Source organism: Hemibagrus wyckioides, linkage group LG15, assembly GCF_019097595.1.
Source record: "Hemibagrus wyckioides isolate EC202008001 linkage group LG15, SWU_Hwy_1.0, whole genome shotgun sequence".
Taxonomy (NCBI): Eukaryota; Metazoa; Chordata; class Actinopteri; order Siluriformes; family Bagridae; genus Hemibagrus; species Hemibagrus wyckioides.
The window spans coordinates 19,100,579-19,165,972 of NC_080724.1; the positions used below are offsets into that span (position 1 = coordinate 19,100,579).

General features: G+C 39.9%; 6 protein-coding genes across 8 annotated transcripts; 3 read left to right on the top strand and 3 right to left on the bottom strand.

Annotated features, from left to right (window-relative positions):
• Window positions 1-11,528: 11,528 nt before the first annotated feature.
• On the bottom strand, window positions 11,529-19,153 carry mtfr2 (mitochondrial fission regulator 2). The gene is made up of 8 exons (XM_058410109.1): window positions 19,031-19,153; window positions 18,518-18,756; window positions 17,950-18,054; window positions 17,041-17,165; window positions 16,523-16,740; window positions 15,731-16,016; window positions 13,894-14,077; window positions 11,529-12,312 (listed from the first exon to the last, which is right to left on the bottom strand). Exons 2-8 carry the CDS (start codon window positions 18,587-18,589, stop codon window positions 12,223-12,225), a joined length of 1,080 nt encoding a protein of 359 aa, XP_058266092.1. The 5' UTR covers window positions 18,590-18,756; window positions 19,031-19,153; the 3' UTR covers window positions 11,529-12,222.
• On the top strand, window positions 19,121-23,477 carry armc1l (armadillo repeat containing 1, like). 2 transcript variants are annotated; one of them, XM_058410110.1, is made up of 7 exons: window positions 19,121-19,243; window positions 20,112-20,280; window positions 20,414-20,505; window positions 20,594-20,783; window positions 21,295-21,411; window positions 21,549-21,623; window positions 22,926-23,477. In XM_058410110.1, the coding sequence occupies exons 2-7, from the start codon at window positions 20,128-20,130 to the stop codon at window positions 23,115-23,117; spliced, it is 819 nt and encodes a 272-aa protein (XP_058266093.1). In that variant the 5' UTR covers window positions 19,121-19,243; window positions 20,112-20,127; the 3' UTR covers window positions 23,118-23,477. The 2 variants fall into 2 exon arrangements, with proteins under 2 accessions (XP_058266093.1, XP_058266094.1); XM_058410111.1 differs by having other exon boundaries at window positions 19,163-19,243; window positions 20,115-20,280.
• Window positions 23,478-24,387: 910 nt separating this feature from the next.
• nlrp12l (NLR family pyrin domain containing 12-like) lies at window positions 24,388-35,991 on the bottom strand. Its single transcript, XM_058410108.1, has 15 exons — window positions 35,845-35,991; window positions 32,295-32,359; window positions 32,105-32,203; window positions 31,923-31,994; window positions 31,582-31,635; window positions 29,305-31,080; window positions 28,985-29,158; window positions 28,299-28,472; window positions 27,995-28,171; window positions 27,737-27,910; window positions 25,897-26,070; window positions 25,632-25,796; window positions 25,373-25,546; window positions 25,112-25,285; window positions 24,388-24,763 (listed from the first exon to the last, which is right to left on the bottom strand). The coding sequence occupies exons 2-15, from the start codon at window positions 32,330-32,332 to the stop codon at window positions 24,754-24,756; spliced, it is 3,435 nt and encodes a 1,144-aa protein (XP_058266091.1). The 5' UTR covers window positions 32,333-32,359; window positions 35,845-35,991; the 3' UTR covers window positions 24,388-24,753.
• A 1,142-nt stretch (window positions 35,992-37,133) lies between these two features.
• si:dkey-126g1.9 (required for drug-induced death protein 1) lies at window positions 37,134-39,620 on the top strand. Its single transcript, XM_058409189.1, has 2 exons — window positions 37,134-37,343; window positions 37,720-39,620. The coding sequence occupies exons 1-2, from the start codon at window positions 37,173-37,175 to the stop codon at window positions 37,867-37,869; spliced, it is 321 nt and encodes a 106-aa protein (XP_058265172.1). The 5' UTR covers window positions 37,134-37,172; the 3' UTR covers window positions 37,870-39,620.
• Window positions 39,621-41,746: 2,126 nt separating this feature from the next.
• nemp1 (nuclear envelope integral membrane protein 1) lies at window positions 41,747-48,962 on the top strand. Of its 2 annotated transcripts, none has more exons than XM_058409207.1 (9): window positions 41,747-41,821; window positions 42,123-42,244; window positions 43,370-43,589; window positions 43,689-43,761; window positions 44,436-44,529; window positions 44,643-44,757; window positions 44,882-45,107; window positions 47,174-47,350; window positions 48,234-48,962. In XM_058409207.1, the coding sequence occupies exons 1-9, from the start codon at window positions 41,785-41,787 to the stop codon at window positions 48,436-48,438; spliced, it is 1,269 nt and encodes a 422-aa protein (XP_058265190.1). In that variant the 5' UTR covers window positions 41,747-41,784; the 3' UTR covers window positions 48,439-48,962. The 2 variants fall into 2 exon arrangements, with proteins under 2 accessions (XP_058265190.1, XP_058265189.1); XM_058409206.1 differs by having other exon boundaries at window positions 41,763-41,876.
• A 3,154-nt stretch (window positions 48,963-52,116) lies between these two features.
• Window positions 52,117-58,641, bottom strand: ormdl2 (ORMDL sphingolipid biosynthesis regulator 2). The gene is made up of 4 exons (XM_058410316.1): window positions 58,603-58,641; window positions 57,053-57,236; window positions 55,508-55,659; window positions 52,117-53,983 (listed from the first exon to the last, which is right to left on the bottom strand). Exons 2-4 carry the CDS (start codon window positions 57,224-57,226, stop codon window positions 53,848-53,850), a joined length of 462 nt encoding a protein of 153 aa, XP_058266299.1. The 5' UTR covers window positions 57,227-57,236; window positions 58,603-58,641; the 3' UTR covers window positions 52,117-53,847.
• Window positions 58,642-65,394: the final 6,753 nt, after the last annotated feature.

Below are 65,394 nucleotides of genomic sequence, written 5' to 3' on the forward strand. Positions count from 1 at the left end.
GCCTGATACACTGCAGAGTTGATTATTTTCCTTTAACAGGACATTCCAATGTGTTTTATTCCTCTTATAACTTGACCTTTTTCTTTGCCAAAAGAATCCCTTAAAGGTTCTTCAGTGGATCTTTGGATAGTCCTTTCTGTTCCGATAAGGACACTACCTTAAACTCTTCTGTTGTGGGATTCTACACAAAACCTTAAAGGGTCCTCCACAAGGAGAAGCTGAGGAACCTGGAAATGGTTCTAGATATCAGTTATAAGGGTTCTAAAGGGTTCTTTGGATAGATTTCTTTGCTTCCATACTTTGGTGTTTTATTTAACCGTTTTGCGAAACGGTCTTAAGGGACATTTTCAGTCAGTCTAAACAAATGAATAATTTTAATGCCGTGAGTCTGAAATAAAATGAGGGCTTTCAGTGTGAGATGTAGAAGCAGAGATGGATTTGATATCAAACATTTACTCTTTTCTAGGAATATATCACCCTTAGTAGGCTTGGGGAAAACAGAAACACGAAAAGTCCTGAGTGTCTACTTTCATATGAGCTTCATATTAACCACCACTGTGGTCGTGAGACATGACAAAGACATTCAATGATCAACATGGACACAACAAAACAGAAGCAAATCAAATATTTTTTTGGCCTCTGGGAGAAAAAGAGGTTAAAACAGTCTCTGATTAGATATAGGACCAGCTGAAGCATTCTCAGGTTCTAGCTCTGACCTTGTATCACAACACTATTAGTAAAAGGATCACTCAAGGGTTCTTTAAATCGTTCAGGCTTCTTCTTTGAATCCTCTGTGATGGTAAGAGCTTCTGCTGCAGGTTTCTACGAAGCTGAAGGTGAAGCTGAAGAACCAGTGAAAGGTTTCTTGATTTGGCGTTTGTTTTGTTTTTGTTTTTCTAACAAAGGAACCCTCAAAGGTTTTTCAAGGGTGAAACGTTAATAGTCCTTCTGATCCTAAACGGGCTCTACTTAAACCGTTATCTGAAACCCTGTGGTGTTAGGTTCAACGTTTAAGGGTTTCCCCAAAGGACCAGCTCAAAAACCCTTAGAGAGAGAGAAAAAAAGGATCCTTCAAGGGATCACGAAGGACAATGAAGAGTTCGTCACTTCCTTAAGTTTTATTTAAAGCACTATCTGTTAAGGTTTTAAGCAGAAGGTGAGTTTTACGGAAGGACACGCTGAAGTTTCGGGTTCTAGATTTGACCTTTGCTCTTTTCCCAAAACACTTCAAATGTTTTAGACCTTTATGACAATTTTTTTTTTGCTTGAAAGGAAAACGACCTTCTTTAAAATGACCTGCAGAAGAACTTTCTGGAGGATTTTCCCTTTTCTGTGTTCCATGTTCAAGATGCCTCGAAAGAAATACAATAGGCAGATTGTGTGGTCGATTTAGCTTTTGTTTAATGGTAAAGAGAACAAAAAGCACACACACAACACACACACACACACACAAGCACAAAAAAAAATCCCTTGAGCTCTTACTGATTAATCTAGACAGTGTTAAATGTTTAACAGGACACGTTAAGGAACATTTTAACTTCAGCAACAACAAAAAAAAGAGTTCACTCTTCAACGGGTCAAGTATAAGTGATACACCTTTGTTTTATACACAAACACACACACACACACAAACACACACACACACACACCTGGCAGCCCTGCCTTTTACCTTATTGACACACACTCTCTCAGATCACTTATTTGCATAAGCGTTTGCAAGTCAAACGAGTCTCTCAGTGTAGATGTGCAGGGGTCCCACACTGCACGTTCCGACACAGCCTCTCCCTGCTAATGCCAACAATAACCTTACGACACCCAACAAAAAAACCCCATAGCCTACAGCACTAAAACACGACCGAAATATAAACTAGACGCCATCATGACAAACTAAACACGTAAACCACATAAACCACAAATGCACCCGCTTAAGACGCAAAGCTCTAAAATCCACCGCCACAATAAAACACTCGATACGGCGTGCCACGGGACGTGAAATGGGCTCAGGAGCCATGGGAGGCATTTCAGGAGGAAACGCGTGTACGCAATACGTCTACGGTACATGTGCTTTGATCATATCAGGAGTATATCCTGATTGCTGTAGCGTGTTTTTGTTTTACTTTTTTCTTTTAACTTTCGTTCCTTCCACTCCCTGCCTGTGGTGTGGAAAAGGGCGAGGAAACGCATTCCTCTCTCAGCGCACGAGATCTTCCCGTCCGAGGTCTTTTTTTCGAATTGCCCGTGCTAGGAGTGGGCCGAAACCTGCGGCAAACGTGACTGAACGTGTAAAAGAAGAGCATTTCAGTTTCAGCCTCACGAAACAACACACGCACACACTCGCCTTGTTGGATCTGGTGCACCTGGCTGACACACGACCACCTCGCCGACACGCCTTCGCCCAGAATCCCTTCATTTGCACACGGATTTGCAAGTCAAATGATATGCCGTGTTCCCGGTGCCAACTCAAGGGTCGTGAAATGCGAGTTCCCTCCTCAATCTCCATTGATGTGCAACAACACACACACACACACAAATAAAAGATACAGCGTGTTCCCTGGCGAAGGTACACGCTTACTTCTGCCTACTCCTTACTTCTTACAAAAGTGTTTAGCAGCAACAGAAAGTGTGTATTGATAGTATTCATCTATAGCATTTTAAGACCCAGTGTCCAATACCAGGATAGAAACATGTGACAACTTTGACCTTGTTGTGAACATGGAGTTTTTTTTTCCATGTAGGAAAAAGTTTTAATCCTTCCTTCAGGTTAATTAGGTTAAGGTTAGGGTTAGTTTTAGGTGTAGGCATAGTGTTAATTAGGCACATTAAGAATTATGTCACCGATGGGTCCACACAAAGATACTGAGACATCTGTGTGTGTGTCTGTGTGTGTGAGAGAGAGAGAGAGAGAGAGAGAGAGAGTGATCATTTGCAATGAGGCTAATATTATGAGTCGGTGTGACGCTCCTTTAATCATTGTTCTCTCTTAAGGCCTCCAGGCTCCATGACACATTATTAAAGAACATTACAACAGCTGAGAAGCGGCCAGACGAGCTGAACTTATCCTACAGGATAGTTCGCTCCAAAAGCTAACACTGCTAATGAGCGATATACAAACTAGTTAAAAAGATGCAAATGTCACCTTTGTTGACTGATGTTTTATCTCCCATCCTGTATTTCTCTTGCAGCTGCTCCTGTGGTAGGAGGATGACATGATCAGTGTCCCACTGATATTACTTCGCCTCGCAAATACGGAGTTGGGGGTTTGATTCCCACCTCTGTGTGTGTGTGTGTGAGTTTGCATGTTCCTCCATTGCTTCAGAGGTTTCCTCAGGGTTCTCAGGTTTCCTCCGCCAGTCTAAAGACATGCACTGTAGGCTGATCACTAAATTGTCTGTAGTGTGTGTGTGTAGTGTGTGTGTGTGTGTGTGTGTGTGTGTGTGTGCCCTGTTATGAGTTGGCAGGATGACCCTCACCCCTTGCCTTGTGCCTCGAGTCCCTTGGCATAGACTCCAGGCTCTCTGTGACCCTGTGTAGGATAATCTCAACAGAAAATGGATGAATGAAATAAAAATATCATGCTCATAAAATACAAATACAATCTATATTCCACTTTATGACTGTTTTGTGCAAAATAAATGTAGCATAAGGATTTTATTGTATATAGATATTTAAGCTCATGGCAATAAACCTTCCTCAGTCTAAACAGCACATTTCCTCACTATAGGCTTGATATATAAGAGACTTTTGATTAAAATACCTAGACCAGAATATTTTTTCACATGAATCCTTCCACATCTCATGCTTGAATCGTCCTTCCCCATAGGTTGTCCATTGTAGTTTATGAGACAGCTGCATTTCCATTCAAGTTGCCTCGTCCAGATCGACAGAAGAAGAAAAGTGTCCTTTCATTTTTTTAGTTATTTTCAGTTATATAGACATCGACGGAAGACGAAACCCCCGAATGCAAGCAGACTAACTGTTACAAAAATAAATCCCTTCAGCAGGCCCACAGCATGGATGCTTGCAGGTTAAGTGCATCGGTGTGTTTGCTAACTGCATGTTTAAAAACTCAACCCTCCTTACTCATTTCAGAGCGAAAGGCAGCCTGCCTCAGCAAAGAAGAGCGAGAGATGGTTGCATGAGGTGAGTCAAGGCATTTATTTATTTATTTTTAAACGAGAGATGAAATGAGATGAGACGAGAAGAGAGGAGATGAGACGAGATGAGACGAGATATGGGTGGGAGTGAGAAGTTAACCCTTGCCTTCCCAGAATCGCTCACTTACTCATATAAGAACTGAAAAGACTCTTACTGGGAAATTCCCAGCTGTGAGCTATAAAGAAAAGAGAGAGAAAAAAAATGAAGGGTTATACAAAACACCCTCATGCACACAAATGGTTAAAAGTGAAATGCTGATACAACTGACATCGATGCCGTTGTATTATTATTTCAGATAAATAATAACAAGACCTATTTACACAGGATCCAAATGTCTTCTCTCTCTCTTTTTTAACTCCACATTCGAATCCTGCTCTGCATTATTCATAACCGGGGTCATGAATAAATAAAGAGCCTTAAGAGGAATGACTGAGCAATGATAATAATAAGAGTAATAATAACAAACAGTTTCAGGAGTGCACAAACTTGCAGCCACCACCACCCCCAACTAACCCATTTGCATATAGATCTTATCGAATCGAATAATCAAGATAATCATGTAGTACAAAAGCTGTGAATAGCGGAAGGTGCAGCGTGTCAGGATGTGTGAGTCACGGTGTTATCGGCGTTGTTGGTGTTACTGGGGGAGCAGTTTGTCATCCTGTCATGCACCTTGGAGGAGAGCTTTTGTGTCGAGTGTAAATATTTAGAGTCTAATATACATACAGGCTTACTCCCAGATGAAATCGCTGGAATAGAAAAAAGCTTGAAGGTTCGAGCAGTGTGAGGAGACTTCGTTGAAATGCTCAGGAGCTGAGATTAGATGTTGATTAGCATCGGATCAGTTGTTTTGCAAAATTGTGTGTGGGCATGTTTTGGTGGTAACCGTAGAATATGTAACAGTTTTGATGTTGTGGGGACAAAAAAAAAGAGCTGTGCCTTTAATTAATAGATAACTAACAGAGATAAATGGTTTCTTCTCGGTTTTAATAAACACACACACACACACACACACACACACACACACACACACACATTTCTCTTGCTGTCACTGTAAGTCTCAAATAGGATAAACAAAAAAGCAAGTCACAACCGCCAGGGTCCAATCCAAATATAGAGTATATTTGATAATTCCTCTGACTTTCCATTAGCTTCAAGAGTCGATCCTTTGGCACCGCAAGATCCGTAAACAAGAGCAAGGAAGAAATAAAACAAAAACAACAACGAACATCCAGCCAATCAGGACAAAGAGGAGTCTCTACTCGTTTGTCAATCATATTGCCTAACTTTCTAACTACATTGTGAAGCACTGGGGGAAAAACACTGACAACATCACAGTGCCAGGATCGCTCGAATAATAACACAGTGTCTGATTAAAGGGTCAATCTTCAGGTTGGCCATGTGACATTATTCCACTGACTTACAGGCGAATCAAAAATATTGGCACCCCGGCAAAGTCATTAATCATAACACTGATGTTACTAATGATAATGCATCGCTTTTGAATGAGGGGTTTCCCCTAGAGGATAAAAAAAAATCTTTTATTTTTAAATAAATAAATAATCTTGATGGTGCCCATCAAGGTATAAAAACATTGCAGTCTTATTAGCAGCATTAATAATTATGTTAGAGTATGTGTGTGTGTGTGTGTGTGTGTGTGTGTCACAGCTAAGCCATAATTATTATTCTTTTTTTTATATTTTATTTACAGTGTCTTCTCCACCTGCTACTCAAACACCCGGAAGGCCACTGGTCTCTCTCTCTCTCTCTCTCTCTCTCTCTCTCTCCCCCACACATATACACACACAGACTCACTTGACATGTAGTAAACCCCTACAGGGAATTCTAATTCAAAGCAAATGTTCATAAGGTGAACAAAGCCCGGGTCATGTGATCTGATGATTTCCCAATCGTGCTGCTCAGAACAGTCGAAATCACTCGGTGCGATTTGGATTGCAAATGTGCTCATACAGGTATGCAAATCCTGCTAATACCAAGTGAGCAAGTCTGTCTCCTCCCACCGACCCACTTCACTCTCCCCACTCTAGTCACAGTGTGTTACCCGTCCTTGTATCTGTGACTTCACAACTCCTTAAAAAAAAATCCCTGACGTTCTCAATGGTGTTTGGCGCCATCTACCGGCGAATGCTTGAACTGCCTTTGAACGCTTCCTCTCATTCGACCTTGACTTGTCTGTCATTTATCACTGATTAAAATATCTTCATTTGAATTCACAGAATATCCAAACGAGCTCCTTTGCTATTTTTAAAACCATTCTTTTATGTGTCAAGGATCATCCCGACCGATCACAGACGCTTCTTGGGATCACTTGATCTGAAGCTTCACAGGTCGAAACCCTTAAACTGCAAACATTCATATTTCACTGATGGATGTAGAGGAAGGAATATCAAACAATAGGGCATGTAGTTATAGATGAGTAATCAACAACACGGCGAAACTGATGAAGAGATTTATAAGTGTGAAATTGATTATTATCTCATGGATGCTGAAATGTTTTATTTCTCTTATATTAAATAAAGAACGAAACATCATACTCCTGGTCTGTTTACAGCTACATTTAATTTTGTGGATCATCTGCAAAAAAAAAAAAAAAAAAAACAACAGTTAGTTAATGTTACTCATGTTAAAACAGCTATGAGAAATAATTTCCTCGTCTTGATGGTGTCTACCATACTACTCCAAGTGTACATACAGCGGTCAGGCATAACATTATGACCACCTGCCTAATACCGTGCCGGTCCCCCTTTTCCTGCTAAAACAACCCTGACCCATCAAGACATAGACTCCACTAGATCCCTGAAGGTGTGCTGTGGTATCTGGAACCAAGATGTTTGCAGCAGATCCTTTAAGCCCATGGGCCCCACCTCGCAACTTACAGGATACTTACAGTACTTAAAGTACTTACAAGACATAAAGGATACTTTTGATAGACACTGACCACTGCAGACCGGGAACACCCCACAAGAGCTGCAGTTTTGGAGATGCTCTGATCCAGTGGTCTAGCCATCGCAATTTGGCCCTTCGTCAAACTCGCTCAAATCCTTATGCTTGTCCATTTTTCCTGCTTCTAACATCAACTTTGAGGACAAAATGTTCACTTGCTACCTAATATATCCCACCCACTAACAGGTGCCATGATGAGGAGATCATCAGTCTTATTCACTTCACCTCTCAGTGCTCATAATGTTATGCCTGATGCCCGGTGTATGCTGTTGTTATAATCTACAGTAAAAAAGTGTAGTTTAGTGCTTTGTATGTATTCATTTCTTTTTAATTAAAGCCACTTAGGGTAGGATGTAATTTATGACCCGAATCTAAAATGCTTAAATGGCATTCCTGAGATTTGAACACACGTTTCTTGTAGCTAAGACACATCCTTATTCCATATGCATCAATCTCAAGACCTGAACATTTCGACACTTCTTATCTACACAAGCCACAAACAGGCTGATATGCAAATGTGAGAATAATGTGAGAGAGGAAGAGACAAGAGAGAGAGAGAGAGAGAGAGAGAAATACAGGTGCACTACTAAACTTAAACACACATTATCAGCGAAGCAAAAACAGCAGACGTGAGCAGAACCCAAATCTTTAAATGGGAACGTTCCATCACGTAGGCACGTCTGACCGACTGACAACGCAAGCGATGGAGTAGAGGATTAATCAGATTTTAGCGTGTAACCATTTCCTGTCTTGGTACACCAGTATATCCTCTTCATGCTAACCTTTAGTGATTGGAAGGATGTGGTTTACAGAAACAAACAACACATGCCACACCGTGCATTTATTCCATTACACCCCCAACCACACACAAACACACACACACACACACATACAGAGCACAAACACCTCAGTGTGCCAAAGTTGATCAGTTCAGGGTCAAGTACAGTGTGATGTATTTCTGGTATGTATTTTTTGCTCCCAGTAAAGTCTGCGGGTCAAATATCTCACACTTGACCTTCAAAATAATGATGGTGTTTAATTAATTAGTAAGAAAAGAAACAAAAGCTAACGTGTTTATTTATATAGAAATGCAGAGGGTAACATTAGAGCTCTTGATGGCTGGCTTGATTTTCAGCATCACTCTCACTCTGATGGACTAAATGATCAGAATAAAGTCAGAATCCAATCTAAACACACAGCACCATTAAATACGGGGTCAGTTCATGGTCAGTGTAAATCTACAGTATATTTCAATAACAGTTGTCATCACGTTTCTAGAAGAATATGAGCTCAGAGTCGATACTTTGCACCCTGTGGCAACACAAGACCTGAAAACAGGACAGAAAAAACAACCATCCAAACAGTCTGGATAAATCATGCATCAATCATGTTGACTAACAAGGCTCAGTGCTCAGGGTGCCCATGTTCCATTGCCTTACAGTCAACACCAAAAATATAGGCCCCCAGCAAACATTACTCATAATCATTACTTGCAAGCGGAGAAATGTCATATTTAGGTATTTTCCTCCATGCGTCACATTTTCTAACCCAAAAGCAATACTTATAATAAATGCAAACAATAGTCATTCATGTATTATTAAAAAGTGTTATCATTTAATTATGTTGAATCATAATAATCTCCCTAAAGTACATTTTTGCCTTTTACCAAATATGAGGCCTTTTGTCAATCCATCAGCATGAGGAAAACTAACAAGCTTTCAGTGTAACAGAAACATTTTGGTCATTATCATGAGCATGTCTGCTGGAAATGAGGACTGTATACACACACACACACACACACACACACCATGGCCAGCTTTTTGTTCTGAAGATTGAGGACATCATTCCTCAATTTTCCTCATCATTCCTCATTCCTCAACTGTCACTGGTGACAGTGAGAAAGTATGGAATCAAGAGAATTTGGGGGATTTCTTTAAAATGAATCTTTGTGTCATAATTCAAAACAATATTTTGCACCTTCTAACAGACACGTGAATCACATAAAAAATAAACAATCAAGTAAATAAATAAATATACACTGCATGTACACCGATCAAACATAACATTATGACCACTGAGAGGTGAAGTGAAGTCTCATCATGGCACCTGTTAGTGGGTGGGATATATTAGGCAGCAAGTGAACATTTTGTCCTCAAAGTTGATGTTAGAAGCAGGAAAAATGGACAAGCGTAAGGATTTGAGCGAGTTTGATGAAGGGCCAAATTGTGATGGCTAGACCACTGGATCAGAGCATCTCCAAAACTGCAGCTCTTGTGGGGTGTTCCCGGTCTGCAGTGGTCAGTATCTATCAAAAGTATCCTTTAAGTCCTGTAAGTATACTTTATGGTTCTGCTGCCAACATCTGGTGCCAGATACCACAGCATACCTTCCGGGATCTAGTGGAGTCCATGCCTTGACGGGTCAGGGCTGTCTTGGCAGCAAAAGGGGGACAAACACAATATTAGGCCGGTGGTCATAAAAATATTTTTATATATATTATTAATTTTTATATTATTATTAAAATTATATATTATTAATATGAATTTTATATATATATATATATATATATATATATATATATATATATATATATATATATATATATATATATATATATATATATATAAAATTATATAATAAATTATATATATATATATATATATATATATATATATATATATATATATATATATATATATATATATATATATATATAAATAAACTAATATTTTTTCCCCCACACTCATCAGCCATAACATTATGACCACCAGCCTAATATTGTGTTCGTCCCCCTTTATTTATTTATATATACATACATACACACAATATATATACACTATATTGCCAAAAGTAATCGCTCACCCATCCAAATAATCAGAATCAGGTGTTCCAATCACTTCCATGGCCACAGGTGTATAAAATCAAGCACCTAGGCATGCAGACTGTTTTTACAAACATTTGTGAAAGAATGGGTCGCTCTCAGGAGCTCAGTGAATTCCAGCGTGGAACTGTGATAGGATGCCACCTGTGCAACAAATCCAGTCGTGAAATTTCCTCGCTCCTAAATATTCCACAGTCAACTGTCAGCTGTATTATAAGAACGTGGAACTGTTTGGGAACGACAGCAACTCAGCCACGAAGTGGTAGGCCACGTAAACTGACGGAGCGGGGTCAGCGGATGCTGAGGCGCATAGTGCGAAGAGGTCGCCAACTTTCTGCAGAGTCAATCGCTACAGACCTCCAAACTTCATGTGGCCTTCAGATTAGCTCAAGAACAGTGCGCAGAGAGCTTCATGGAATGGGTTTCCATGGCCGAGCAGCTGCATCCAAGCCATACATCACCAAGTGCAATGCAAAGCGTCGGATGCAGTGGTGTAAAGCACGCCGCCACTGGACTCTAGAGCAGTGGAGACGCGTTCTCTGGAGTGACGAATCGCGCTTCTCCATCTGGCAATCTGATGGACGAGTCTGGGTTTGGCGGTTGCCAGGAGAACGGCACTTGTCTGACTGCATTGTGCCAAGTGTAAAGTTTGGTGGAGGGGGGATTATGGTGTGGGGTTGTTTTTCAGGAGCTGGGCTTGGCCCCTTAGTTCCAGTGAAAGGAACTCTGAATGCTTCAGCATACCAAGACATTTTGGACAATTCCATGCTCCCAACTTTGTGGGAACAGTTTGGAGCTGGCCCCTTCCTCTTCCAACATGACTGTGCACCAATGACCAAAGCAAGGTCCATAAAGACATGGATGACAGAGTCTGGTGTGGATGAACTTGACTGGCCTGCACAGAGTCCTGACCTCAACCCGATAGAACACCTTTGGGATGAATTAGAGCGGAGACGGAGAGCCAAGCCTTCTCGTCCAACATGAGTGTGTGACCTCACAAATGCGCTTCTGGAAGAATGGTCAAAAATTCCCATAAACACACTCCTAAACCTTGTGGACAGCCTTCCCAGAAGAGTTGAAGCTGTTATAGCTGCAAAGGGTGGACCGACATCATATTGAACCCTATGGATTAGGAATGGGATGTCACTTAAGTTCATATGCAAGTCAAGGCAGGTGAGCGAATACTTTTGGCAATATAGTGTATATATATATATATATATATAAATATAAATAAAATACACACACAAAAAATATATAATATAATATATATTAAAAAAAGTTTTTCCTTAAAGGTTTCTGGAGAATTATGGAGTTCCACACAAGTTCCTTTTAACTGGGCTAACAATAATTAGAAGTTTAAATCCCAGTACCACCAAGCTGCCTCTGTCCGAACCCTAAACTTTCTACTGCTGGGTCGTGTCCTAATAAACAAAATGAATGAATAATTTATTTATGAATAAATAAATGGAATGAACAAGGCAAAACAGCAAATGAGCAAAATACACCTGCAACTATTCCATCATGTAGATGAAGAGCTGTAATGATGAGCAGATTCAGGACAGGCAGAAGAACTTGTTTATTTCTTATTGTTCTTTTTGGAAAATGGGGTCATGGCTGAGCGCAACACGGAAACACAATGAAAAAACACATATCTTAGCTGAACATGATAGAGGAAAGCATGAATAGATTTCTTTCTTTCTTGAATTTTGTTCGAATGAAAAAACAAAAATGATCACACACACACACACACACACACACACACACACAGCAAAGGGTTTTTTATATTTTCTACATTCAAAAGGTGTGTGACATCACTCAAGTACATGAACTAAACCAGAGTATAATACTCACATGGAGTATTAATGCTTTTCTGGAAAACCAAGAAATAGGCCAAGCAGTGCAAATACACAAATATTATTTAAAAAAAAAAAACAATTAAAAAAAGACATTTAGATGCATTGCATATGAGAGGTCCATGAGGTAAAGCTTGACCTAAACTGTCACCTTATATTCACATTTAATACTAAAACACCAGTGTAAGAACTGCAGAAGTGTATAAAACACAAATCCCTCCATAGACGAAGAAGCGATGAATAAAAAAAAAAAAAGAAAAGAAAGAAAAAGGCAGTTCCTTTGTCCTTCTAAGGAAGAAAAGTACCGTAAGACTGCGGGGGCTGAAAGAAAGTGAGAGCGAGACAAATCTTCAAAGGCTCTTTGGCAGATTATTTTCCATAGCATTGTTTCCCGTCTGACCCGCGGGTTATAGGTGACAAATTGTTTTGCCCCTGACTGCGTCTCTTGAAGAGTGGAATCTGTAAACAGACAAAAAAAAAATTCAAGACACAATAAATCATCAGAGAAAACGCTTTGCCATGTCTAATAATATATACATGTAGTGAAACAGTGCCCCCTGGTGGTGGTATTCGCATTCATATCTACAGGAATGAAAACAGACATCCTGCTGCCCACCTTCTGATCCGAACCGCACCACATACCCACATTTAAAAAAAAGGCAACATAAATCAATGTCATTCAGCTTCCCTACGAAACCCAAACTTTCGACACTGAGGATGTGGTCTTTACGGGGGATCCCCCTATAGCTCATATCATTAAACCTGCTTCTGCTATATCTGGTACAGATTAATTGTTCTTAAAGTCTCAATACCAGCTAATCAGAAGCTGTCGAATTATTTTCTAGCACAATAAATCAGTATTATTGGCAGTAAGGTAAGTTACACGTCCTATATTAATGCACAGTTTTAAACAGGTTATCGTTTTATAGTGATGGGCTGAGGGCACCACATATACAGATGTATTTTTAAAAACTGTAATTGTTAATATGGTGAGGAGTGTGATATACTTGTGTGAGGAGATGTTTATTTAGGTTCTGCGGAAAACGGCTTGTTTCCAACACGAGAAAGTCTTGAAGATGGAGGGCTTTGTGGTTTTGTGGTTAACTCCGAGGCAGAAAAGAAAGCTCGGCTGGTGAGGGAATGACTGTGACGTAGCTGGAACTCTTTACAGATGTTTATAGGAATGAACCAGTTTCTAAACAGAGCTGTGAATGGATCGAAATTGAATTGTGTCTGCGCTGAAAATTCGCAATTCTATAAAAAGGAACGAAACCTGCCGTTATTGGAAAAGGAATCAAGTTCAGGCCACCAATTGGGTTGATTCTTTTCCTATAAGAGCATTTCCCAAAGGTGTTTATTTCTAACACGATCGCTAGGGACGTGTAAAAAAAAAAAAAAAAAACGTAAAAGAAATCGGAAAATCTGCAACACTTGTGAAATATAGGACTTTTTGACGTAATGCTATATTTAAAACAAACTTCCCTTTTCTTTTTACAGTATCAGTCCGCTACAAAAGCAGCACATTTCTTTAGTTTATTTTTTACCATGCAACCCCCAATACCCTCTGGAATGGTGAAAAGTTTTTCACGCTCGAGTTGTTCTTTCGACATTTCTCTACTTTCAACATTGGCTGCATTCCAATAGTTTTAACGCACCATTGCTGACTTCCCCTTACTGTTTCCCCATGGGGGAAATCCCCACCATTATCACAAGGGTTGATCCTAAGCTTTCCTTCAGCTTGTCAAGTCTGTTCATTGAGCACTTTAATAATCAGAAGATCAATTCAGTCACAATAACAGTATAATGGTGGCTGACGCTAAAGACGACACTAAGCCAAAAGTCTTAAAAATGAACCATATGTATTTCAGTAGCATGTCTACTATGACTAGCATGAAAGCTTCCATGACATTGATTATGCAGTAGAACATTTATTTTAAGTGTTGTGAAGATCAATCAGGTGTGTGTACATGCCCAGGCATTACTCTATCCCACAGTGCACCTGTTCAGTTCCTAGAAACACTGAGCTGGAAACTATCTTACTCGGGGTGTGTCGGGACTACTGAATGGCGAGGGCTCGGCCGAACGGTTCTCCTTATCAAACGAGTTGTCTCGCAGTCGGTGTGCAAACTTCCTCTTCAACGCTTCAGCAATAAGAGCAGCGGGATCCGACGAAGACACGGTCCCTTTACTCCTCCTTTTCCGTACAGGTGTTCCTCCTGGAGACCTGAACACACCATCACAACACACACACACCATTCAGGACATGAACCAACATACTGCCATGTTGTTGCATACACACTAATTTATGAGAGGATTAGTAGGTCATATTTATAAATATTTTTTATTTTTATTGCAAACGCTAGTCTGCTAGCTAGTATGAGGTAACCAGACAGAATTTCCTAGAGAATTTTAGGTCATATTTATAAATGTTTTTAATGTTTACTCCTAAAGCTAGTCTACTAACTAGTATGAGGATTTCTGGGTCATATTTATAAATATTTATAATATTTAGTGCAAAAGCTAACCTACTAGCTAGTTTGTGATAAACTGACAGGATTTCTGAGAGAATCTTAGGTCATATTTATAAATATTTCTAGTCTTTACTCCTGAAGCTAGCCTACTAGCTAGAATGTGGTAAATTGACAGGATGTATGAGAGAATCTTAGGTCATATTTATACATTTTTTTAATTTTTACTGCAAAAGCTAGCCTACTAGCTACTATAAGGAAACCTGACAGGATTTCTTGAGAGACTGTTGGGTCTTATTTATAAATATTTTTAATCTTTACTCCTAAATATAGTCTACTAGCTAGAATGTGATAAACGGACAGGATTTCTGAGAGGATTAGTAGGTCATATTTATACATTTTTTTAATTTTTATTGCAAACGCTAGTCTGCTAGCTAGTATGAGGAAACCAGACAGGATTTCCTAGAGAACTTCAGGTCATATTTATAAATGTTTTTAATCTTTACTCCTAAAGCTAGCTTACTAACGAGTATGAGGATTTCTGAGAGAATTTTGGGTCATATTTATAATCTTTAGTGCAAAAGCTAACCTACTAGCTAGTTTGTGATAAACTGACAGGATTTCTGAGAGAATCTTAGGTCATATTTATAAATATTTTTAATTTTTACTGCAAAAGCTTGCCTACTAGCTAGAATGTGGTAAACTGACAGGATTTCTGAGAGGATTAGTATGTCATATTTAGAAATATTTTTAATTTTTATTGCAAAAGCTAGCCTATTAGCTAGTATGTAATAAACTGACAGGACTTCTTGAAGGATTACTAGGTCCTATTTATAAATAGTTTTAATCTTTACTCCTAAAGCTAGCCTACTAGCTAGTATGAGGAATCCTGACAAGAATTCTGAGAGAATTTTAGGTCATATTTATAAATACGTTTAAACTTTACTGCAAACGCTAGCCTATTGGCTAGTCTGTGACAAACGGACAGGATTTCTGAGAGGATTAGTAGGTCATATATAGAAATATTTTTAATCTTTACTGCAAAAGCTAGTCTTCTAGCTAGTATGAGGTAACCCAGCAGGATTTCCTAGAGAATTTTAGGTCATATTTATAAATATTTTTAATCTTTACTCCTAAAAGCTAGCCTATTAATTAGAATAAGGATTTGAGAGAATCTTGGGTCATATTTATAAATATTTTCATCTTTACTCCTAAAAGCTAGCCTACTAGCTACTATGAGGAAAGCTGACAGGATTTCTTGAGAGAATTTTAGGTTGTATTTATTAATATTTTACTTGCAATATGCCTTGTAGCCAGCAGGGGGCTACACACACACAAACCCACACACAAACACTACATTGTTCATTGAAATGACACTGGAGTAAAAATGTTGATGAACGTTGATGTACCTCTCTACAGTGCGAAGTTTAACCTGGTTCAAATCCTTCAAGACATCCAGCATGGAAGGAACTGTGGTTGATGAAGCCTCGCTCTCTCCAGCTTTATCCTTCCTGGCCGCCTGTCTCTGTTTTATCACATCGGTCACAGAGACCTGCTCGGAGCCAACACCAGGAGGAGGAAGAGGAGGAGGTGGTGGAGGAGGAGGTTGAGCAGCCATGAAAGGAGTGGAGGAAAGAACAGGAGCAGGAAAAAGTGAACACGGAGTGGAAGGATTGTTCAGGAGGGAATTGTCCACTGAAATGAAAGAGGAAAAAAGGTGCAGTATTGTGGAAACCGATGATTTTTACTCACTAAACCATTCAACCAAGAGACTTTAATAGTTCTGCTAATGTATAACTCAATCAGGTCTTCATAAAGACTAGGTTAAGTTAAGGGAGGTTAAGGTATTTTCTTTAAAGTGCTCAGTCTGTGTAATATTACTTGCATTACTGTGACATTATTATTGTTCTAAAATGTAAAAAAAAAAATAGTAAAAAGGAAAATAGATAGAAAAGATAAAAATAGAAAGAAAAATAAATACATCAGGGCTGATAACGTAATTAAGATCTGTTGGGAAATCTTCAGTTTAGGAAACTTGTCGCACAAACAGGATAAAAACTGTGTCACTAGGGCTGGCTCAAGACCCAAGATTTTAATTGTCACATACACAGTTATATACAGTAAACAATTTGCTCTGAAGTGCCATTTTAAGGCATACATAACATCATGAAAAGTCAGTTCATTAGTGAGTGGACGCTTACCAGTTGGAGTGGTGACGATCATCGCAATCTGAGCTCGTAATTTCAGTAACTCAGTCTCCAGTGCTTGGATCTTCTGAAAAGCCTCTGGTTGTGCGCTTGATGCCTGTGCTGTGTGTGATTTCTGTTGACGCGGAGCTGCGGGAACAGGTCGTACGCACACAGCGGCTGGGGTTTCAAAACCTTGCGACCATCCGTGCTTCCTCGGCAGGACAGAATTCCTGCAATAGCAGTCATATGATTCTGTGATGCAATGCAACACCGCCATTTAAAGCAGGTTATAGTGTGTTTTGATGAAGAATCTTAACCACACAGCTTCATTCAAAGACTGAAGGAACAGATGTTTGAGATGTGTTGGCTATTTGCATTTGGGGTAACTGGAAATGCGTGCATTTCTGATTTTTTGACTGACCCACACTGACACACCACTGTTTCCTTCACCAGTCTCCTCAACTAACATCAAGTTTATAGTGAAGCATCAAATACAAACTAATGTATAAAGCTGTTTTCAGACCATCTACCTGAACTTAGTGCAGGTGTCTCCTTGGTCCTCGGCCACCCATAACACATCCGCTAGCGATGGAATGGCAGGAGCGTCCACGGACACTTCGATATGACCGTGTCTCTTGATCGTCTGTAAAGGAACCTGATCAGACAGAGGGGAGCAGAAAGGGCAAAGCCATTAAAGGTTTCATTTGTGAGTGTCTAAAAAAAGAAAGTGAATCGATACGGTAATACAGGCGCCGAGAAATGTTTCCTTTAAAGTCATTTTAATATATTAGAAAGTGAAGAAGTGCTGAATATCTGCAACACATGGTTTTATTATTCAAGCACTTAAAGATGAATAAATCAATACTTAAACAAATAGCATTCGTTTATTCAACTTTAGTAAGCACCTTATCCTGGTCAGTGTGGCAATGCAGAGCTTATTCCAGGAATACACCCTGGATGAGAAGATGCTATTCCATTACAAGGCACCACACACACACACACACAATCACTTATACTTATTCGCAAACTAAGGGTAATTTTCTATAGCTAGTCCACTTTCTGGTATGTTTTTTGGGAGGTGGGAGGAAATCCATAAAGTTGTGCGTTTCCCAAACTCTTGCCACCGAAAACAGGAAGCACACGTTGTTTAGTGTATCTCAGTATCTCCGTATGCTGCAGCATCACAGCATCCTTTCCCTAAGCTGCACAAAGCAAGCTCTGTATGTATGGTTTGTCAAGGTTTACATAAGAAAAACTCGAGTCCTGACCGAATATAACCCACAGCCACATTGCAAACTCTAGTTGAAAAATCCTGGAGGATATTTTACTAACAAATCTGCGATGTAAGCGTAATGAATAAAATATTCATATACCGTCTGCCACCAAGTCTCATCACTTCTACTTAATGTACACTCAGATCAATAAACATGTTACTGTACCTGGAAATGGAGGCGAGGATATGGCGTCAGAGGGAGATTTGTTCCAATCATGCGGACGATGCTGCGATATTGTCCGCACAAAGTACTCTCCCAAACTGGAATCAGCTGCAATTAAGCAAATATTCAATTCAATTCAATTTAATTGATATTATTTGTATAGCACCACAATGGACATTGTCTCAAAGCAGCTTTACAAAAGGTAGAGAAACAGAAAGGAGAAAAACATATATTAAATTAAATTATTAAACTATTTTATCCCCAATGAGCAAGCCTGCGGCGACGGTGGCAAGGAAAAGCTCCCTGTGATGATATGAGGAAGAAACCTTGAGAGGAACCAGGCTCAGAAGGGAACCTCATCCTCATTTGGGTGACACCGGACAGTAAATAATGTAACTGTAACTGATTAATGTCCTTTCTACAACAGCAACCAAGGGCCCATGAGGGACTATTAGGTCAGTAGAGTTCAAATGGAGCTTTCATCACATTAGAGAAGAGGACAAACCCATTCACAAGTGTTCTGCAGAAACAACCCAACTCCAGAGGACTCAAAAGTATTTGTCACACTCACCATTTCTTGAGGAACCCCAAAATATTCTAGGACACATCTCATCAAATGGACGATGTCTTCAAGCAAAGACATGATGATTAGGATCTTCTGTTCCTGATATGGACAGCTGAGCGAAAGCGACAGCAGGGTTTTCTGCAGTGACCAGTTGAGTGACCAGTGCTCAATTAAAAAACACTGCAGCAGCACTGGATTCCTACACGTGGTGCAGGAGCATCAAATAAACCGCATGTCGCTCGATTCTGAATGAAAGGAGCAAGAAAATCCGTATAAAACATTAACATCACACCAACACCTCCATCAGTGTGAAGACCAAAACACAACGCCTGCTCAGAGGTCACGTTTACTGTAAACGGAACTGACTTCGATGGATCATACACTACAAAATTCTATGTACAAATGAATCAAATATGCATACATATAGATTACAGGCCTAGAAAATTACAAAATGCAAAAAAAAAAAAATAATAATAATATATATAAACATTAATAATCAACATCACCTTTCAAACTTACCCATGCGGACGTGCTTACTACGCTGGAGAACTCAAATAAAGCTGGTCCGTGTAAAGCCGCGTCTGATTGGACAACACGAAGCTGCCGTTGCGTCGACAACCAATCACAGCGCCCTGTCTAGCGTGGTTTCAGAAGCATGTCGACCAATAGCGTTGGGTTTTGACCGAGTGCGAAATTTGTATTTGTGGTCAGCGAGGCTGTGGTAAAGTAACGGTAAGGAATTTTTTTTAAAATATAAAAGGTCATTAATTATCATATCGAAGATTACATAATCGGAAATATAGTAATATTCGAAATTAAGCAATAGTACAAAAGTACAAATAAAGCGATTTTTATCTTTTAGCGAAGGAATGTTAGCATGATGGCTAGCGCGAGCTGACGTCGACGTCGTGGAGTCTCGAGTTCGGCTAACGCGTTTAGCTCAGGTTTTTTTTTTCCCTCATATGGAATTTATAAAAAATTAAATTCTATTTTAATTGCCATTTATAGCGTATGTGCACGATACTAAGCGGTTATAAAGACAATTTGAGTGAGTTATATAAGTTTCGGGGGAAGCGAAACAACCATTTTTTGCCGGTTAGCATGTTGGCTAATGCTAGTTTGATAGCTACTTTAGCCTGGCACAACGGGAGCTGTGATGTATATTATTATTGTTATTCATATTCATATTATTATTATTATTATTATTATTATTATTATAGCATATACATAGCTGTTCAGGTCTTTATTCTTTATTTCCCGACCAAAGTTGTCAACTGCGTGTCAAATCTGGTATATAAGCATGAAATTTATCCAGATGTTTTGGGATCAGTATCCTCTTAGACAGGGACTTATTTTATAAAATAAGTACAATGTTAAGACTTTACTACGTAATGTACAGTGCTGCTTTAAAGAATAATTGTTCTGCTTAATGTTATTAGCACAAGTATTATATTGGAAGTTATATCCAATAATAATCATCCTTACTGACAGGTCCCACTGATTTATTTACGTTTTCTGTGTAAATTTTTAGCATTAAAATACGTGTATAAATCTGTGAAATGTTGCTCTTGTATGAAATCTGGTCTGTTCTCTGATCTAGCAGATAACCAGCCAAGATGATGGACGCAATGTCAGTAGTGACCCAGCTGAGGGATCTGGCGTCTGAGCCTCAGAATCGGGAGGCTATAGCGAAAGACGAGGGCTGTTTACCTGGTCTTGTGTTGTTCCTAGACCACAAAGACCCTCAAGTAGTGTTTGCTACTCTGCAGGTATGAATCTGCCTGGTGCAACACGTTTCACAATCTCGTCAGTGTGAACCACAGTAACAGAGAACGTATGAAATAAGCTTGTGTGTTGAAAAGATGATGAAGATGATTTGACTGTTATGTGCCATTTTCTCAGACCCTGAGGTACCTGGCCGAATCGTCTCAAAACATCAACTCCATGAAGAACGAGCTAGGCATGATGGTGAGCCTGGAGACTCTGATGGAAAAGTAAGTCTGAGTTCTGTATTATTTTTATATGAAATTCCGACTGGATTGGTGGAAATTATTTTTCTTTCTTTCTGTCTTTTTTATGTAGAAGTGAACTGAGTACAGATATCACAGAGCTTGCTAAAGAGGTGTATGAAGTATTGAGCGCTCCGGAGAGGCCAGAAACTCTCAGGACTCCTGTGCAACCCATGAGGAGAAATAAACCCCAGTTCTTCATCAACAGTTCTAATAAAAAAGCCAAAACGATTACGCTTCATATACAGGGTTTGGAAGGGACAGTAAGTGTATGGATATAAGTCTGTTGATGTGTTAATATGGATTTACTACTGCAGAATATTACAAAACTGGCACAGATTGAAAACAGCAATGTTAATGAAGTGCAGAGAGAAGTAACATTGTAAAAGGGGGAAAAGGCTGAGCTTTACATCTGCAAGGTAAACAAAGAAAAGACAGAGGTTTGTAATAAAGCATTTAAGCAGCATTTAAGCACTTGCTGATGCACTTACATGACCTCCACACACACACACTACCATGTCTGTGTCACTGCTGTGCTGAGGATGGTGCATTACTATAGTAATGTCTGGCCAGAGGTGGTCCATTTTATTGTTTTACAAGAGTCACTGACTACATCCTCTATACTTCTATATTTATACAGTACATAATGAGAGTCATTACAAGATTAGTCATAGATATTAATATATTGACACACAGATCTAATAAGCAATGAATAAAACAACGCTGTAGTTGTTGTTACTGTCTTAATTTTGTGTGTGATGTGTTACGGTACAGGATAAACGAGGTGTGTGTGAAGAGGCTCTTCTCAAGGTTAAAGGAGTCATCAGCTTCACTTTCCAGATGGCGATGAAGAGATGCACCGTGCGTGTGCGTGCAGACGTACCAACTGAGGTAAATCTTCTGTTTTTCACTTCTCAGTTACACATATTCGAAATAGAATCTCAATCTGTTATCAGGTCATGTGTAATCCTCTTTAGTCCAGTATAAGTTCAATTAAGACAGTGAAGTGCACTTTGTTTCCCATTCAGAGTCTGGCCTCTGCCATTGCTGCCACTAAAGTGCTTTCAGCTCAGCAGGTGGTGAAGAATGAAAGTGGAGAGGAGGTAGGTTGCTGTTTGTCTGATGACCTGTTTACTGAGTCCTGCAGCAAGTTGTACACTAGAGCAATGTTTATTAACTTCACTCCTGGAGAGCTCTCTGCCATGCAGAGTCAAAAGTTTCCCTACTCCCAACACACCTTATACACTATATTACCAAACGTTTTGGGACACCCCTCCAAATCATGGAATTCAGGGGTTGGGCTCGGCCGCTTGGTTCCAGTGAAAGGAACTCTTAATGCTTCAGCTTCATACCAAGACATTTTGCACAATTTCATGCTCCCAACTTTGTGGGAACGGTTTGGGGATGACCCCTTCCTGTTCCTGCACACCAGTGCACAAAGCAAGGTCCATAAAGACATGGATGAGTGAGTTTGGTGTGGAGGAACTTGGTGTGGAATCCTGACCTCAACCTGATAGAACACGTTTGGGCTGAATTAGTGTAGAGACTATGAGCCAGGCCTTATTATCAAACATCAGTGCCTGACCTCACAAATGCACAAGAGCTCTAGAGGAATGGTTAAAAATTCCCATAAAAACACTCCTAAACTTAGTGGAAAGCCTTCCCAGAAGAGCTGAAGCTGTTATAGCTGCAAAGAGCAGGCCAACTCCATATTAAATTCATCTGCATGTAAAGGTAGACGTCCCAAAACGTTTGGCAACATAGTGTATGAGACACCTGATCTGACATACAAGCGACCAGCACACATGCAGGACAGTGGGTTACCATGACTGTAGTTCAGAAACCCTGCACCAGAATGTAGTATAATACATATCTATATAACAATATCTAAATTCCAACAGATGTGCTAACATTGGTTATTTAGTTGTAGTATTTATGATTTTGACCTTTTAAGCTAAATCAGTGGTCAGACCAAACCTTGTTCAGGGGCAGTCCCCAATCATTAGTCAGTTCTTCTGAATCAAACAACAGCTACCACCAGGGGAGGATGCTAATGTGTTTCCACTGAGATATGTGGAGCCAGTCCATGCATCTTTTTGAACTTCTGTATAAAAGGGTAGTGTGATTTGGTGGAAAGTGTTGTCTATCTTGATTGACAAGAGGTCATATGTATGCCTTCTCTCCCACCCAAACACCAAACTTTGCTCTCTAGACTGTATTTTAAGTCATTTGCCTCACTGTTTTCTTGGTTGTCCCCAACCACTAAACAACAGCAGGGTTTTTGCCATAAAACTCTGTTTTTTCCACTTCAATGATAGCAATATTTGTACTTCCGTTCTGATATCATTATTCAGCTCTTCAACCTAAAACCAATAACTGACCATGTTTGATTCTACTGGCCGCAGGTTCTCGTCCCTCTCAGCACTACAGACACACACATAGAGGAAAATCACCACCTGCCAGATTATCTACCAGAAGATGAGAGTCCTGAGAAGGAGATCGACCGTGCCGTGTCCCGCACTGCTGCCAAACAGGATGCCAGTGGAAGCTGGTTAAGCTCAGCAGCCAGTTTTCTTACCAAAACTTTCTACTGGTGAAGCTTTGGGCTGTAACCTATGTACATAGCTGTTCCACACAGAGACTTTTATAATGCAAGTTGCCGAGTGAACAAGATCTCGGATCTACTCGCCCACCTTCATGAACACACAAAGTGGTATTATAATATCCAGGGCTACAAGCTTGTCTGGATTAAACTTTTCACACTTTTATATGTAACTTTTCAGAAACTATTCTGTTGTTTCTGTTTTTATTTTCTGTATGTTATTTTTGTTTGACTGTTACCTTGTCCTGTTGTGTAAATAATGTCTGTGGTCTTATTTTAAAGTTTGTACTGTCTTGTTTCTGGAAAAATAATTAGTCCAGTAATAAAATAATACATTGAATGTGCAATTAAAAAACAGATTCTGTTGTAGGATGTAAAATCACCTGATAAATGTGGTTTGCTGTTTTTAAATGGTGTTTGGTAACAACTAAAAAGAAGTGCATTCAGCATACACTATATAGCCAAATGTTTGTGAACACCTGACCATCTCATCCATATATGTGAGCCTTCTCCAAACACACTTTGTCTGGAATGTCTATATGTTGTATCAGTACAGTTTCCCCTCACTGGAACAAAGAGGCACAAAGCTTATATATACACCAATCAGGCATAACATGACCACTGACGATCTCCTCATCATGGCGCCTGTTCGTGGGTGGGATATATTAGGCAGCAAGTGAAGATTTTGTCCTCAAAGCTGATGTGTTAGAAGCAGGAAAAATGGGCAAGTGTAAGGATTTGAGCGAGTTTGATTGTGATGGCTAGACCACTGGATCAGAGCATCTCCAAAACTGCAGCTCTTGTGGGGTGTTCCCGGTCTGCAGTGGTCAGTGTCTATCAAAAGTGGTCCAAGGAAGGAACAGTGGTGAACCGGCGACAGGGTCACGGGCAAGGGCCAAGGCTCATTGATGCACGTGGGGAGCAAAGGCTGGACCGTGTGATCCGATCCAACAGACGAGCTACTGTTGCTCAAACTGCTGAAGAAGTTAATGCTGGTTCTGATAGAAAGGTGTCAGAATACACAGTGCAGGACGGGTCAGGGCTGTTTCGGCAGCAAAAGGGGGACCAACACAATATTAGGCAGGTGGTCATAATGTTATGCCTGATCTGTGTGTATGTATATATATATATATATATATATATACATACATGTAAGAGGTTTTCAGGTTTCAGTGTTTTATTCGACATTCATTTAATTATACAGATCCACATATCTGTTTATTTCTTAATAGATCTTATCACATACATGTAAACATGTTCACAAAATATTAACACAATTCAATATTCAATACAATTCAGTCATCTGAAGTTACTTAAAAAAACAGCAATATGATCATATAATCTAAATCTATCAGACAAACAGCACTGCTGTTACTATAACTGTAAAAACAGGAGACATTAAAGTAGTTCCTTTCTGAAACAAAACAAACCATGAGTGTATATGCAATATATCACTCATAAAAAAGTGCAAGATGATGGCGTAAGGATATTCAATAAATATAACGGCTTCAAAGAGAGATAATTAGGAGTGATTGAGGAACAGTTCTGAAATGACTACAGGTTGTCTGGTATAACAGTCCATTATGTCCATTTGTCACCGTATTCCAGCGTCAGTGCCTCCCTTGTGTTGTTCAGTACAAACTGGGAAAACAGAATGTAATGTCTTTATGAACAATACATCATGAAAAGTCAGAATTAAAAGATCTACCACAGTGCTATGAAATTCTTGAATCTGATTGGTCGGAAGGTGATGGTTTCGTTGGTTATAGCTAGTTCGGGGTGTTTGTAATGCAAACACTCCACAGAATCTCACAAAAGAGAAGCTGAGTGAGAATAGGCTTAAATCATTTCTGTCATTCTTTAATCAATGTAAAATTGTAATCATTGTCAAATCGATGCGGAATAAAAGGAATAACACAAATTGATTGTTTTTCCTGTAACAGCATGCCTTCGAGTGTTTTATAGCTTACTCTAACACATCTTACTTACATGAGTCGATCCAGTTTGTAGCTTGGGTCTTCGAGTAAGATGTTCAGCAGCTTTGTATCCGTGTCTTTAAGCTCATTTTCGCTAAGGTCCAGTTCTTTTAAGACTGAGGGCTTTCTACTCAGAGTTGATGCTAAAAATTCACAGCTTTTCTCCGAGACTCCACAGTTAAACAGCCTGCAATGAGAAATTTTCCTGTTGTAATTATTCACAGTCTGAATGTTATTTTTATTCGTTTAATCCTACGATCGTTAAAAACGACACCTCAACGTCTCCAGTTTGCAGTTTGGACTTTCTAGCCCGACACAAAGAGTCTTCACTCCTGAGTCCAGCAGATGATTTCCTCCCAGATTTAATACTTTTAGGCTGGAGCATTCTTTCAGGAGAACCGACACCAGAGAGTCGCAGCAGCTCTCGGTTAAGCAGCACTCGTTTATCCTGAATAGAAGAAGAAAGAACATCAGGAAGATATCCTTCGCTATTTGGTACAATTTAAAGCTACAGTATACAGCGAAGGTCTCACTCTAATCGGGACATTTCAGCGCTTAGCACATGGCAAAGATGTTTGATCCCGGCGTCTGTTAGCTTGTTGTTTCCCAGGTTCAGCTCTCGCAGATGGACAGGATTCGAGGTCAGAGCTGAAGCAAGAGCGACACAGCCGTCTTCCGTGACTTCACTCTGACTAAGCCTGTACACAGAGATTCAGGGAAGTTTCCCATTTCAAGAACCTTTACACCAACGGTTTCATAACAATAAATACGGTAATAATAAATACGTTCACACTTTACCTGAGTGTCTGCAATTTGCAGTTAAAATCCCTTATCACACGTGAGAGCGCTCTCAGTCCACAGTCTCTGACAGGGTTCTCACTCAGGTCCAGTTCTTTGAGTGTTTGAGGATTTGCAGAAAGAGCAGAAGCCAAAGCTTCAGCTCCTTTTTCTGTGATACTGCAAAATGCCAACCTGCAGAAAGAATTTTCTACTTAATCCAAATGTAGTCTGTCAAACATTCACAACAGCATTCTCTCTCTCTCTCTCTCTCTCTCTTTCTCTCTCTCTTTCTGTCTGTCTCACACACACACAATACAACCACCACACACTGTGAAATATCATCCAATGTGCCTTCATCCTGACATGCCAAGCCTCCTATCCTTCTCTCTCTCTCTCTCTCTCTCTCTCTCTCTCTCTCTCTCTCTCTCTCTCACACACACACACATACACACACACAATACAACCACCACACACTGTGAAATATCATCCAATGTGCCTTCATCCTGACATGCCAAGCCTCCTATCCTTCTCTCTCTCTCTCTCTCTTTCTCTCTCTCTCTCTCTCTCTCTCTCTCTTTCTCTCTCTCTCTCTCTCTCTCTCTCACACACACACACACAATACAACCACCACACACTGTGAAATATCATCCAATGTGCCTTCATCCTGACATGCCAAGCCTCCTATCCTTTTCTTTCTCTCTCTCTCTCTCTCTCTCTCTCTCTCTCTCTCTCTCTCTCTCTCTCTCTCTCTCTCTGATCTCATTCTGTGAGTTTAGTGAGTTTGCTTTGCTTTCTGTTTGCAAAACCAGACATTTTTGCTCATTTTTTGACTTTGTCTCTTGTTTCTCTTTGTTTTCTCCACTGCTTTCAGTACAAGCACAATTTTGCAACTGCATCCACTTTTGCTGCCGGACAGACACGGATCATCTAAATACGAGGACACGTGAGAAACGTCTTTAGCTACAGACCACAGAAATAAACTTAAACAAAACATTAAGCCATCAAAACACCTGATGGAGGTTTAAAAAAACATATTATAGTTACTGTATAAAAGGCTATTACATAAACATCTGCATTGAGCTCTATGTTAGGAAAAGGTAAAAACAAAAACAATTTGCATCTCCAATGTTGGGAACCTTGTAATACAGGTTATGTCTGATCTTATCAGAGGGGTGGTGTTGGTGTGGGTGCAGGGTTTTATTCTAAACAAGAATGAGCCACACCTGATTCCACCTGTTTATTCAGCTGATCTTTCATTAGACTTAGGTATGGCTTCTGCTTGGTTGGAATGGAAATCCTGCTCCCTCACCAACATCAGCCCTTTCCACATGCCTGATACAGTGGAACCTCAGCATACGAATGCACTCCCTTAAGAATTTTCGCCTTAAGAATTGAAATTTTGCAAAAAAATTTGCATCAGCATATGAAGCATTTTTGGCATACGAACAAACCGAACTGAAGTTGTTTGTACGTCTAGGAGCTTTTCAAAACTTGTTTCCGTCAGTGGAAAGAGTCAACCGTTCTAAAGCTACATGATTTTTTGGGTGATCTGTTCTTATTTTTAGCCCAAGCTTGGTGGCACGACTTCCTGTGAGGAGCCTTGACATGGAATGCTTGGCTTGGGTCAGTTCTTTGTAAGCAGCCATACAGTTTCCATACGCTTCGTATTGGGAATATTGGTCATATTTTTGGGTGGCTGGAACGGATTATCTACATTTACATTATTTCTTATGGGAAAACTCGTTTCGCAATACAAATTTTCACCCTAAGAACTCGAGGTTTCACTGTATAATGTATGATTGTTAGATGCAGAATGAACACATCAGATGTAAACTGAAAGGTTTAGCTGGACTGTGACCTCAGTATCTCCAGTTTACAGTGTGGGCTTCTCAGACCGGCAGAGAGCATCTCCACTCCCGTGTCCTGTATTGAATTTCCGCTCAGGTCCACCGCTTTGAGATGGGCAGTGCCACAACTGAACACAGAAGCGAGAGGCTTGCAGCATTTCTCGGTGAGCACGCCATAACTTAACCTAAAAGAGAAAGATTGTTTAATTTATATAGCAAATATTTATAGCGTGTATCAGGTGTAGGTTTGTCTTAAAGAAAATTCCAACCATAAGACTTCAAGCTTAGAGCGTGGATCCTTCAGGACATCCGCCAGCTGCTCAACTCCTGGGTCGTCTCCTGGATTGTTCCAGTGAAGGTCCAGCTCTTTCAGATGCGACGGATTCGAGATCAGAGCCGAAGCTAGTGCTTTACTTCCTTCTGGAGTAACTCTGCAGTCCTTCAGTCTAGGAGTGGGAATTTAAATCAATTTAAAATATAGTCGCATTAACCCTAACCCTATCAGGATCGTACTAGAAGTTCAGCTAGACTCAAAAAGTTTTGACTGACATCACCAGCAGCAGATATACTGACCTGAGAATCTCAAGTTTGCAATCTGGATTCTTGAGATGAGTAGCCAGTAGTTGAATTCCTGTCTGCCTCAAGCTGTTCTCACTCAGGTCCAATACATTTAGGTGTGCAAGTCTGGGAAGGAGCTGTGTGGCCAAAGTGGAACAGCCTTGTGGTGTGATTCTACAATATGAAAGCCTGCAGAGACGAGAAAAGCTTGAACTGTAGCTCCAACATGTTCTTTATCCTACCCTTTATCACTGATATATTATTGATGTCAAGGAAGTGTTTTGTGATATACTTTTCTACCTGTTACTGATAGACATCTATTAAACTGCTGCATGTATAATAATACAGTATGCAGTTTAAGTCAAAACCAGGAAGTACAAGTAACAAATTAGAGGAAGCATGAAAACATGCACAATTTCTCAAAATGTCTGTAGAATGAACAGATACAACAAGGGAAAAATAGTCAAGGCAAGTAGATCTTATTGTCATCTCAATCATATACCATATACAGACACAGGGAGATGAACTGACTAAAGTAATCAAGTTGAGTTGCTAATGTATCTGCATAGAGTGCTTGGACCCCATAGATCACCACCTTGGGCTATATTTCTTAACATATTACATGATATCAGACTCTTGCTTTGTACCAGGCCTGGCAGTCCTTACTCAGATGATCAAATAATCAGGAAACATTTCTTTACCTCAGTTTCTTTAATTTACTTGTGGCATTTCCCAGTCCTTCTGTAAGAAACCTCAGCCCTTTGTCTCCAATAGAGTTACTACTTAAATTCAGCTCCAGTAGGTTAGAGGAATCAGAGCCGAGCGCAGAGCCCAGTGCTTTACAGCATCTCTCGGTGAGTCCACAGTTATCCAGCCTGAAATACAAAGTCTGTTTAATTTGGACAGATATACAACAATTTGAAGAAGGCACTGGTTCTTCAGGGATCGTCATCAATCTGTGTTTGAAAAGGTGTTTCAAAAACCTTACAAAGGACCTTTCAAACCTTTCAAAAAGACTTACAGAGCAGTTTCTGAAGCTTTGACCACCAACATCAGCCTCAGGAGACCTTCGTCTGATCTGATGTACTTCTTTAGGTCGAACACGTCAAGTTTCGTCTCAGACGTCAGCAATACAAAGACGAGGGCAGACCACTGTGTGAGGGAAAGTTTGGAGGAACTCTCTGAGTTCACGTACTGTTGAACGTCCTTCACTATAGAGAGCTCATTAAGCTCATTCAGACAGTAAAAGAGATTGATAGATTTCTCGTTGGATGAGTTCTCCTCTATCTTCATCTTGATGTATTTGACCGTCTCGTCTGTGTTTCGAAGGCTGGGTCCAACCTTTGGAAGCAAACAGCGCAGGATGTTCTGGTTGGACTCCAGAGAAAGTCCTAAAAGGAAACGGAGAAAAAGATCCAAGTGCCCGTTTTCACTCTTTAAGGCTCTGTCAATGGCGTTCTTGTGGATATTGTTCAGTGCTTGGGTAGCATCTGTTGTATTGCAACTTGTCTGGTCAAGAACATTACACTTGTAGCATTTACACATGAGGAACACGTATACGGCAGCGAGAAACTCCTGGATGCTTAGATGCACAAAGCAGTACACTTTACTATTTTGAGTCAAGGCACATTCTTCTTTAAAGATCTGTGAGCACACTCCTGAGTAGACCACGGCTTCCCTGACATCGATGCCACAAGTCCTGAGATCATCCTCATAAAATATCAGGTTGCCCTTTTCTAGTTGCTGAAAGGCCAGCTTGCCCAGTTTAAGAATCATGCCTTCGTCAGATGAACCCTGAGTGCTGTCAGAGTACCTTTTGTTTTTAGTTCTGGTTTGGATTAGGAGGAAATGTATGTACATTTGAGTCAGAGTCTTGGGAACTTTCTCATCATCCTCAGAACTGATGGTTCTCTCTAGAACAGTTGAAGAAAGCCAGCAGAAGACAGGAATGTGGCACATAATGAAAAGACTCCTTGAGGACTTGATGTGAGTGATGATTCTGTGAGCCAGTCTCTGGTTGCTAATTCTCTTCCTGAGATACTCCTCCTTCTGGGGGTCATTAAATCCTCGTACTTCACTCACCAGGTCAATGCACTGAGCAGGGATCTGACTGGCTGCTGCTGGACGAGAAGTGATCCAGAGGAGAGCATCAGGAAGCAGGTTTCCACTGATGAGGTTGGTCAGTAGAACATCGAGAGACACTCGTTCTGCTGCATCAGACACTCTCTGGTTGTTCTGAAAGTCTAAGGGAAAGCGGCATTCATCCAGTCCATCGAGGATAAAAAGAATTCGGCAATGAAGAGCTGTTTCCATGTCTCCACGCTGGAGAAGCTTGATCAGACTAAACGTCTCCCCCTTCATCAGGTTGAGTTCACGGAACGCAAATGGATAAATCAGATCGATATCTTGATTCGCTTTGCCTTCAGCCCAATCCAAGACAAATTTCTGTACAGACACTGTTTTTCCAATCCCGGCAACTCCCTTTGTCAGGACACTCCTAACTGGTTTTCCGTGTCCATGCATGGGCTTGAAGATGTCGTTGCATCTGATTTGTATTTCTACTGTACTTTGGGCCCTGGAGAGCATTTCAATCTGCCTCACCTCGTGCTCCATTTTGACATTCCCGCCATCACTCTCGGTGATGTAGAGCTCTGTGTAAATGTCCTTCAACAACGTTGACTCACCCTTTACTGTCAGGTCATGGTAAATGTGCTGAAATTTTGCCTTGAGCCTATTTTTATGCTCCTGATGCAGCTTTACTTCGGTATCTGTATGAGAGCCAGACTTAGCATGATTCCTAGATGGATAGAAACAGTTTATATTGCTTATAGTTTAAATATAACATACTGTATTGTAATTCTAAGGCCCTGGTTTACTAAAGGATTGTTTTTATTACCTGTCTTCTCCAAAAAAAATGTGTACCTCTGTATCTCCTGGATGAGTATGACTGACGATCTTGTTTCCTGTGTTTGCCTTAATAATTGCTTAGTTTACATTTACAGCATTTGGCATTTACGCCCTTATCAAAATGAGACTTTATCTCATCTTTTATACAACTGAGCAGTGAAGGGTAAAGGACCTTGCTAAAGTGCTTAATTACAGCAAATTATTGGACCTGGGATTCAAACGCACAACCTTCCGATCATTAGCCCAACACCTTCACCACTTCCTGTTTGACGCGTTGCTAGCTAAAAGAGCAAAATGTGGTGTGCTCCCTGACAGCTCCAGATTTCACATAGACGTGAAGGAGTGTGTGTGCTTCTATGTGTGTGTGGGCATTGTGTGTGTTGCGATATACCAGTGTATCTTCGCTTCACACCCATTGTTTCCAGGATAGGCTTCGGATCCATTACTGAAAGTGGGTGAGAAAATCAAGACAATTATTATAACTCACGGTTTCAAGGGCATGATTTAACAAGTCCCACTATACCCATATCCTTGATCATTACTAATCAGTGGATATTTAATAGTGAGATATGTCACTAATTTCTGGAAAATCTCCCAAGCCAATATTCATTAGTTATGCCATGTAATTTTTGTATTAGTTCATTATACTATGTTTACATAACTCTATTACACTGTCTCTTAGGTCTATAACCAATAGCAATGTAGTAATTCAGTGCTGTGGGGATGACTTACCTACTGGATGTTGGAATCACCGGTTCAGGCAGCGATGATGGATGTGGGATCAGACCTGGCTGCTTGCAGAGGCTTAAAACATCACACATGTAGCCCAAATTAACGTTGACTTATACTCTTAATTCAATCAAACCGACCTCAAAATTTATGGCTGGTGAAATCGATCATGTGGAAATTCCTACCTTTGTATGAGAGAAGGTGCCTTTTTCAATTCAATTGGCTCCAGCATCGAATTCGAACTCTTCAGAGAGATGCAGCTTAGACCGTCCAACTTGTCCAAGCTTGAAATGCCAAAGAAACACCACAGACTTATCAAGTATTCTCCAGTTAAACCATTATGAAAATAGATACACACCAGTAGGAACTGCTTACCTGGGAACTTTGGGAGCACTTTCTCCACAGTGATTCATTGTAGAGTGTAATCAGGGTATTTACACCTGTATAACAAATATTTATATGTAATTACATTTTTTATATACACTCACTGTCCACTTTATTAGGAACACCTGTAAATGACTAGATTAGTGGAGCTTCATATAAATTTTATAGCCTGATTTTTGAAGCCTGGTAATTAAGCCACCTGTACTAGTAAAAGTAGTAAAACTATCCAACGTCTAGAGCAGCTTTCTAACATTAGACTATGAAATTGTGGAACTAGTTTCAGGTTTCTCATCATGCGCAACTGAGACTGAAATGTGTGCAAATGATTTTGTACTTTCATTTTTTGAGGCACATATTACATACACCCCACTCGTTCTATTTTAGACGTTCTGTTTTCACTCGTCCTATTTCAGCCGCACCACCAGCACTGCCCCCCCCAGGGTTGTGTCCTCTTCCCCCTGCTCTTCTCCCTGTACACGAATGACTGCACCTCTACTGATCCCTCTGTCAAGCTCCTGAAGTTTGCAGGTGACGCTACAGTCATCGGCCTCATCCAGGACGGTCATGAATCTGCTTACAGACAAGAGGTTGAGCAGCTGTCTGTCTGATGTAGTTTTAACAACCTGGACCTCAGTACCTCAGTAAGATGATAGTGGACTTCAGGAGCACCCCCCCCCTTGCACTCCCCCCACTGATCATTACGAACAGCACTGTAACAACAGTGAAGTCATTCAGGTTCCTGGGCACCACCATCTCTCAGGACCTGAAGTGGGACACTCACATAGACTCCATTGTCAAAAAAGCCCAAAAAAGATTGTACTTCCTTCGGCTGCTGAGGAAGTTCGAGCTGCTAACACAGTTCTACTCAGCCATCATTGAGTCTGTGCAACTTCTATAACTGTCTGGATTGGCTCAGAGACAAAATCAGACTGCAGAGAACGGTTCAGACTGCTGAAAGGATTATTGGTGTTCCCCTGCCCAACCTACAAGAACTGTATACATCCAGAGTGAGGAAAAGGGCTCAGAAAATCACTCTGGACCCCTCACATCCAAGCTATCTCCTTTTTGAACTTTTGCCATCTGGCCAGTGCTACAGAGCACCATATACTAGGACAGCTAGGCACAAGAACAGTTTCTTCCCCCAAGCCATCTACCTTATGAACAGTTAAATACCAAATTCTGCAATAAAAATCTTTGCAATAACCTTATACTTATTTGTTACCACCCAACATCCGAGGACATCCCTACATCTTATTCTATTCTATTCTATTCTATTCTATTCTATTCTATTCTATTCTATTCTATTCTATTCTGTACATACCATTTATTTTATTTTTCAATTTACTTTTCTATTCAAATATGTGTTTTTTTATTTATTTATTTTTATTTGGGCAGTACAGTGGCTTAGTGATCAGCACTGTTGCTTCACAGCAAGAAGGTCCTGGGTTCGAACAGGCAGGGGCCTTTCTGTGTGGAGTTTGCATGTTCTCCCCGTACCTGAGTGGGTTTATTCCAGGTACTCCGCTTTCTTCCCACAGTCCAAAAACATGTACATTAGGTTGATTGATAATTCTAAATTGCCCATAGGAGTGAGTGTGTATGGTTGTGTGTCTATATGTGTGGCCCCGTGATGGACCTGTCCAGGGTGTACCCCTGCCTTTCGCCCAATGTGTGCTGGGATAGCCTCCAGCAGATCCCTGTGACCCTAATTAGGAATAAAGTGGAGATGGATGGATGGATGGATTTTTATTTCTCATCGTATTTTTTTTTGTTGCCTGTGTATCATGAATGCTTTCTATGCAGATTTCATAAATGTGAATGTTGACATAAGTGAAACTGTAAAAATAAGGAGTAAAGGCCATGAATCAAACCACAAGAATTTCCCGAACTGTAATTAGGAAGTCATGTGTAAACTGTATGTTGCAAATCATTCCAAAGACAGTGTCGATGATTGGTCATACAGCTCAGCCTTCTGAGGGGTGCCCGGAAACTTCAGCAATCCTCGTGTTTGTGATCTAAAATAAAATATTATTGCGTCTTTCTCCATGCCGTATTAGTGTTATGTAGTAAGCTGACGCACGTTTTCCTCTCCTGATTGACACAGACGCTGGCGGTAATGACAACACCGAACTATTTTTGCACATCAGGTGCCTTTGTAATGGATAAATGACTCATCAGTATCATGGAGGATGTCACGAAGATATTATGCAATAATGAATTATGTGAAAGGGCAGTCATTTTGTCAGAGTCCCGCTGGAGCTGGTGTTAGAACCTAATAAAGCACAATTATTCCTGTGATTATAATGCTTTAGTTAATTCACTCATTCCTTTAACATTGTGGTATGTCTATGAATGCGTTCTTGTTATTTGTTTATGTTATAGCAGCTATAAACTTCCAAATCATTACCAGCAGGACAGAGAACCTTATCTTATCTTATCTTATCTTATCTTATGTGCTTTTCAGAAATGTAAGGCAGATTATTTTGGTCTTTTGTGGAAGCAAATGCAAGAGCAGCACCAACAGCTGTCAGTAAAATACACAGGATGGTATGAAGACGTGAGGCTGATTTCTTCTGAGCCCAAGGTGTAGATTCATTCAACTTCTAAGTGAAACAGCCGATAGATTTGAGGATCATTTAAGCAGATTTTTTAAATCCTGTTTTGTATTTCAACACACCAAAATCTGAACCTGAAACCTGAAAGAAAGGCTTTCTAAACTGCCCCAAAGACTTTTTTCTCAACAGAATATGTTGTATAAAATATGAACCAGGATTCACAACATGGGTTTCTCACACATCATCAGCAGTGACGGACAAGGCACGTGATTGTTGTTGTTGTTCTTTCAGCTGGATCATTTGATTTTTGGCACAGGTTTTACGCCAGATGCCCTTCTTGATGCAACCATCCCATTTAACCCGGGCTTGGGACCGGCACTGAGAGTTAACTCTTAAGTGGCTGGTACCCAGTCGTATGTAATGAACATAAACCAGGTAGATCACTTACTGCCTTTAGATGAGAAACTAAGACTAAACAAACATTGGCCAATTGATTTACAAAGCACACAAACACAAGCTTAGTTACATTATTTAGTAGACACCTGCATCCAGAGCAATCAATCTCCAACAAAAAACAATCTCCTCACAAAAAACCTCACTATATGAACTGTTAGACAATTAAAAAAACATGTTGTAACCCATTTATACAGCGTGTCTGCCATACACAATCCGGTGAATGGGCTGTAATAGTATTTTAAGTATTATAGAAAGTGCTGCAAGTAGAGTTTACCGGTGCTGTGGTATAAACTGACTTAAACTAAGTTTACAGAAACAAAATCAGAGCTTCATTAGGTTTTTCTTAATACATCAACTTGATACAGAAAGCTGAATGACACACACACACACACACACACACACACACCATTCACACAAAAGCTGCTCAGGCATATCTAGCATTTCTAAAATAAATCTTTAAATCAATCAATCAATAACAATTTACACCATAGCTATTAAACAAATGATCAATAATCTGAACTCATACTTACATAAAGCTGAAGCTAATGCTGATCAGGGCTTTAATGGATCATGACGATAAAACTTGGTTAACTGGTCACTCCACTTCTTTTCACTTCCCTGAAGCTGAAGTTGGTTTCTTGCTCCACCTTAAATGATTCCAGTTATTATTTGATGAATCACAGCGCCTGTAGAGGGCAGTGCTGAAGTATTTTAACTATTTTAATCCACAGTGAGGACTGTTAAATTCTCAAATTGTAAATTTACCATATCTGCGTTTCACATTTAGTATGGAAAAACTTCGAGTTCAAACCATTTTACAAGGATGATATTGTTATGTATTCTGTATATGTGTACAGTATACACATATATTGTTATGTGTATACTGTACACTGACCAGGCATAACATTATGACCACCTGCCTAATATTGTGTTGGTCCACCTTTTGCTGCCAAAACGGCCCTGACCCATCGAGGCACAGACTCCACTAGATCCCTGAAGGTGTGCTGTGGTATCTGGCACCGAGATGTTAGCAGCAGATCCTTTAAGTCCTGTCAGTTGCGAAGTGCAGCCTCCATGGGCCCCACCTTGCAACTTAAAGGATACTTACAGAACTTAATGGACTTCACAATAGCCATCACAACTTGGCCCTCGTCAAACTCGCTCAAAATGTTCACTTGTGCCATGATGAGGAGATCATCAGTCTTATTCACTTCACCTGTCAGTAGTCATAATGTTATGCCTGATCAGTTTATATAAGTAACAGTTCAACAAACCCCAGATTACACCACAGTCTGAAAAATGAAACTTATTTATCCTGTCTCCAAATTTATCCTTAAATATCATTAATATGATGAATAAAATGACTAATGTTCTGATATAAACCACTGTTCATGACATTGGTGACTAACTTCAACCTTCAGCTTTAAAAGTGTCATAATTTCCTGTATTTAGAGTTCAGACCAGTCTGTCTGAAACAGGACTCTGTAATATGGGATAAGATGGTTTCCTAACCCAAAGTCTTGAGCAAGTCCCATTTATAATACAGATAATATAAAATCTCCTCATACGCCTCAGATATATTCAGAGCACTGATAAAAGAATTAAAACAACCTAAAACTCCCCAACGTATTAAAAGAATGACTCGTCCCATATCGGATCATTTTTCTCCATTTTGGAACAAACCGATCTTTAGACAACGTAAAGCTCTTTCAATTATTTATTTATTTATTTATTTTATTCAATGCTAATCCAGTAAACCCTCCCATCCGACGCTGTGAATGTCCAACCCTGTGAGCCAAAGTTTAGTCAGTATGTACTGTAGCAGGAAACCCCACAGGAGGAAAAGCTACAAGACAGAATGAAGCCTAAATCTCTTCTGGAGACGTGGGATGAAGAGCAGAACGAGAGAAGATATGTGAGATATGTTTGCTCGAGGAAATACGTGACTTTAGAGGAGAATGAGAGCCAGGAAAAAGTTAAGGAGGAGAAGAAGGCAAAGAAGAAAGAGAAGTACAAGAAGTATAAAAAGGTCTGCATAATATAAAAATTTCCATCGGGATGAATTATTTTACAGGAGTGTGTGCATTTTGAGTTTTATGTGGTATACATGTTTAATACCTGATACCTGCACTTGTCCCTGAAAACCAAATGTAAATTGTTTATAGCTGCTTTAATGTGAAGTAACTTGTTTCATGGACAACATTATGATGTGGAGTCAGAAAATGTCACGTTCTGTCTGTCTTTTATTCCTTTACATGTACCACACATATCCTTACATATTTTTATTTTTATATTTGTGTGGATATATATATATATATATATATATATATATATATATATATAGTACGTTCATATTAACCCATGTAGCAGTCCTGATGATTAACTGTGTTAGTTTTGTGTTGCAGAATGTGAAGAAGGCTCTGCGCTACAGCTGGAAGTGTCTGTTGTTGGGACTTCAGAACTTCAGTGTGGGATACTACGCACCCAACATCCCTGCTGCATTCGTCCCCGAGTTCATACCAAGCTCAGACAAGACGAGACCGAATCATTTATGAGAAGTCAGCCAGCCCAAGCAGACGATTCTTGGGACTTTTATTTTTAGAATCCGTTGGAAAAATGACACTGGTTCATTCAAGTTCTGATTTTGCAAAAAGGAAACCCAGAGGACCTGCTTAAAGGTGTAATATCACAGGAGATTTTACCTTTAATTGTGATTCTCAGTTGTGTTTCATGTAGGTATCTCTTTATACTCCGGCAATGGCTTAGGAGAAATAGAATAAAGACAAAATTAAAACATTTCTCTGAGATTAATAAGCACTCGATCCAAAGTAAGCTCTTGCTTGACATTCTCAGGGTTTAAACATCTCTTAATTATAAACCACTTCATCATTATGTCATCCAGCAAATTGTTACTGGATACTAGAGAAACATTTTTCTGTCTATTTTTGTTCTGATTCGTTTATTAACTCAAGAGCTGCACATTATAATGCTTTTTGAGAAACAAGAGGAGTGAAATCTTTTCTACGAACCCAAATTTTGGAACACAGTATTAGTACACTACATTAAAAACCTGATCTAATAAATAAAATGGACAATAATGGACTACTTATAAATATTCAGCCCTTAATAATAATAATTTACGTTAGCAAGAATAAGAAGTACGCCAGTGTACGTCTTTACATACGTGCTTAGACTTCAGTTTGCTAGACATCCAGCAATACGTTACTGAAAAATGGTTCAGTTTTGTTAATATTCTGCTTGAATTGTTCAGTAACACATTGTTCAGCAGATCATAACAGGATGTTCTTGCAAAGACCAGAAACGCCGGGTCAAGTTTCATGAAGTTCGGAGACCTTTTTTAATACTGCCTTGAACAAGGGGAAAGGGATTAGCGTAGCTTCTGTTCATAATATTAGCAAGCACTAGATGATAATGTGCATTTAATCAGATGTACTGGATTACAAGGTTATGGAATGTATTATGTGTATGCCTGGCTAAAGAGATATGTCTTTAATTAAGCAGATCAAAACAGGATGTTCTTGCAAAGACCAGAAAAGTTAAGTTTCATGAAGTTTTTTTTAATACTGCCTTGAATGCGCCCTTGTTGACTTCCCCTTGTTCCCTATTTTTAGGACTTTGTGTGATCAGTGTCACCTATTAAAGGAAACTTCAAGCAAAGTTTGCGAAAGCAGTTTACTTTTTTGAGCCAAAGGAAAGTGTTTATAAGCTGAAAGGGTGCCATGTGTACAGATTTATCTGCTACTTGCATGGGAAACACATGATATATATATATATATATATATATATATTGTTCTTGATAACAGTCTGTATTTATTTTTATATAAAATTGATTGTATACTATCAAACAAATGAGCTTTATACATTGTGATGTTCCATGTCGAGTGTCGAGGATTCAGAAAATGCAGCTTTCAACACCGTGGTAGATATCATTTTTATAGCTACTATTACAGTAATAAATACTATAAAACAATCTATAATAAATACTATGAAATAATTATACTGGAACATAATCTTTCATCTTTACGTCTTGAAAGAATTTTTCAAAATACAGTCCAATTCCAAAAGCATTGTTCTTTATAGGAAGCACACTGGTTTAGTGTTGACGTTTCATAGCTCCAGGGTTCCTGGTTTGATCCCGAGCAAATTCCCGAGCTTTCAGTGTGAACTTCCTGTTCTTTCTCTACCTGCGTCTGCATGAGTTTCCTCTGGGTTTTCCGGTTTCCTTCCAGACTCCAAAAACAGTATGTTGATTTCATGGAGGGTCGATTCTTGAGTCTAAAATTTCCCCATGTGATTTTCTGTATTTTGAATGAATGGGGAAAAAATTCTAAATTTAATAATTTTATTAAAATTATTAAAATTGTTTGTTGTGTTAATTGATCTACTAAGATTTTTTGATCTTTTGAATTTTTGATCTACTAAGACATATTGTTGTCCTCTATTTTTAAATGTTAGCTACTGAAGAATGAACACTAACCCACTCTGAGGTTTTAGTAAGCATCGCTTGGCAGCTCCTACACGCTGAAGAAATGTTCACCGCACACAAACACAGTGATGGACGCCGGATCATCAGACCTTCATGTGCATGTTCAACATCCTATTCCAGATTTATTCCCTGCTTTTGTTGTTCTACTCTTCAGTTCAATTCAATTTTATTTGTATAGTGCTCTTTTAACAATAGACATTGTCTCAAAGCAGCTTTACAGAACATAAGAAACATAGTGCAAAAGTCCTAGATGTTAGACAAAATCATCCCTAGTGAGCAAGCCTGAGGTGACTGTGGCGAGGAAAAACTCCATTTGATGGTATGAGGAAGAAACCTTGAGAGGAACCAGACTCAAAAGGGAACCGCATCCTCATTTGGGTGACACCGGAGAGTGTGATTATAAATTATTCTAAACACCGGAGAGTGTGATATGAACAATGTCATTTCTACAGTCATGTACAGTCAGTTGTGTGATGCAGATACAACCCTAACCCTAACCCTAGGAATTAGCGTAGCTGCTGTTCATATTATTAGCAAGCACTAGATGATAATGTGCATTTAATCAGAGTACAAGGTTATGGGATGTGTTATGTGTATGCTTGGCTAAAGAGATATGTCTTTAACCTACGTTTAAACTGGGAGACTGTGTCTTAGCCCTGAACAGAAGACTATTCCAAAGTTCACTCTTCCACTCTTCTGGGAAGATTTTCCACTAGATGTCGGAGCGTCGCTGTGGGGATTAGTGATCATTCAGCTACAAGAGCATTAGTGAGACCAGACACTGTTGTTGTAAGAGTGAGGAGGTCTGGGGTTCAGTCAGTGTTCCAGTTCACCCTAAAGTTTAGGTCAGAGTCAGGGCTCAGTGCAGGACACTCCAGTTCTTCCGGTCCAACCTTCACACATCATGTCTTCATGGAGCTCTGTGCTTTGGGCACAGGGGCATTGTCACGCTGGAACACTGTTTGTGTCTCTTACTTCCAGTAAAGAATAACTGTAACGCTACACCATACAAAGACATTTTATACAACTTTGTGGCAACAGTTTGAGGAAGAACAACACATGGGGGTGAAGATGAGGTGATTAGTCATATGATTTATATATTGTGGTTAAAATGTGATACTTGCAGTCCACTCAGAATTAGCACAGCTTGCTATCACTCTCCAAGAGTCATTCATTACATCCATCCAACAACACGATCCTTTACAGCAGGGGTCCCCAACCACCGAGTCGTGGACCAGTCCCAGGCCCTGAATGTTTTGGTAGCGGGCCGCAAAGAAACATCCATCCATCCGTCCATCTATTGTCTATACCCGCTTTATTCCTAATTAGGGTCATGGGGGTCTGCTGGAGCCTATCCCAGCACATACTGGGCGAAAGGCAGGGGTACACCATCTCAGCGCAAAGAAACAATAAATTTATAATTTTATATATATAACTTAAAATTATATGCATTTTATTTCGTAAAAACCGTAAAAAGAAACACTCGGGACAGTGACATGCGAAAAACTGGGATGCTGCTTCCCTTTCCCCAACTGCACGTATAGCCAGCAGCCAATCACAACCGCGATTAAACGAATCCCTGCACCGCGCTTTCCTAAACAACGCTACACTATACAGTATTTAATATATTATTAGCATTTGACTTTATTTTATATTTTGTAATTAATAATTATATTATATTATATTTCAACATAAAAACAATTCACTATAAGGTTTGCGAATACCGCAATATACCGGAGGGAAAAATTTGTCATATTTCAAATAAAAATCCGCGATATACCGGGACCGCGATATAGCGGGGGATTACTCTATTTCAAAAACACACCGAATCGACACACCACCAACACTGACCTGTACACGCCAACGCTCGGCAGATGGCGCTGGTGAGCCAGACGGCGGCTGTTGCTGCACCGCGACCTGCTTGAAGTCTTTGCCGAAGAAGCGAAAGCAACAATATGGCGGGATGCATGAAAATGAAGGAAGAGTTTCATTTCGCAAACGTTAGAACTGCGTTTATTCTTTTGTTTTTCCTCCAGCTTTTTCATCTCACGTTCGGTAAACATGTCTAGAATAGTTATTCATGCCTAGAATACGTATAAATAATTGAGTAACTGAAGGTTTTTACAGCCATTTCAGATATACAGAGACTGAGACGGTCGTTTTGTGTTTTATTTCCGGTTGTTGGTGTTTCTTCCTCTTCGGTTTTGTTGTAAAATTGCTTCCTTTTAGCTAGAATTCAGTGTTGGAAATGTTTCTGGATGCAGTAATTACACTGTCGTCTTTGTTTGTTTGTTTGTACAGCTACACGCAACATCATCAACATTAAAGATGGACAAGAGGTGAAATTCCTTGAAGCTCAACACTTTTGCTACAACAACCCAACCCCTGTCCCTGGATGGAGGGAGACCTGGACAAGGATCCAAGTAAGCTTATTTACCTGTGTATTTATTCGTATGTGTACATATTACACTCATTCTTTTAGCCAGCAGAGCTGGATTTATTTGGATCAACATCATGACACATATAGTGTACAAGTACAGATTGTGCTTCATGATCATTTTCCTTATTACATTAGATTAGATCTGCACACGTAATTAGAGACTTGGTGTACATAACGCTACAGTGTGTGACCCGAAGTATGTGAACACATGACCGTCACATTCGTATGTAGTGGTCAACCAAATTCAGGAGCACGCAATTGTCTAGAATGCTGTTTCCCTTCATTTGAACTGAGAGGCACAAACACTGTTCCAGCATGATTATGCCTCTGTGCACAGAGCTCCAAGGTGTGTGAAGATCTTCAGTGTCCTGCACTGAGCTCCGACTCTGACTCAACCCCACTGAACACCTTTAGGACGAACTGGAACACTGACTGAACCCCAGACGTTGTCACTCTAACAACAGCAGTGTCTGATCTCACTAATGCTCTTGTAGCTGAATGATCACTAATCCTGATCCAGTCATAGTAGATTTCAGCACTCTGAAACATTTATATATGATTAGATATGACCAAAAGTATGTGAACACCTGACACTTTCCCTTCACTGGAACTAAGAGACACAGACCCTGCTCCAGTATGACAATGCCCCTGTGCACAAAGCACAGAGCTCCATGAAGACATGATGTGTGAAGGTTGGAGTGGAAGAACTGGAGTGTCCTGCACTGAGCCCTGACTCTGACTCGACCCCACTGAACACCTCTGAGATGAACTGGAACACAGACTGAACCCCAGACCTCCTCACCCTTACAACATCAGTGCCTGATCTCACTAATGCTCTTGTAGCTGAATGATCACTAATCCCCATGCAGTCATGGTACATTTCAGCACTCTGAAACATTATATATGATAGATATGACCAAAAGTATGTGAACACCTGACTAGACATGGTTGGAGTGGAAGAACTGGAGTGTCCTACACAGAGCCCTGGCTCTGACATAACCCTTTAGGATGAACTGGAACACCAACTGAACCCCAGACCTCCTCACTTTTACATCAGTGTCTCTCCTCTTCTTTCCTCACTGTTCCTCTCTTGCATGGTCTTTGACAGGTGAAAGTGTGGAGCTCCAAGGAGCTGAAGGTGACAGTGGTAAAGGATGAAGAGGAGCTGGAGGATCTCGAACATTTCAGTTTCTGGTCCATGGTGCAGCACTGGATCCACGAGCAGACTAACGAGACCAGCGTGAGCATCAGCCTTTTCAACCAGAAGACCTGTTTCCGGGTGGATCCTTCAGATACCCTAGTGTCCTACACTGTAAAAACCAGCCGAAGTGAGTCTGATATGTGCGTTACATCACAGTAACATTTCAGTTCGAGTCGGGTCTCACAGGAGAGAAGCAGTCACTAACTGTGTCTTTTGTCGGATGTAGGATTTGACATCTACCTGTTTCTGGTGTTCCTGGCTGGAGTCATGCTGTTCTTCTTTGCAGATGTGCTGAGCAGGTAAGGACATGAAAATACAGTGATTTAGAACACTGTATGGAGCCGTGAAGAAAAGACTAGTCATCTAAAAAATAAAATTCCAAAACAAACAGATTTGTTATCTCTCATTAGATTGCAGTGGTCTTCCTGTTTGTTTGTTTGTTTGTTTGTTTTTGTTGTAAGATAAAAAGTGCTTGACATGACACATTTCGAAAGCATCTGTATTTTGCCTGTCTGCTGCTGGTTGAAGAAAAAGCACCTAATATGAAAGTTAACCCTTTTTCCCAGAGGCTAAAACATTTAGTTTGCTCCTGTTTTGTTGTGTCCCACTCCATAGTGGTGGTTAATATTAAGCTCATATGAAAGTAGACATTCGCGACGTTTTGCATAAATATTTGGGTTTTTATCTAGCCTACTAGGGGCAATATATTCATAGAAAAGTTGCAAAAACATTTCATCTTCAGAGTAAATGTTGATATCAAACTCATTTCTGCTCTCTGAGATGCTCCAAGTGCTTGTTCATAAGCATCCAAAATTTGAAGGTGTTTATCTTCAACCACAATGTGTAAGGTTATCCAGCAGAGGGAAAAACACACGCCAGAAAGCCAGTGTACTGGTTAAAAAGGGTTAAACAGTGATGTACGTGTTCTCATCTTTGCATTAGCTCACATGTTCTATGTTTTGTTCTCTTAAAGGAGTCAGGTGTTCTACTACTCAGCAGGAATGAGTACGGGCATGATAGCTTCCCTCGTCATCCTCATTTTCATCCTAGGACGTTTTTTGCCAAAGGTCAGAGTAAATACATTATCTTTACCACGTAGGTTAGCATGATTTGTTTTTATATTTACAGATCCATGCATCTCATTATTAAATACTCCTTTGTTGGTTACTGTATCCAACAGAAAAGTCCTTTCTATCTGCTCTTGGTGGGAGGCTGGTCCTTCTCTCTGTACGTGATCCAGCTTGTGTTTAAAAACCTGCAGCTCATCCTTAAAGAGCACTGGCACCTGGCTATAGGTAAATATATTCCATACTGTATGTGTTGAATGATGACCTTACACCACAGCTGATCTTGAATCTGATTGGTCAGGATTTATTTGTTGTTTCACAACTGATGCTTTTTATTTATTTTTTCCTGCAGGCTACACCGCAGTCGTGGGGTTCGTCAGCTTCGCCGTGTGTTACCGCCACGGGCCGCTGGTGGAGGAACGCAGTATTAACATCCTGTCCTGGACACTGCAGATATTCGGCATGCTGCTGATATACGCCGGCAGTCAGGTCCAGCAGGTGGCGCTAGCGATCATGGTGGCTGCTTTCTGTGCAAAGAACCTGGAGTACCCTGTGACCATGGCTTTTACTCTGTTTGAGTGAGTAACAGTGATCTAAGCTGTACTAAGGCATTTATCACCTTTAATATAGTAGTGTTGTAGAAAATTCTTCTGTTTCTTCAAAGATGCTCTCGGAGTCTCAGAGTTATGATGCCAAAAGTAGACTTTATTTTGAAGCAACTGTTTTCTCAGTCCCTATATACCATTTCAAGACAGTTATCGTCCCTTTTGCAACAACAAATATATATATATATATATATATATATATATATATATATATATATATATATATATATATAATATACACTATATTGCCAAAAGTATTCGCTCACCTGCCTTGACTCACATATGAACTTAAGTGACATCCCATTCCTAATCCATAGGGTTCAATATGACGTCGGTCCACCCTTTGCAGCTATAACAGCTTCAACTCTTCTGGGAAGGCTGTCCACAAGGTTTAGGAGTGTGTTTATGGGAATTTTTGACCATTCTTCCAGAAGCGCATTTGTGAGGTCACACACTGATGTTGGACGAGAAGGCCTGGCTCTCAGTCTCCGCTCTAATTCATCCCAAAGGTGTTCTATCGGGTTGAGGTCAGGACTCTGTGCAGGCCAGTCAAGTTCATCCACACCAGACTCTGTCATCCATGTCTTTATGGACCTTGCTTTGTGCACTGGTGCACAGTCATGTTGGAAGAGGAAGGGGCCAGCTCCAAACTGTTCCCACAAAGTTGGGAGCATGGAATTGTCCAAAATGTCTTGGTATGCTGAAGCATTCAGAGTTCCTTTCACTGGAACTAAGGGGCCAAGCCCAGCTCCTGAAAAACAACCCCACACCATAATCCCCCCTCCACCAAACTTTACACTTGGCACAATGCAGTCAGACAAGTACCGTTCTCCTGGCAACCGCCAAACCCAGACTCGTCCATCAGATTGCCAGATGGAGAAGCGCGATTCGTCACTCCAGAGAACATGTCTCCACTGCTCTAGAGTCCAGTGGCGGCGTGCTTTACACCACTGCATCCGACGCTTTGCATTGCACTTGGTGATGTATGGCTTGGATGCAGCTGCTCGGCCATGGAAACCCATTCCATGAAGCTCTCTGCGCACTGTTCTTGAGCTAATCTGAAGGCCACATGAAGTTTGGAGGTCTGTAGCGATTGACCCTGCAGAAAGTTGGCGACCTCTTCGCACTATGCGCCTCAGCATCCGCTGACCCCGCTCCGTCAGTTTACGTGGCCTACCACTTCGTGGCTGAGTTACTGTCGTTCCCAAACACTTCCACGTTCTTATAATACAGCTGACAGTTGACTGTGGAATATTTAGGAGCGAGGAAATTTCACAACTGGATTTGTTGCACAGGTGGCATCCTATCACAGTTCCACGCTGGAATTCACTGAGCTCCTGAGAGCGACCCATTCTTTCACAAATGTTTGTAAAAACAGTCTGCATGCCTAGGTGCTTGATTTTATACACCTGTGGCCATGGAAGTGATTGGAACACCTGATTCTGATTATTTGGATGGGTGAGCGAATACCTTTGGCAATATAGTGTATATATAAAAGAAGAAGAAGACCAGGCTTAACACCAGGTTTTAAAAAAAATATTCCTTTACTTTGCTGTTCTAAATGTAATGAGGATTCTCTAAGGTCACAAATCTCACACGCTTGGTCACGTTGATTTCTCCTGTACATCAGAAGGATTCGTCTGTCTCTATCCACACAGGTCACTCCCATGAGGTGCATCTTCAGTCTCCTGTCATCACGAGACTGGGCTACTGGAGCTCTGCCTTCGAGCATCTCTGCAACTAAGACAGAACGCAGCCGTGTGTCTAGTTTTCAAGATTTTATGTTTATTTTATGTTTTGGCACTTGGCTAGTGAAATGAACTTCCTCTAGATGTCCCAACAGCTGAGTCACGGCCACCTCTTCCTGTGTCCGTGTGCTCTTCTTCCGAGATTTCAGCCTGATGGCATTCTAGTGAACTAGTATCAGGATGTGTTCAGTGATCGAGACTTGAAAGCACTTCTGTTAGTCGCTTTGAATAAGTCCGCCTGTCATAAAAGCCTTCACGCCATAAATGTAAATTTGTGTTTCTGTCCTAAAGGAAGCTGAAGCCTAAGCTGCGCTGGAAACCCGAGCCTCGGCACCTACTGACGGAGGAGGAGTACCAAAAACAGGCGGAGGTGGAGACTCAGAAAGCTCTGGAGGAGCTGAGGAAGCAGTGCAGCAGTCCAGACTTCAACACCTGGAAAACCGTGTCCAGACTGCAGTCTCCCAAGAGGTTAAACTTCATCACAATCATCAGTCCCACATTATACGAAGTGTTTAATAACTGTGTAGTTACTCATAAACGATACATGCGTTTTCCAACGCTTACCATTTTAACATTTTGAACATCTGCAAAAAAACAAGTTCCTGTTATCGCTGTAGGTTCCATCACCCTCGTTTCGTCACCGGCTTGTCCTTTTTCCTCTCAGACAAGGTTAATACGATGATAAGCAGCTCGTTGTGTGACCAAGAAACAACAAATCACAAACTTGGGTCCTTTGTGGAAAACCTGCTGGCTGTTTCAAAGAGCTGACACTGGAGATCCCTAAGACGTCTGCTCACAGAAAATTTCTCAATATTAATAAGGATATTTTTTATCTTGATAACAGCAGGTTTTACTCATTGAATTATATAGAACATCCACCACATGCATGCTTTTGCTACAGAAACGTTAAAAAGCGTATTAATACAAATAGCCGGACTGTCAGGGTTGCTATTACTATTACTCGACCAATCAGATTTGAGAGTTCAACAGCACTGGGAATATGAAAATCCAGACATGGAAAAAGTTAGCTATTCTTTTTACCTGTGACAAATGTGTGTTTAGCTAAGTGGGAGAACAGGGGGGTGTTTCCAGTCTGCGTATTGTTGAATATTGATGCATAATTTGTTGCTCATTAGAAATATTTTATTGGTAAGTTTTAGTACAGATTCACATTTCAGTATATATTAAAAGTGCTTTTTACACATCAGATTGTTGATCAAGTAGCACAATGCGTTGGAAAAAGAGACATTCCCTCAGTGAAGTATCTTGAGCCACACGACACACCATGTGTTTCTGCTTTAAACGATACCGTGTTCGAGGATTTTGACTTTTCCTTTTCTTCTCATCGCAGGTTTGCTGACTTCATCGAAGGCTCTCCGCATCTAATGTCCAACGAAGTCTCGGTGCATGCTCAGGAATACGGTTTGGGCAGCTTGCTGTTCGAGGACGAGCTGTTCTCCACGGACGAGGAAGACGAAGGAGAAACGTGGGAGACCGAGGAGGACGAGAAACCTAACGTATCGTCACCGTGGAGAAACACGGAGAGGAGGAATTGATGAGAAAACTGCCGCAGGTGCCGAAGAGCTCCTGACTCTGTAGCAAACGAACATCCAGGACGTGAATGTGAAGCAGCAAAGCCATATGTGTGGTAGGAGCCCAGGTAGGAATGCGGCGATGATTGTACACCAGCTCAGAGACCGTTTCAGCACTGAACTTCTTACTGTAAGAGTTACATTAAATCAGGATGACCGGTGGATTTATTTTCCTAAATAAAGGGTTGCAGATAACGTAAACAGGCTCGTGTCGAAATAAATCTGAGCCATCGTTATGGTCAAAGAGGATCCGAGATCTTTCTGACGTTGTAGTGTGTGCATCACACACGTTTCCCGTGGTTTTTTTTTCTCTTGTTTTTGTGTAGTTTTTTTAATGATGTATTCTTCTGAATTGTTTTATACCACAATCTTGTTGGAAGAATATTTTTGTTGGGGTTTTTTTTTCTGTTGATAATTTTTTTTATTAACTGCCTGGAATGCATTTTTTAAGAATTAAAATAATAATAATTAAAAGAAAAGAAAAGAAATGGGTGTGTTCGTTTTTCTGGGGGGGCAGCACTAGGTGCCGGTTTGGATACCATGTAACCAAACCCGCATGTGTTGCGTAGGTTCACCAGTTTCCCCAGTTACCTTCCACTGTGGGTAGTTGTGTGTGTGTGTGGGAGTGAAAGAGTAAGTGAGAGTGTGTTTGGGGAAAATAAAAGCTTGGTTGCTGGATACACAAATTTAACCTAGTATAAACAAATTGAGTTTTGTTTCTTTAAAACAAATACACATTCATAATACGCAATCAAAAGAATATAAAACAAATTCCTTGATTTTTAAACAACCGGAAAAGCAATTAACATGGATAACTGGTGATTAGTTTTAATGCTGGATTTTATTAGTTTATTATTTTATTAGTTTATGGCTATAAGACTACAAGGACATTTAAAGTGGTCTCCTAAGTTGATGACCCCTGACTTGACACTATATCAAATAGCCTCTCATAACAAGTGATAAACTAGCTGGTCAGTTTAAGAAACAGTATTTTATCTCATTTCCTCATGTACGTATTAGACCTCACGCCACGAAAATCTTCAGTTCTCTGTTTGCCGTGCTTCTGCGCTTGACCACACACCAGCACCGTCAGGCGTTTAACTCCCCTATGTGGCAATAAAACCCGACACCCTTTTCCCCCCCGAGTGCGCATCAGACAGCAGATCACGGCTTAGTTCCGCTTTAAACACTCCGATTCGGCAGGTCGCCACAAAACCCTACACTTCTATTCAAATGGTGTGGTGACGGTGACCTTCAGAAGTCAAAATGAGCTCTTCTGCTGATATCCAGGAACCATGAGAAAGCAGAAACATCTCACACTGTCTCCTTTGTGCTGTCCCGTGTGCCTGAGTGAATGTCACTCAGCTTTTGCTTTTGCTTTCCGTCCAGCTGAGATTCAAACACGCAACCATTTCCTCCTGAACTTCATCGGCCCCCTGAGCCATGCAAATTTTCGCCGAGTTTGTCATCTGGTAGGTCACGCTGCCTGGTCAGGGTTCTTCAGTAGTGCTGAGGGGCCATTTTGCATGTAGTTCCCTGGGAAAGAGATGTGTTTGACATGCTATGCAAATCATCACAGGGAGGCAGGGACACGTTTTTCCTCTCACCAGGTTTTTTTTTCCTGGGAGAGCCGTGAGACAGGAATGGGGATTCCCATCAGCATGGAGCTGGAAATGGGCTAACCTCGTGTGGAGGCAGCATGTAAAACACTCGGATTTTCCCAGGGACAGGCAGGTGAACCTACACAGGTAATCCAACGGCACATGTGTAATCCCCCACAGATGGACCACAGAGCTGAGTAATGCGGAGAAGGTGGGCGTGTGTTGGGCTTCCTCCTGGTGTTTGATAACACCCACTTCCTTGTTTGTACATGAGGTTCCCTTTGTGGTCAGTCATCATAGGGAGGATTCCCTTGTTAACATGCGGCTTCGAGCAAATACGTTAGGTCATTAAGTATACGGCTGCCTTCAACAGCCTGGAATGCCTTTTTTTCCCAAATAGGATTCATGTAAATATTAGAAGTTTTATTGCAGTTTAAAATGCTTCTTCCTGCAGTTGATCATTTCTTTTAAAGGTCAGAAGAAATCACACTTTCACAGACAAGGTATGCTATTATATCAGGTTTTATAATGGACAGTATATGTACAGTACATCATTCATTCGTTCATTGCCCACACTTGAGCTTGTTATATAACTAACCAAGACAGAATTAATAATCATGTGAACACATACACAGAAATGTGAACAAGAATCATTCATCATGACCATCAACATTCATGGCTACAAATAAAAATAATAATAATTAAAAAAAAAAAAATAGTATCCAAAAATAAATACAGTACGCCACCCTGTTTTTATCATTAAAAAAAAGCCGTAGAATGAGACAGAAGATGGACCGTGTCTCCAATGTTTTTTTGCTTTTGGTTGCTGTTTTGTTTGGTTTTTCCCCCAATGGCATGCGATCATTCCTGCAATAACATGCTTCAGAAGTACAACTGAGACTGAAGCCAAACTGGTCCTTGCCCGTGTAAGTCGTGCTACTCGCTGAGACGTTCAACAATTCCGCTTTTAAAAGACATCAGCATCCTGTATAAATATCACATGTAGCTAACAAAAAACAAACTGCAATGCAATGATGATCTACAGACTGAGGAAGGAAAATGATGCAATACATGCGACAAATGATAGGCGTAAAATGAAAAGGCACTTCAGAGACGAAACAAAGGACGACCACAAGGTTTCCCGGAGATGAGCGTCGGCTTAGACAGATCCCACTGAGGGTAGAAGGGGGAAAAAAAGGGGGAAACTGATGAATCACTGTTGTTGATGTAATATTTATTGTGGTTTGGTTTGTGAACAGAGAGGGAGAGAGAGATCAGGTTCAGGAATCTGGAACTTGAACAGCAGTGATCAAGATGATCACAAAAAATAAAAGCAGCTCACACTGCCTGCAGTGGGCCTTTCATCACTCAATCATTCAGCATGGTACTGCACAGTGTCCAGATCCCTATGACCAGCGTATGGAAGCAGCTCTGAAACTGACTGTGCAGCTGTGCAGACACTCATCTCAAGGTTCAGGAAACATCTGACCACACAACTAGAGGTGTACACAGGTCACTTTTTTAAATCCCACTCACACAGAAGAATTCTGATCAATCACACTTGCTACTGAAAGAGTTCTGGTCAACCCCGCCCACTCCTGAAGGAAGTCTGACCAACCCCGCCCACTCCTGAAAGAAGTCTGACCAACCCCGCCCACTCCTGAAAGAAGTCTGACCAACCCCGCCCACTCCTGAAAGAAGTCTGACCAACCCCGCCCACTCCTGAAAGAAGTCTGACTAACCCCGCCCACTCCTGAAAGAAGTCTGACTAACCCCGCCCACTCCTGAAAGAAGTCTGACTAACCCCGCCCACTCCTGAAAGAAGTCTGACTAACCCCGCCCACTCCTGAAAGAAGTCTGACTAACCCTGCCCACTCCTGAAAGAAGTCTGACTAACCCCGCCCACTCCTGAAAGAAGTCTGACTAACCCCGCCCACTCCTGAAAGAAGTCTGACTAACCCCGCCCACTCCTGAAAGAAGTCTGACTAACCCCGCCCACTCCTGAAAGAAGTCTGACTAACCCCGCCCACTCCTGAAAGAAGTCTGACCAACCCCGCCCACTCCTGAAAGAAGTCTGACCAACCCCGCCCACTCCTGAAAGAAGTCTGACCAACCCCGCCCACTCCTGAAAGAAGTCTGACCAACCCCGCCTACTGCTGAATCAAGTTCGACCAACCCCACCCACTCCTGAAAGAATTCGGATCAGTCCCACCTGCTTCTGAAAGAAATCTGACCAGTCTCGCCCTCTCATGAAAGAATTCTGCCCAATCCTGTCCACACCTGAAAGAATTCTGTCCAGTCATGTCCACACCTGAAAGAATCGTATCCACACCAGAAAGAATTCTGTCCAATCGTGTCCACAACTGAAAGAATCCTGTCCACACCTGAAATAATTCTGCCCAGTCCTGTCAACATCTAAAAGAATTCTGTCCAATCCTCAAAATTCTGACTGCTCCTGGCCTCTCCCAAAAATAATTCTAACTCTTCCCCACTCCCAAAATCATTTCAACCAATCATGCCCATTCCCAAACAGTATTCTGACCAATCTTGCCCACTCCTGCCAAAACTTGGACCAAATCCTTTCCACTTCTATAGAAAATTCGATCAATCCCACCCACTCCTGGAAGCACAATCCCTAACAAATCCTATTCGCTCCCAAAAGAATTCCAGCCACATACCATTTGACCAAACCTGCCCTCTACCACAGACAATTTGACCAATCCTGCCTGCTCTGACAAGCATTCCAACCAATCCCACTAAAAATCTGACCAAATCTGCTTGGCTAATCCACTTAAAAGAATTCCAACCGATCCCACCACTCCCTCAATCCCACTCGTTTAACTTTCTACCAAACTTGATCAGTTCTATTTGGGGAAAATATAAATTAATTTGTAACTTAAACTGCGACCCTGACCAGAAAACTAAAAATGAGTGCATGAACATCGCTGAAGCCGAAAGCAGCATGCTCTCCCATGTTAATGAAGTTTGCCTTAACCTCAGGTGATTCCTATCTGACCGCCCACGTGACGTAAACACACCCTCCCCCACTTCTTTTTTTTATTTTATTGGATCTGGATTCCAATCCCGATGCACACCAATACACTCAACTCCTACGGGAGCGGATTAACATCAATCCAGACCGATATCTACATGTGTTTATGTATATCTACAGTGTGCTTTGGTCGTAGGGGTTCGTATTAGCCGGACGATAGCCTTGATTTCTTATGTTACTCTGTTATTGTGCATCACTGTTAGAGAAGATCTCGATTGTCAGTCATTTGGCTTGCTGAATTTGTATCTTAGGGGATTGGGTTGGAGGGAGAAGGTTTAGTGCTCTAACTCTTATCCTTAATCCGTGTGTGGTGGTGTGAATATTTATCTACAACTTTTATTCGCTTTAATTGTAGACGTCTGACGAAAAATGGAAACTCGCTCAGCTCCGTTATCAGCTCTGTTACCGGATTCTGCCTCGTTTGCGTAAAGGTTTCTACGGATGAATAAATAAATAAAAAACTTCACCTTGCGCTTGAAGTGAATTCGTCGTCAGCTTTTCCGGTGAAGAAGAAGGAAAAAAAAAAAAATGGAAGAAAATACTAAAAGAATTTTAAACACCAGTGCACTGCCACAAGTCCTTTTCGATACAGTGTAAGAAGTTCAGTTCTGCTGCTTCCTTACCGTCGGCTCGTATTAAGAAAAGGCTGATAATTAAACTGAAAGACATTTTTTGCACTACTGTTCCCTTTACCTCCTGACCACCGATCGGAACGTCGCTTCAGTATTTATTGATGCCGAACAGACGCACCCCGTGGAACTGGGGCAGCTTGGGAAGAAGGACGCTCAGGAGGGAGCTTGTGTTGATCAGGAAGTGGGTGGCATCGTATTTGGTGTAAAAGCTGGCCAGGATGTACCTAAGAGAGGACAAATAAATGGAAAATGTTCATCTGTCAGTACAAGGAGGTGTAGAGTAACAGAGTGATAAAATTCATGATATGCCAGAGAATTGCTACAAATCTGATTGGTCAGGTGGTGGTGATCAGTCGGTCCCTCCAGAATGTTAGAGTAGTTTATTATGATTGTTAACGGTTGCAGCCAAAAATGCTTGATTTTTTTTCCATCTTCACAATTTGCAGTGCAACTTCAGGGATCTATTTTTTCCAGAAAACTACATGAATTGGCAAAACTGAAAGCGCATGATTTTTCTTTTAAATTCCTATTAGTGAACCTTGTATGATAGAGGACTCACACTGCACATGGCCTCACACTGCACATGTCAGCCCAACTCGGGGGCAGTGGTGGCTCAAATGGTTAAGGCTCTGGGTTGTTGATTGGAGGATCAGGGTACAAGCCCCAGCACCACCAAGCACCACTGTTGGGCAAGGCCCTTAACCCTCCAGGGGTGCTTGTATCATAGCTGCCCCTGCGCTCTGACCCCATCTGCCTCAGCTGGGATATGCGAAGAAAAGAATTCCACTGTGCTGTAATGTATGTGTGGTGATAAAGGCATCTTGCCCTCAGTTCTAAATCTGTGGAAAGTCTGTTGTAATTCTGTAAAACTGCAAACTCCTCCAAATATCACAACATCTGCTTGAATTTGTGTTCATTTCATGAAATTCTGAAGGAACTGGTTCATTTTCTACAACAAATCAAATCACAGGTATATACCGATGCCTAAAATATTATTGTTTCTATGATAGCAGCTAATCTTGGATTCATAGGGTCTCGGATGTTTTCTGCAGGGAGACTATGTTGGTAACTATGTTGGTTCTTGGTAATGCTGTCATATTAAAGAGAGAAAGGAATACAAATGAGACGCTGATCAGGGAAAATGACAGTTTACTGCTGTTATACCTTAAGAAATAAAAGTAACTAGTTTCATGTAACTTCAATTTTTTCCCTTAATTATTAAAATATCGGAATCTGATGTGGTATAAGACGACTTTGGGCTTTGAATGGTTGATTATTTACATTTCTGGTGTTTGGCAGACACCCTTATCCACAGGGACTTGCATTTTATTTCATTTTATACAAGTGAGTACTTAAGGGTTAAGGGCCTTGCTCAGGGGCCCAGCAGTGGCAGCTTGATGGACCTGGGATTTGATCTCACAACCTTCTGATCAGTAATCCAACACCTTAATCACTAAGCTACCACACTTATTGTCCTAAACCAGCATCATGCTTGACTTAATCCCAAGTTTAAAAGTCTATATCTGTAAAAGCATACAAATGTGTTTGGGCTTCATCCATAGGTTTGACCTGCAGAAGCTGGCAGAATTGTATTATTCATCATTTAAACATCTTACATATATTATCTATCATACACCATAAAGCCATATGTTTATGAGAAAGACAGCAACACACACACACATTCCAGATGTTTAAAGTTTCTCAGGAAGCTCACATGATGTCATTAGGAAAGCTCAAGGTTAACTCACAGCACTATGGGTGAAATGGTGAGGAATTTTCTTGATGATGTGAACTGGATGCCATAATCCATCTGTTCCCAGTGAGTGAGCAAGCGGGCTTTTCCCTGGTCGGGCGTCTCAAACGGAGTGCCCTTTACCGTGTGAAGGAACACGTACATGGCCTGGAAAAACAAAGCACGCAGTCAACACTAGACTCCAGGGCCGAGAAGGAATTTCAGTGTAGAGTTCAGAGGCTGCTGACGTTTTCGTTTTGGATTCTTACTTCCTTTTTGAACGGGATCGTCGCTGAGGAACACTGATTAATATTTACTCAGGGCTGAATCCCTGTTTCCCTGTTCTTCTGCTTTCTCCTATTTACTGCAATTACAGCAGAGTAATAAAGAGTGACGTTCACTTCCATATACAAAATACTTCAGTCATTCTGAGATATTTCATTTTGTTATGATTTATGGGGGAAAAAACAGTAACAAATATAACCTACTCATTCAAATCCAGAAATTACTAGTCCAAAAATAGAATTATATATATAATGAAGAGTTGCTCTCTGTCGTAGCTCAGTCAGCACCAGAATTATTGGCACCCCTGAGTACAAATAGTTATAGGGAAAATGTCTGTGATTAATTAGCTTTGTGTCACCTTTATGATGCAAAATTTATTCTATGAAAATTCAAATAATATTTTTTTTTTTAAAAAAAAGGTTTTCAGAATAAATTTAATTCAAGGTTAAATTTCTCAGACAAATATTTTTCATAATGTTTTTTATTACTACAAAAGAACAACTTTTTTATTATTATCATTTTAATTTTTTTTATCATTTCATAATCTTTTTATTATTGTTACTATTAACAATCATTAATAACAAGAACATTTGTAACAATAATATTTATATAGCATTTCTTTCTTTTAAATAAGGTTGCTCATTATGGGTGCCAATATTTCTGGTATTGATAAGAATGATAAGAATAGTTCGAGTTTGTATTGTTCATGCTGTTAGAAAGAAAGAAAGAAAGAAAGAAAGAAAGAAAGAAAGAAAGAAAGAAAGAAAGAAAGAAAGAAAGAAACCTTAATGTCTAGAGTCTGTGTTACTTTGTTGACAAAATATCTGTCTCCTAAAACATTCAAATATTTTCCCCAGGTCTGAAAAGAAGTGCCTTGAGGTAGCCTTTCTAGACCTGCTCAAGAGCTACAAATTCATCTCACTGCTCTTGTAAGATAAAACAAACTAAAATGAATATGCAGAGAATTACTCCCAACAGCTGCGTTCACACTACAAGCTTCTTTGCACAGTTCAGGTCAGATCTGTCTCTCTTAACAGTCCACATTTATATAAGTGACTCCTGCTTGCACCTTTCCCCTGAAACCTCTCACATGCAAACTTCAAGCTCTAACACGACTCGTCTCGATGAAAGCTGCGATCATTCCACATCGATTCTGTTCTCATCCAACCACGAGATCGTATTTTTGTCAAATCTGTGCCACCTATCAGTATGAGCACAGCCACTGTACCCAGCATGCATCACTCCTTTAAATAAAATGCATCTTGCATGAACTGACCAGATTGTGAATGACGTTGGTTAAGGTCCACACGATCGGCACGCTGAGGAACGGGATGCTCAGTAAGACGATGTGCAAGACGACGGTCAGCAGCAGGTAGGTGAGCCATATCCCTCTGCTGTTCATCACCCGCGTGTTGGGGTTCACCTCGCTGTGAGCTACGCCCACATTCATCCTGCAAGTGCTGTGAGAAAAGAGAAGTTAGAGAAAGAGCAAGTGGTTTCAACAAGTGGTTCTCAGTGGATTTTGGTTCTAGAGATGTGAAGAACTGCACAGTTTTGTTTTTCTTGCCTTAAAAAAAATTGGGACACCCCTCCAAATCATTGAATTCAGGTATTGTTTTTCAGGGGTTGGTCTCGGCCCCTTAGTTCCAGTGAAAGGAACTTCTAATGCTTCAGCTTCATACCAAGACATTTTGGACAATTTCATGCTCCCAACTTTGTGGGAACAGTTTGGGGATGACCCCTTCCTGTTCCAACATGACTGCACACCAGTGCACAAAGCAAGGTCCATAAAGACATGGATGAGTGAGTTTGGTGTGGAGGAACTTGACTGGCCTGCACAGAGTCCTGAGTTCAACCTGATAGAACACCTTTGGGATGAATTAGAGCGGAGACTGAGAGCCAGGTCAAAACTGGGATGTCTGCCTTTACATGCACATGAATGTAATCTGGAGTTGGTCCGTCCTTTGCAGCTGTAACAGCTTCAACTCTTCTGGGAAGGCTTTCCACAAGGTTTAGGAGTTTGTTTGTGGGAATTTTTGACCATTCCTCTCTAGAGGCGCATTTGTGAGGTCAGGCACTGATGCAGGACAAGAAGGACTGGCAGGCAGTCTCCGCTCTAATTCATCCCAAAGGTGTTCTATCGTGTTGAGGTGCAGGCCAGTCAAGTTCCTCCACACCAAACGCTGAAGCATTAAGAGTTCCTTTCACTGGAACTAAGGGGCCAAGCCCAAGCCCAAGCCCAAGCCCAACCCCTGGAAAACAACACCTGAATTCAACTTTTGGCAATATAGTGCATCTGTGAGACGAGTGTAATGGCTTTGATGCCAATTTTAATGTAAAAGCCAAAGCTTTTTGGAAGCTGCAGCTGAGGAGGTGACAGAGTTGAGACTAAAGCGTTGCTGCATCACTGACATTAAGCAGTCTGTGGGTATTATAGGAAATCGTTAACCAAAACAAGCACATCAATGAAGGTACTACAATCTAAAAAGGCCAGAACAGAATAGTAATTATAAATGTATCGATGCACGTGGATCAGGGTGGATTTTTTCCCTTTACGCCCTTTGTGACTGATAAGTTTATACAGCACTGTGGATAGCATTCAGTAACTTTAATTAATTAATTAATTAATTAGGCTAGTTAGCTAGCAACCCTTGCTAGCAAACTCGTAAAGCGACTCCCTGAATTTACACCCAAAACTGTATTTCGCCTTTGACACCACGTTCAAATTTGCATTAAAACGATACGGAAAAATGTATTTTTTAAACCCAGACGATTAAACCAAGTAAATTAATGAATAAGAAACGCTACCATAAGACAGACACCCACCTTGACTGTAACCAGGAAATCACGAATTCCTCATTAGCCCCGCCCTCTCCTGTTTCTGATTGGTCGCCGTTCCCTCGCTGACGCGTCCCTTCTGCGTTTCTGATTGGTCCACTCTCTACTCTCCGTAACACTATCGGCAGGAAACAAGATTTTTCTTGTTTACCGAGTTGCATATATATTGTTTAATTCGTATTTAGTATACGTTTTCAATTTTTATACGAATTAATATCGTGATACTGAAGCCTTTCGTGAATGTAACCAGAAAAGTACGAAATTTTCCGCTTGGTCCCGCCCTTTCCTAGTTCTGATTGGTTATTGCGTCCTGTCTATCTTCAGTACCTCTCTTTGATTGGCCCAGTAGCCCTTTTCATAAGGGACAATAGGGGAAACAAGCTCTTGCATACATTTTTTAAATGTTTTCTTTGTCCTGTTTAGTATAATGTTTCGTGATATTTTTATATTTATTTTTCATATGTCTATAGGCTTTTTAGTTCTATCCGTTTTTTCTATATATTTTTAAGTCGTTACTAGGTCTATGTATATGGCTTATGTACTTCCGTAGTGTGTAATAGGAGTAAGAGGAAAAGGGGGAATATCAAGCTCCATGTTAACAATCTTTAATGTTCTTTGTTTTAATTAAAATATAAAATGATCTGTAAGTGAGCTGAACATGTTATGTACGTGTTAAGTATTCAGAGTAAATAATTGTATAGGTTGTTTGTATCAGGAAGCCATTTAGACTTAAAGGGAATGTTTTTGGAAAGCACACCTTCCTCCTCTACTTACCGTCCTACATTGGCTCCAGATTGGGAAATTCAGTGCTATTGAGCATGTCATTTCCTTATTGGTGTACTGCCACACTGAGGACTGAGTTCCTCTGTGGGTAATGATTTCATAGGAAATACAGTTTAAAGAAGGGGGAAAAAATACCCGGAAGTGAGTACTGCTTTGTAAGTTTATTAAATATGTTTGTTTTTTACAAATTAAACCACCAAAGTTACATTGTAACATACTGTAATGTACTCAGCACATAGCAAAACGATGAATTAATAAATAACAATAAATATTGTTCAAATAAATAAGTTAATAATAAATAAAAAAAAAAATTTAGGCAAGACATGAGGATACTTTTCAGGACTAGCTATCACGATCGTTAGAGAATGTAATTCTTAAATCGACTCATTGCTCATGAGAACATTTTGGTTTTGTTTCAAAATGCAGCGGGTTTAACACATTTTGACCAACATGATCATTATTAACCAATCATCTTTCTCATCTCTAAGCTGATTGCTGAAGCGAAGACATATGGTTGAAGACACGAGCCGTGACGATGGAGAAGGAGTAGAGGCGCTCGACGCTGTCGCGGCACAGGTAGCCCTCAGTCATCCAGTTATCGATCAGCATAGGTGCCTGAGGCTTCAGTGGCTCCTGGGGACAAATTTTAAAGTTAGCAACATCAGATGTACGTTGACGCTTGAAAATGTAGAAACTTAACCTAGATGTCTAAATATAAATAATCAGGCTTTATGTTATGACATTTTGTTTGAGGGCATGAGTTTCAAATCAGCTCAAAAACAACTTACTGCAATGCAACACCAAGCTCATGCACATATAGTTCATTTATGCATCAAATTCTAACCGATGCTAAGATTTAAACGAAATTTAGATAAAGAAACATTACCTTTAGTGCTTCCAGGAGTTGTTTTGCCACCTCAGCTATCGCCGTGGCATTTGCTCTCCACTTGTTGCACTTGGTGTTTTGGCCCTGAAATATTCCATCGTCCCCGAAGATCCTGCTATAGTTCTTCAAAGCGAGAACAACCCTGGATAGGCAAGTCTGAAAACGACAAAAAGCATGGAATGAATCAAGGAAATAATATATGATTTGATCAATATGGACCAACCAGTTAATGCAATGCTTAATATATACGTATAGATGTTTATTTTCTAATCAGAGATGTAGCCTATGTGACTATGTAGTCAATTTTTGTGAATGTATTGTGCTTTAATTGTCTAAGCAATATCGTATAATGCCATTACATTTTTGACAGATGTGTGAGTTCACATTTTAAACCTGCTCCGACTCTAAAACAATCGAACCAGGTAATATGTGTTGAAGACTTTAAGTTTTCTGATAGTTGTGGCTCAGTGCTTTACATTGTTTAAGGCTAAGCTTTCAACTGTTAACCCTCGAATGTTCAGTTGTGTCCTGCCTCAGCTGTACAACTGCAAAAATGAAAACCTCCGCAGTGAGTATTTACCTTTGGGTTGGTCTTAAGGCTGTCAGGATCGCAGTTGTCCTCGGACCTGATCATCAGTGGAGGGTCGCTGACCGCAGCCACCTCGTTCGTGGTCTCCACCTGAAAAAAAAGCACAAGCAGAATAAATACTGATTATAGAATAAACATTTCTTATTTGTGATAATATGATATTTAATAATACTTCATGTTTAGCATAGATTTACTAAATAATCATTTTAATAATTGCTAACAAGCCTGCTCTACTGAATTCTAACATTCCTTAAAGCTTTAAACATACATACTTTTGTACTTAGGTGCATATAGTAATGTTAAAGCATGACACTAACAGATAACCATGGCACAATTAAATACCTTAAGGTATTAAAGTATGCAAAAGATAAAGGTTCAACACTACCGATAATGAACAGCTCATTTTTATATCTAAGCAGTGTCCTGTATGTATCTTCTCCTACAATTTTACAATCATTTAAAGGATATAATTTACCATTAAGGACTACTGATATTACTTTAAACATTCTTCTCTAATTAAAAGCTAATGAAAGATACAACGCATGCGCCTTTCTAGGTCAAATACCAAATGGTACGTTAGAAAAAGATAAAGATATCTTTATTTTCTGTGAAAGTGTAATCCTTATATAAATTATAATATAGCCGCTAATCATACAAAAAACCCCACAATGCAGTTAGAAGAACCCTCGCACAGGGTTAGTGAGGAATGTGTCTGAATCCTTGATGGCAGACTCACCTTTTGATACAAAAGCCTCGCGTTTTCGTTGAGCTTCAAAGCCAGCGCCTTTCCATTCGTGTAGTTCGTCTCGGGGACGCGCACTGGAGTGCCGAGCGCGCACACGAGCATCGCCGCAACGAGCGTCAACAGCTGAAATGAGCCCATGGTCAAATGGATTTATTTATTTATTTTGCTGTGACTTACTGCACGAGTTAAGATTCTTTATCTGAAAAGCTGATGGAGCACAGAGAGACCCATGCACCTTATTTATAAGAGCGATGATGAGTCACGTGAGTTTCCTGCCCCCGCAGCCGCAGCCACAGGTACAGTTCGGGTTTCCTCACTCATTCATTATCACACCGCTTTCCGCTCCGTTTTGGACACTTTTTCTATAGTTATGAGGAATTCCAGTCGCCGTATCATAAACCCTGGATGCATGTATAAAATTTCCCCTTGGGAATAAATAGCGTACTCTTAAGATGATGATGATGTTGATCATTATCATCATTTATATATTTATATATGTATTTATTTATTATTTTTTTAGTTTTTTGGTTAGTGAGTTATTTAGTTAATTACTTAGTTTAGTTAAATGTTCGTCTTCTGCGTCCTGTTATTATTATTATTATTATTATTATTATTATTATTATTATTATTATTATTATTATTATGTTATTAAAACCTGGATGCATGTATTTAATTTCCCTTTGGGGATTAATAGATTACTCTACTCTTATGAGGATGATGATGAACATTATTTATATATTTATGTATGTATGTATTTATTTATTTGTTTATTTATTTTTATTTATTAAGTTAGTTAGTTGGTTAGTGAGTTACTTAGTTAATTTGTTAGTTTAGTTAACTGTTCGTCGTATGCGTCCTGTTATTATTATTATTATTATTATTATTATTATTATTATTATTATTATTATTAATATTATCATTATTATGTTATTAAAACCTGGATGCATGTATAAAATTTCCTCTTGGGGATTAATAGAGTACTCTACTCTTATGATGATGATGATGATGATGAACATTATTTATATATTTATTTTTGTATTTATTTGTTTGTTTGTTTGTTTTTATTTATTTAGTTAGCTAGTTGGTTAGTGAGTTAATTTGTTAGTTTAGTTAACTGTGCGTCCTGTCATTATTATTACTATTATTTTTTATTTATGTGGTTGTTGTTGGTGGTGGTGGTGGTCTTGTTGTTATTGTTGTTGTCCTTCCTGAGTAATAGAGTGTTGATTATAGCTTTAACAGTTCCAGAAAACAAGGGAACTAAACTGTTTCTTGCCGCAGGGTCGGAAACTTTTCTACCTGTATCATCTTACTTAGAATCGGGTACAGTGATAGTGCACATTTAAGAGCTCATTTATGTACCTTATTATAATTATAATTTTTCTACATGGTTTCCACATTTCCAGGTGTATATAATAGATAATATAAAGTTAGTAGATAATATTACAACCCCAGCGAGCAGAGAGAAATACAGTATAGTCTCTTTTTATTCGCAGAGTTTAGTTCACTGGATTAAAACCCGACAGCTCCATTCATTTATGTGATCTTATTTCTTCACTTGACTCAAAACATGTTTTGGAAAAACATCAGTTAAATGTAAAGTAATGTATTGTGAGTGTTTCTCACGTTTTCAGGCAGCAGGTGATATTTTTCGTTTTCTAAATCTTGAGCCGTCTTGAAATATCTTACAGTGTACAAACCTGAGCGTATTATTTATTTATTTATTTATTTATTTATTTATTTATTTATTTATTTATTTATATCTTCATTTAAACGGAAAACCATTTAACAAGTACAATCTGATGACTGTAAGAGTAAACCGGGGTGTTATAGTTTTTTGAAATATTTTCTTCCGACATATATAAATGTAGCGATTGTTTTTTACATAATTAAAAAATTTGCGGCTTAAAACATTCAGATTGGATTTGATTCATGCATTCATAATTTGAAAAAAAAATGGAAATGAGTAGAGTAACACGGGTTAGGACAATTAGGATCTAGTCTTTTATTAAAATTAAACGACTTTATTTGGACTCTTTGGGCGCGTCTGTTTATTTTATCCTGCGCTAACATCTACTTATAACATTTAATATCTAATATCTCACCATTTGTACGTGCTGTTTTGTGTAACATTTCGTTCCATTGTATGTTTGTAAATGTGATCAGATCAATAAAATTCATGTTAAATATCTTTTGTTTACGAAAATGTTGAATCCCTCGTCCGGTTTGGTTGTTTTTAATAATATCCTAATAAATAAAATAAAATAAAATAAAAACCCTAACCCTAAGAGTGTATAATCAGTGTGTCATGATTATACAATGTTATATTGACAAAGTGACATTGAGTGTCATATTTTGACAGAAAGGTTTGTTAAGCGGGTGAATCATCAGGGTTTTTTGTTTTGTTTGCAAGGATCGCCCAGTCTGCCTTAGTCATAATATTATTAATAAGAAATCTTATAGTATATCTTAATCAGTTGCATCACTCGAGTGATGAAGCTATTTATAGGCTAATGATTTAATTCTTCTCTAATCCATCAGTGGCTGAATGAAATGCCCTATAGACATTTTTTTCCACAATGGACATGGGAATGCGTGAATGGATTTGAATGACTCATTCAGTACACCTGTTACCTGGACACACACACACACACACACACACACAAACAAACAACAAACTTGTTTTGGAAGTTCTGAAGTATGACTGTGAATGATCTTGAACAGTCTTCTAGAAAATCCCATTTCAATTAAAACGTAAAATTACGTAAAACGAGCTTCCTGTTCAAATAATTTTTTTCCTCCACACAGCTCCATTGTTAGATTTAGAAACAGGAAATGAGAAGTGAATGACTATGTTTATGAATAACTATGTAAGTTTCTGTCATCCATCATCCGGACTTTTGATGTGTCTCTATGACGACGATCTCAATGACATCATTTTAAGAGCTGTGGTTAGTGTCAATATTGTATTACACACTGTCTCTGTATGTGTCAGTACACATGCATATCCCATAATTTTATTTGGTTATGTGTTTTGTGAATGTGTATCAGGATGTATTTATTGATAGGACCTGCAAAGTGCTTCTGCAAAGTTTCCCGGGATAACCTAACCCTAATCCTAATCTTAACATTAATCCATTAACCTAATTTATTAACCTTAACACTAAAACTATTCCTAATTCTAATCCTAATCCTTAGCCTGACCTTAACTATAACCATAAACTTAACACTAACTATAATCTTAAAGGTAACCTAAACACTAGATAGATAGATAGATAGATAGATAGATAGATAGATAGATAGATAGATAGATAGATAGATAGATAGATAGATAGATAGTAACACACACACACATATACATATATATATTTATATATGTGTGTGTGTGTGTAACATGGACATGGCTAGGAATTGAATGCATGAATGGATTTGAATGACTCATTCTGTACACCTGTTACCTGGACACGCACACAAACACACACACAAACACACACACACACATAGTGTGTGCGTAACCTTAAATAAAGTAAAACCTTAAATATAAAACACAAAACACGTAGTTTAATTTAATGCAGATATGAAACACAGTCGTGTTAACACTAACACTAATCCTAAACCTAAAACCTAACAGCAAGACTAATCCTAACCCTAAGACTAACAGTAACACTAATCCTAATCCTAACCTTGGGCATTTGGCAATTTCATTTCATTCCATCGTCTGTACCGCTTATCCGATCTATTCTCGGGTCACAGGGAGCCTCTGCCTATCTCAGGGCA

Excerpts from the sequence above, each read along its gene's own strand:
- mtfr2 (XM_058410109.1), bottom strand. The coding sequence starts at position 18,589 with ATGTCTTTGCTTGAAGACATCGTCCATTTGATGAGATGTGTCCTAGAA. Across the intron at positions 18,055-18,517 it reads TTGGGGTTCCTCAAGAAATG|CTGATTCCAGTTTGGGAGAG; the intron begins GTGAGTGTGACA and ends GCTTAATTGCAG. Across the intron at positions 14,078-15,730 it reads AAACTTCGCACTGTAGAGAG|GTCTCCAGGAGGAACACCTG; the intron begins GTACATCAACGT and ends TGGTGTGTTCAG.
- armc1l (XM_058410110.1), top strand. The coding sequence starts at position 20,128 with ATGATGGACGCAATGTCAGTAGTGACCCAGCTGAGGGATCTGGCGTCT. Across the intron at positions 20,281-20,413 it reads TAGTGTTTGCTACTCTGCAG|ACCCTGAGGTACCTGGCCGA; the intron begins GTATGAATCTGC and ends CCATTTTCTCAG. Across the intron at positions 20,506-20,593 it reads CTGGAGACTCTGATGGAAAA|AAGTGAACTGAGTACAGATA; the intron begins GTAAGTCTGAGT and ends TTTTTTATGTAG.
- nlrp12l (XM_058410108.1), bottom strand. The coding sequence starts at position 32,332 with ATGAATCACTGTGGAGAAAGTGCTCCCAAAGTTCCCAG. Across the intron at positions 25,797-25,896 it reads TGCAAATTGCAGACACTCAG|GCTTAGTCAGAGTGAAGTCA; the intron begins GTAAAGTGTGAA and ends CTCTGTGTACAG. Across the intron at positions 25,547-25,631 it reads GCTGAAATGTCCCGATTAGA|GATAAACGAGTGCTGCTTAA; the intron begins GTGAGACCTTCG and ends TCTTCTATTCAG.
- si:dkey-126g1.9 (XM_058409189.1), top strand. The coding sequence starts at position 37,173 with ATGAAGCCTAAATCTCTTCTGGAGACGTGGGATGAAGAGCAGAACGAG. Across the intron at positions 37,344-37,719 it reads AGTACAAGAAGTATAAAAAG|AATGTGAAGAAGGCTCTGCG; the intron begins GTCTGCATAATA and ends TTTGTGTTGCAG.
- nemp1 (XM_058409206.1), top strand. The coding sequence starts at position 41,777 with ATGGCGGGATGCATGAAAATGAAGGAAGAGTTTCATTTCGCAAACGTT. Across the intron at positions 41,877-42,122 it reads GCTTTTTCATCTCACGTTCG|CTACACGCAACATCATCAAC; the intron begins GTAAACATGTCT and ends TTGTTTGTACAG. Across the intron at positions 47,351-48,233 it reads AGACTGCAGTCTCCCAAGAG|GTTTGCTGACTTCATCGAAG; the intron begins GTTAAACTTCAT and ends TTCTCATCGCAG.
- ormdl2 (XM_058410316.1), bottom strand. The coding sequence starts at position 57,226 with ATGAATGTGGGCGTAGCTCACAGCGAGGTGAACCCCAACACGCGGGTG. Across the intron at positions 55,660-57,052 it reads CCAACGTCATTCACAATCTG|GCCATGTACGTGTTCCTTCA; the intron begins GTCAGTTCATGC and ends TTGTTTTTCCAG. Across the intron at positions 53,984-55,507 it reads ACCATTTCACCCATAGTGCT|GTACATCCTGGCCAGCTTTT; the intron begins GTGAGTTAACCT and ends GTCCTCTCTTAG.